The sequence below is a fragment of the Nerophis ophidion genome, linkage group LG24 (genome assembly GCF_033978795.1).
Source record: "Nerophis ophidion isolate RoL-2023_Sa linkage group LG24, RoL_Noph_v1.0, whole genome shotgun sequence".
NCBI classification, from domain to species: Eukaryota; Metazoa; Chordata; class Actinopteri; order Syngnathiformes; family Syngnathidae; genus Nerophis; species Nerophis ophidion.
Window position 1 is genome coordinate 12,123,696 of NC_084634.1, and position 71,713 is coordinate 12,195,408.

The 71,713-nt window shown below is 38.3% G+C and overlaps 1 protein-coding gene across 1 annotated transcript; it reads left to right on the forward strand.

Annotated features, from left to right (window-relative positions):
• Window positions 1-38,975: 38,975 nt before the first annotated feature.
• On the forward strand, window positions 38,976-60,547 carry LOC133542040 (alpha-1-antitrypsin homolog). The gene is made up of 5 exons (XM_061885848.1): window positions 38,976-39,121; window positions 49,940-50,579; window positions 56,294-56,564; window positions 58,060-58,207; window positions 60,277-60,547. Exons 2-5 carry the CDS (start codon window positions 49,949-49,951, stop codon window positions 60,466-60,468), a joined length of 1,242 nt encoding a protein of 413 aa, XP_061741832.1. The 5' UTR covers window positions 38,976-39,121; window positions 49,940-49,948; the 3' UTR covers window positions 60,469-60,547.
• Window positions 60,548-71,713: the final 11,166 nt, after the last annotated feature.

Sequence of the window (71,713 nt, forward strand, 5' to 3'; positions counted from 1 at the left end):
ACATCTCCTACAACTACAGCACCAGTATTGTGTTTCTGAAGCAAATCCGTTTTTTAAAAATTTTAATACCTTTTTAATAAAGATTTTTCCCCAAAAATAAGCATTTTCTGCCATTTCCGGGTTCTGTCGGGACTCCTGACGACATTTTGAAACATTTCCTACAGCTGCAACACCTGTATTGTGCTGCCGAAGTAAATACATTTTTTGGGATTTTTGCATAAGGGTCCCCCCTTACGAAATTTTAGCGAAAAAAAGTTTTTCAAAAATGTGCATTTTCTGCCATTTTCGGGTTCTGTCGGAACTCCTGATGACGTTTTGAGACATCTCCTACAACTACAGCACCAGTATTATGTTTCTGAAGCAAATCCGTTTTTTTTAAATTTTAATACCTTATTTAGCGAAGATTTTTCCCCAAAAATATGCATTTTCTGCCATTTTCGGGTTCTGTCGGGACTCCTGACGACATTTTGAAACATTTCCTACAGCTGCAGCACCTGTATTGTGCTGCCGAAGTAAATACATTTTTTTGGATTTTTGCATAAGGGTCCCCCCTTACGAAATTTTAGCGAAAAAAAGTTTTTCAAAAATATGCATTTTCTGCCATTTTCGGGTTCTGTCGGGACTCCTGATGACGTTTTGAGACATCTCCTACAACTACAGCACCAGTATTGTGTTTCTGAAGCAAATCCGTTTTTTAAAAATTTTAATACCTTTTTAATAAAGATTTTTCCCCAAAAATAAGCATTTTCTGCCATTTCCGGGTTCTGTCGGGACTCCTGATGACATTTTGAAACATTTCCTACAGCTGCAACACCTGTATTGTGCTGCCGAAGTAAATACATTTTTTGGGATTTTTGCATAAGGGTCCCCCCTTACGAAATTTTAGCGAAAAAAAGTTTTTCAAAAATGTGCATTTTCTGCCATTTTCGGGTTCTGTCGGAACTCCTGATGACGTTTTGAGACATCTCCTACAACTACAGCACCAGTATTGTGTTTCTGAAGCAAATCCGTTTTTTAAAAATTTTAATACCTTTTTTTAGCGAAGATTTTTCCCCCCAAAAATGCATTTTCTGCCATTTTCGGGTTCTGTCGGGACTCCTGACGACATTTTGAAACATTTCCTACAGCTGCAGCACCTGTATTGTGCTGCCGAAGTAAATACATTTTTTTGGATTTTTGCATAAGGGTCCCCCCTTACGAAATTTTAGCGAAAAAAAGTTTTTCAAAAATGTGCATTTTCTGCCATTTTCGGGTTATGTCGGAACTCCTGATGACGTTTTGAGACATCTCCTACAACTACAGCACCAGTATTGTGTTTCTGAAGCAAATCCGTTTTTTAAAAATTTTAATACCTTTTTTTAGCGAAGATTTTTCCCCCAAAAAATGCATTTTCTGCCATTTTCGGGTTCTGTCGGGACTCCTGATGACATTTTGAAACATATCCTACAGCTGCAGCACCTGTATTGTGCTGCTGAAGTAAATACATTTTTTTGGATTTTTGCATAAGGGTCCCCCCTTACGAAATTTTAGCGAAAAAAAAGTTTTTCAAAAATATGCATTTTCTGCCATTTTCGTGTTCTGTCGGGACTCCTGATGACGTTTTGAGACATCTCCTACAACTACAGCACCAGTATTGTGTTTCTGAAGCAAATCCGTTTTTTAAAAATTTTAATACCTTTTTTAGCAAAGATTTTTCCCCAAAAATATGCATTTTCTGCCATTTCCGGGTTCTGTCGGGACTCCTGACGACATTTTGAAACATTTCCTACAGCTGCAGCACCTGTATTGTGCTGCCGAAGTAAATACATTTTTTTGGATTTTTGCATAAGGGTCCCCCCTTACGAAATTTTAGCGAAAAAAAGTTTTTCAAAAATGTGCATTTTCTGCCATTATCGGGTTCTGTCGGAACTCCTGATGACGTTTTGAGACATCTCCTACAACTACAGCACCAGTATTGTGTTTCTGAAGCAAATCCGTTTTTTTTTTATTTTAATACCTTATTTAGCGAAGATTTTTCCCCCAAAATATGCATTTTCTGCCATTTTCGGGTTCTGTCGGGACTCTTGACGACATTTTGAAACATTTCCTACAGCTGCAGCACCTGTATTGTGCTGCCGAAGTAAATACATTTTTTTGGATTTTTGAATAAGGGTCCCTCCTTACGAAATTTTAGCGAAAAAAAGTTTTTCAAAAATGTGCATTTTCTGCCATTTTTGGGTTCTGTCGGAACTCCTGATGACGTTTTGAGACATCTCCTACAACTACAGCACCAGTATTGTGTTTCTGAAGCAAATCCGTTTTTTAAAAATTTTAATACCTTTTTTTAGCGACGATTTTTCCCCCAAAAAATGCATTTTCTGCTATTTTCGGGTTCTGTCGGGACTCCTGATGACATTTTGAAACATATCCTACAGCTGCAGCACCTGTATTGTGCTGCTGAAGTAAATACATTTTTTTGGATTTTTGCATAAGGGTCCCCCCTTACGAAATTTTAGCGAAAAAAAGTTTTTCAAAAATATGCATTTTCTGCCATTTTCGTGTTCTGTCAGGACTCCTGATGACGTTTTGAGACATCTCCTACAACTACAGCACCAGTATTGTGTTTCTGAAGCAAATCCGTTTTTTAAAAATTTTAATACCTTTTTTAGCAAAGATTTTTCCCCAAAAATATGCATTTTCTGCCATTTCCGGGTTCTGTCGGGACTCCTGACGACATATTGAAACATTTCCTAAAGCTGCAACACCTGTATTGTGCTGCCGAAGTAAATACATTTTTTGGGATTTTTGCATAAGGGTCCCCCCTTACGAAATTTTAGCGAAAAAAAGTTTTTCAAAAATGTGCATTTTCTGCCATTTTCGGGTTCTGTCGGGACTCCTGATGACGTTTTGAGACATCTCCTACAACTACAGCACCAGTATTGTGTTTCTGAAGCAAATCCGTTTTTTAAAAATTTTAATACCTTTTTTTAGCGAAGATTTTTCCCCCAAAAAATGCATTTTCTGCCATTTTCGGGTTCTGTCGGGACTCCTGATGACATTTTGAAACATATCCTACAGCTGCAGCACCTGTATTGTGCTGCTGAAGTAAATACATTTTTTTGGATTTTTGCATAAGGGTCCCCCCTTACGAAATTTTAGCGAAAAAAAGTTTTTCAAAAATATGCATTTTCTGCCATTTTCGTGTTCTGTCGGGACTCCTGATGACGTTTTGAGACATCTCCTACAACTACAGCACCAGTATTGTGTTTCTGAAGCAAATCCGTTTTTTAAAAATTTTAATACCTTTTTTAGCAAAGATTTTTCCCCAAAAATATGCATTTTCTGCCATTTCCGGGTTCTGTCGGGACTCCTGACGACATTTTGAAACATTTCCTACAGCTGCAACACCTGTATTGTGCTGCCGAAGTAAATACATTTTTTGGGATTTTTGCATAAGGGTCCCCCCTTACGAAATTTTAGCGAAAAAAAGTTTTTCAAAAATGTGCATTTTCTGCCATTTTCGGGTTCTGTCGGAACTCCTGATGACGTTTTGAGACATCTCCTACAACTACAGCACCAGTATTGTGTTTCTGAAGCAAATCCGTTTTTTTTTTATTTTAATACCTTATTTAGCGAAGATTTTTCCCCAAAAATATGCATTTTCTGCCATTTTCGGGTTCTGTCGGGACTCCTGACGACATTTTGAAACATTTCCTACAGCTGCAGCACCTGTATTGTGCTGCCGAAGTAAATACATTTTTTTGGATTTTTGCATAAGGGTCCCCCCTTACGAAATTTTTGCGAAAAAAAGTTTTTCAAAAATATGCATTTTCTGCCATTTTCGGGTTCTGTCGGGACTCCTGATGACGTTTTGAGACATCTCCTACAACTACAGCACCAGTATTGTGTTTCTGAAGAGAATCCGTTTTTTAAACATTTTAATACCTTTTTTAGCGAAGATTTTTCCTCAAAAATATGCATTTTCTGCCATTTTCGGGTTCTGTCGGGACTCCTGACGACATTTTGAAACATTTCCTACAGCTGCAGCACCTGTATTGTGCTGCCGAAGTAAATACATTTTTCTGGATTTTTGCATAAGGGTCCCCCCTTACGAAATTTTAGCGAAAAAAAGTTTTTCAAAAATGTGCATTTTCTGCCATTTTCGGGTTCTGTCGGAACTCCTGATGACGTTTTGAGACATCTCCTACAACTACAGCACCAGTATTGTGTTTCTGAAGCAAATCCGTTTTTTAAAAATTTTAATACCTTTTTTTAGCGAAGGTTTTTCCCCCAAAAAATGCATTTTCTGCCATTTTCGGGTTCTGTCGGGACTCCTGACGACATTTTGAAAAATTTCCTACAGCTGCAGCACCTGTATTGTGCTGCCGAAGTAAATATCTTTTTTTGGATTTTTGCATAAGGGTCCCCCCTTACGAAATTTTAGCGGAAAAAAGTTTTTCAAAAATATGCATTTTCTGCCATTTTCGGGTTCTGTCGGAACTCCTGATGACGTTTTGAGACATCTCCTACAACTACAGCACCAGTATTGTGTTTCTGAAGCAAATCCGTTTTTTAAAAATTTTAATACCTTTTTTAGCAAAGATTTTTCCCCAAAAATATGCATTTTCTGCCATTTCCCGGTTCTGTCGGGACTCCTGACGACATTTTGAAACATTTCCTACAGCTGCAACACCTGTATTGTGCTGCCGAAGTAAATACATTTTTTTGGATTTTTGCATAAGGGTCCCCCCTTACGAAATTTTAGCGAAAAAAAGTTTTTCAAAAATGTGCATTTTCTGCCATTTTCGGGTTCTGTCGGGACTCCTGATGACGTTTTGAGACATCTCCTACAACTACAGCACCAGTATTGTGTTTCTGAAGCAAATCCGTTTTTTAAAAATTTTAATACCTTTTTTTAGCGAAGATTTTTCCCCCCAAAAATGCATTTTCTGCCATTTTCGGGTTCTGTCGGGACTCCTGACGACATTTTGAAACATATCCTACAGCTGCAGCACCTGTATTGTTCTGCTGAAGTAAATACATTTTTTCGGATTTTTGCTTACGAAATTTTAGCGAAAAAAAGTTTTCCAAAAATATGCATTTTCTGCCATTTTCGGGTTCTGTCGGGACTCCTGACGACATTTTGAAACATATCCTACAGCTGCAGCACCTGTATTGTGCTGCCGAAGTAAATATCTTTTTTTGGATTTTTGCATAAGGGTCCCCCCTTACGAAATTTTAGCGGAAAAAAGTTTTTCAAAAATGTGCATTTTCTGCCATTTTCGGGTTCTGTCGGAACTCCTGATGACGTTTTGAGACATCTCCTACAACTACAGCACCAGTATTGTGTTTCTGAAGCAAATCCGTTTTTTAAAAATTTTAATACCTTTTTTTAGCGAAGATTTTTCCCCCAAAAAATGCATTTTCTGCCATTTTCGGGTTCTGTCGGGACTCCTGACGACATTTTGAAACATATCCTACAGCTGCAGCACCTGTATTGTGCTGCTGAAGTAAATACATTTTTTTGGATTTTTGCATAAGGGTCCCCCCTTACGAAATTTTAGCGAAAAAAAGTTTTTCAAAAATGTGCATTTTCTGCCATTTTCGGGTTCTGTCGGAACTCCTGATGACGTTTTGAGACATCTCCTACAACTACAGCACCAGTATTGTGTTTCTGAAGCAAATCCGTTTTTTAAAAATTTTAATACCTTTTTTTAGCGAAGATTTTTCCCCCCAAAAATGCATTTTCTGCCATTTTCGCCTTCTGTCGGGACTCCTGACGACATTTTGAAACATTTCCTACAGCTGCAGCACCTGTATTGTGCTGCCGAAGTTAATACATTTTTTTGGATTTTTGCATAAGGGTCCCCCCTTACGAAATTTTAGCGAAAAAAAGTTTTTCAAAAATGTGCATTTTCTGCCATTTTCGGGTTCTGTCTGAACTCCTGATGACGTTTTGAGACATCTCCTACAACTACAGCACCAGTATTGTGTTTCTGAAGCAAATCCGTTTTTTAAAAATTTTAATACCTTTTTTAGCAAAGATTTTTCCCCAAAAATATGCATTTTCTGCCATTTCCGGGTTCTGTCGGGACTCCTGACGACATTTTGAAACATTTCCTACAACTGCAACACCTGTATTGTGCTGCCGAAGTAAATACATTTTTTGGGATTTTTGCATAAGGGTCCCCCCTTACGAAATTTTTGCGAAAAAAAGTTTTTCAAAAATGTGCATTTTCTGCCATTTTCGGGTTCTGTCGGAACTCCTGATGACGTTTTGAGACATCTCCTACAACTACAGCACCAGTATTGTGTTTCTGAAGCAAATCCGTTTTTTAAAAATTTTAATACCTTTTTTTAGCGAAGATTTTTCCCCCAAAAAATGCATTTTCTGCCATTTTCGGGTTCTGTCGGGACTCCTGATGACATTTTGAAACATATCCTACAGCTGCAGCACCTGTATTGTGCTGCTGAAGTAAATACATTTTTTTGGATTTTTGCATAAGGGTACCCCCTTACGAAATTTTAGCAAAAAAAAAAGTTTTTCAAAAATGTGCATTTTCTGCCATTTTCGGGTTCTGTCGGAACTCCTGATGACGTTTTGAGACATCTCCTACAAATACAGCACCAGTATTGTGTTTCTGAAGCAAATCCGTTTTTTAAAAATTTTAATACCTTTTTTTAGCGAAGATTTTTCCCCCCAAAAATGCATTTTCTGCCATTTTCGGGTTCTGTCGGGACTCCTGACGACATTTTGAAACATATCCTACAGCTGCAGCACCTGTATTGTTCTGCTGAAGTAAATACATTTTTTTGGATTTTTGCATAAGGGTCCCCCCTTACGAAATTTTAGCGAAAAAAAGTTTGCCAAAAATATGCATTTTCTGCCATTTTCGGGTTCTGTCGGGACTCCTGATGACGTTTTGAGACATCTCCTACAACTACAGCACCAGTATTGTGTTTCTGAAGCAAATCCGTTTTTTAAAAATTTTAATACCTTTTTTAGCAAAGATTTTCCCCAAAAATATGCATTTTCTGCCATTTTCGGGTTCTGTCGGGACTCCGGACGACATTTTGAAACATTTCCTACAGCTGCACCACCTGTATTGTGCTGCCGAAGTAAATACATTTTTTTGGATTTTTGCATAAGGGTCCCCCCTTACGAAATTTTAGCGAAAAAAAGTTTTTCAAAAATGTGCATTTTCTGCCATTATCGGGTTCTGTCGGAACTCCTGATGACGTTTTGAGACATCTCCTACAACTACAGCACCAGTATTGTGTTTCTGAAACAAATCCGTTTTTTAAAAATTTTAATACCTTTTTTTAGCGAAGAGTTTTCCCCAAAAATATGCATTTTCTGCCATTTCCCGGTTCTGTCGGGACTCCTGACGACATTTTGAAACATTTCCTACAGCTGCAACACCTGTATTGTGCTGCCGAAGTAAATACATTTTTTGGGATTTTTGCATAAGGGTCCCCCCTTACGAAATTTTAGCGAAAAAAAGGTTTTCAAAAATGTGCATTTTCTGCCATTTTCGGGTTCTGTCGGAACTCCTGATGACGTTTTGAGACATCTCCTACAACTACAGCACCAGTATTGTGTTTCTGAAGCAAATCCGTTTTTTAAAAATTTTAATACCTTTTTTTAGCGAAGATTTTTCCCCCAAAAAATGCATTTTCTGCCATTTTCGGGTTCTGTCGGGACTCCTGACGACATTTTGAAACATATCCTACAGCTGCAGCACCTGTATTGTGCTGCCGAAGTAAATATCTTTTTTTGGATTTTTGCATAAGGGTCCCCCCTTACGAAATTTTAGCGGAAAAAAGTTTTTAAAAAATGTGCATTTTCTGCCATTTTCGGGTTCTGTCGGAACTCCTGATGACGTTTTGAGACATCTCCTACAACTACAGCACCAGTATTGTGTTTCTGAAGCAAATCCGTTTTTTAAAAATTTTAATACCTTTTTTAGCAAAGATTTTTCCCCAAAAATATGCATTTTCTGCCATTTCCCGGTTCTGTCGGGACTCCTGACGACATTTTGAAATATTTCCTACAGCTGCAGCACCTGTATTGTGCTGCCGAAGTAAATACATTTTTTTGGATTTTTGCATAAGGGTCCCCCCTTACGAAATTTTAGCGAAAAAAAGTTTTTCAAAAATGTGCATTTTCTGCCATTTTCGGGTTCTGTCGGAACTCCTGATGACGTTTTGAGACATCTCCTACAACTACAGCACCAGTATTGTGTTTCTGAAGCAAATCCGTTTTTTAAAAATTTTAATACCTTTTTTAGCAAAGATTTTTCCCCAAAAATATGCATTTTCTGCCATTTCCCGGTTCTGTCGGGACTCCTGACGACATTTTGAAACATTTCCTACAGCTGCAACACCTGTATTGTGCTGCCGAAGTAAATACATTTTTTTGGATTTTTGCATAAGGGTCCCCCCTTACGAAATTTTAGCGAAAAAAAGGTTTTCAAAAATGTGCATTTTCTGCCATTTTCGGGTTCTGTCGGAACTCCTGATGACGTTTTGAGACATCTCCTACAACTACAGCACCAGTATTGTGTTTCTGAAGCAAATCCGTTTTTTAAAAATTTTAATACCTTTTTTTAGCGAAGATTTTTCCCCCCAAAAATTTATTTTCTGCCATTTTCAGGTTCTGTCGGGACTCCTGACGACATTTTGAAACATATCCTACAGCTGCAGCACCTGTATTGTGCTGCTGAAGTAAATATATTTTTTTGGATTTTTGCATAAGGGTCCCCCCTTACGAAATTTTAGCGAAAAAAAGTTTTTCAAAAATATGCATTTTCTGCCATTTTCGGGTTCTGTCGGGACTCCTGATGATGTTTTGAGACATCTCCTACAACTACAGCACCAGTATTGTGTTTCTGAAGCAAATCCGTTTTTTAAAAATTTTAATACCTTTTTTAGCAAAGATTTTTCCCGAAAAATATGCATTTTCTGCCATTTCCGGGATCTGTCGGGACTCCTGACGACATTTTGAAACATTTCCTACAGCTGCAACACCTGTATTGTGCTGCCGAAGTAAATACATTTTTTGGGATTTTTGCATAAGGGTCCCCCCTTACGAAATTTTAGCGAAAAAAAGTTTTTCAAAAATGTGCATTTTCTGCCATCTTCGGGTTCTGTCGGAACTCCTGATGACGTTTTGAGACATCTCCTACAACTACAGCACCAGTATTGTGTTTCTGAAGCAAATCCGTTTTTTAAAAATTTTAATACCTTTTTTTAGCGAAGATTTTTCCCCCAAAAAATGCATTTTCTGCCATTTTCGGGTTCTGTCGGGACTCCTGACGACATTTTGAAACATATCCTACAGCTGCAGCACCTGTATTGTGCTGCTGAAGTAAATACATTTTTTGGGATTTTTGCATAAGGGTCCCCCCTTACGAAATTTTAGCGAAAAAAAGTTTTTCAAAAATATGCATTTTCTGCCATTTTCGGGTTCTGTCGGGACTCCTGATGACGTTTTGAGACATCTCCTACAACTACAGCACCAGTATTGTGTTTCTGAAGCAAATCCGTTTTTTAAAAATTTTAATACCTTTTTTTAGCGAAGATTTTTCCCCCCAAAAATGCATTTTCTGCCATTTTCGCGTTCTGTCGGGACTCCTGACGACATTTTGAAACATTTCCTACAGCTGCAGCACCTGTATTGTGCTGCCGAAGTTAATACATTTTTTTGGATTTTTGCATAAGGGTCCCCCCTTACGAAATTTTAGCGAAAAAAAGTTTTCCAAAAATATGCATTTTCTGCCATTTTCGGGTTCTGTCGGGACTCCTGATGACGTTTTGAGACATCTCCTACAACTACAGCACCAGTATTGTGTTTCTGAAGCAAATCCGTTTTTTAAAAATTTTAATACCTTTTTTAGCAAAGATTTTCCCCAAAAATATGCATTTTCTGCCATTTTCGGGTTCTGTCGGGACTCCTGACGACATTTTGAAACATTTCCTACAGCTGCACCACCTGTATTGTGCTGCCGAAGTAAATACATTTTTTTGGATTTTTGCATAAGGGTCCCCCCTTACGAAATTTTAGCGAAAAAAAGTTTTTCAAAAATGTGCATTTTCTGCCATTATCGGGTTCTGTCGGAACTCCTGATGACGTTTTGAGACATCTCCTACAACTACAGCACCAGTATTGTGTTTCTGAAACAAATCCGTTTTTTAAAAATTTTAATACCTTTTTTTAGCGAAGAGTTTTCCCCAAAAATATGCATTTTCTGCCATTTCCCGGTTCTGTCGGGACTCCTGACGACATTTTGAAACATTTCCTACAGCTGCAACACCTGTATTGTGCTGCCGAAGTAAATACATTTTTTGGGATTTTTGCATAAGGGTCCCCCCTTACGAAATTTTAGCGAAAAAAAGGTTTTCAAAAATGTGCATTTTCTGCCATTTTCGGGTTCTGTCGGAACTCCTGATGACGTTTTGAGACATCTCCTACAACTACAGCACCAGTATTGTGTTTCTGAAGCAAATCCGTTTTTTAAAAATTTTAATACCTTTTTTTAGCGAAGATTTTTCCCCCAAAAAATGCATTTTCTGCCATTTTCGGGTTCTGTCGGGACTCCTGACGACATTTTGAAACATATCCTACAGCTGCAGCACCTGTATTGTGCTGCCGAAGTAAATATCTTTTTTTGGATTTTTGCATAAGGGTCCCCCCTTACGAAATTTTAGCGGAAAAAAGTTTTTAAAAAATGTGCATTTTCTGCTATTTTCGGGTTCTGTCGGAACTCCTGATGACGTTTTGAGACATCTCCTACAACTACAGCACCAGTATTGTGTTTCTGAAGCAAATCCGTTTTTTAAAAATTTTAATACCTTTTTTAGCAAAGATTTTTCCCCAAAAATATGCATTTTCTGCCATTTCCCGGTTCTGTCGGGACTCCTGACGACATTTTGAAACATTTCCTACAGCTGCAACACCTGTATTGTGCTGCCGAAGTAAATACATTTTTTTGGATTTTTGCATAAGGGTCCCCCCCTTACGAAATTTTAGCGAAAAAAAGGTTTTCAAAAATGTGCATTTTCTGCCATTTTCGGGTTCTGTCGGAACTCCTGATGACGTTTTGAGACATCTCCTACAACTACAGCACCAGTATTGTGTTTCTGAAGCAAATCCGTTTTTTAAAAATTTTAATACCTTTTTTTAGCGAAGATTTCTCCCCCAAAAAATGCAATATCTGCCATTTTCGGGTTCTGTCGGGACTCCTGACGACATTTTGAAACATTTCCTACAGCTGCAGCACCTGTATTGTGCTGCCGAAGTAAATACATTTTTTTGGATTTTTGCATAAGGGTCCCCCCTTACGAAATTTTAGCGAAAAAAAGTTTTTCAAAAATATGCATTTTCTGCCATTTTCGGGTTCTGTCTGAACTCCTGATGACGTTTTGAGACATCTCCTACAACTACAGCACCAGTATTGTGTTTCTGAAGCAAATCCGTTTTTTAAACATTTTAATACCTTTTTTTAGCGAAGATTTTTCCCCCCAAAAATGCATTTTCTGCCATTTTCGGGTTCTGTCGGGACTCCTGATGACGTTTTGAGACATCTCCTACAACTACAGCACCAGTATTGTGTTTCTGAAGCAAATCCGTTTTTTAAAAATTTTAATACCTTTTTTAGCAAAGATTTTCCCCAAAAATATGCATTTTCTGCCATTTTCGGGTTCTGTCGGGACTCCTGACGACATTTTGAAACATTTCCTACAGCTGCACCACCTGTATTGTGCTGCCGAAGTAAATACATTTTTTTGGATTTTTGCATAAGGGTCCCCCCTTACGAAATTTTAGCGAAAAAAAGTTTTTCAAAAATGTGCATTTTCTGCTATTATCGGGTTCTGTCGGAACTCCTGACGACGTTTTGAGACATCTCCTACAACTACAGCACCAGTATTGTGTTTCTGAAACAAATCCGTTTTTTAAAAATTTTAATACCTTTTTTTAGCGAAGAGTTTTCCCCAAAAATATGCATTTTCTGCCATTTCCCGGTTCTGTCGGGACTCCTGACGACATTTTGAAACATTTCCTACAGCTGCAACACCTGTATTGTGCTGCCGAAGTAAATACATTTTTTGGGATTTTTGCATAAGGTTCCCCCCTTACGAAATTTTAGCGAAAAAAAGGTTTTCAAAAATGTGCATTTTCTGCCATTTTCGGGTTCTGTCGGAACTCCTGATGACGTTTTGAGACATCTCCTACAACTACAGCACCAGTATTGTGTTTCTGAAGCAAATCCGTTTTTTAAAAATTTTAATACCTTTTTTTAGCGAAGATTTTTCCCCCCAAAAATGCATTTTCTGCCATTTTCGGGTTCTGTCGGGACTCCTGACGACATTTTGAAACATATCCTACAGCTGCAGCACCTGTATTGTGCTGCCGAAGTAAATATCTTTTTTTGAATTTTTGCATAAGGGTCCCCCCTTACGAAATTTTAGCGGAAAAAAGTTTTTAAAAAATGTGCATTTTCTGCCATTTTCGGGTTCTGTCGGAACTCCTGATGACGTTTTGAGACATCTCCTACAACTACAGCACCAGTATTGTGTTTCTGAAGCAAATCCGTTTTTTAAAAATTTTAATACCTTTTTTAGCAAAGATTTTTCCCCAAAAATATGCATTTTCTGCCATTTCCCGGTTCTGTCGGGACTCCTGACGACATTTTGAAATATTTCCTACAGCTGCAGCACCTGTATTGTGCTGCCGAAGTAAATACATTTTTTTGGATTTTTGCATAAGGGTCCCCCCTTACGAAATTTTAGCGGAAAAAAGTTTTTAAAAAATGTGCATTTTCTGCCATTTTCGGGTTCTGTCGGAACTCCTGATGACGTTTTGAGACATCTCCTACAACTACAGCACCAGTATTGTGTTTCTGAAGCAAATCCGTTTTTTAAAAATTTTAATACCTTTTTTAGCAAAGATTTTTCCCCAAAAATATGCATTTTCTGCCATTTCCCGGTTCTGTCGGGACTCCTGACGACATTTTGAAACATTTCCTACAGCTGCAACACCTGTATTGTGCTGCCGAAGTAAATACATTTTTTTTGGTTTTTGCATAAGGGTCCCCCCTTACGAAATTTTAGCGAAAAAAAGGTTTTCAAAAATGTGCATTTTCTGCCATTTTCGGGTTCTGTCGGAACTCCTGATGACGTTTTGAGACATCTCCTACAACTACAGCACCAGTATTGTGTTTCTGAAGCAAATCCGTTTTTTAAAAATTTTAATACCTTTTTTTAGCGAAGATTTTTCCCCCCAAAAATTTATTTTCTGCCATTTTCGGGTTCTGTCGGGACTCCTGACGACATTTTGAAACATATCCTACAGCTGCAGCACCTGTATTGTGCTGCTGAAGTAAATATATTTTTTTGGATTTTTGCATAAGGGTCCCCCCTTACGAAATTTTAGCGAAAAAAAGTTTTTCAAAAATATGCATTTTCTGCCATTTTCGGGTTCTGTCGGGACTCCTGATGACGTTTTGAGACATCTCCTACAACTACAGCACCAGTATTGTGTTTCTGAAGCAAATCCGTTTTTTAAAAATTTTAATACCTTTTTTTAGCGAAGATTTTTCCCCCAAAAAATGCAATATCTGCCATTTTCGGGTTCTGTCGGGACTCCTGACGACATTTTGAAACATTTCCTACAGCTGCAGCACCTGTATTGTGCTGCCGAAGTAAATACATATTTTTGGATTTTTGCATAAGGGTCCCCCCTTACGAAATTTTAGCGAAAAAAAGTTTTTCAAAAATATGCATTTTCTGCCATTTTCGGGTTCTGTCTGAACTCCTGATGACGTTTTGAGACATCTCCTACAACTACAGCACCAGTATTGTGTTTCTGAAGCAAATCCGTTTTTTAAAAATTTTAATACCTTTTTTAGCAAAGATTTTTCCCGAAAAATATGCATTTTCTGCCATTTCCGGGTTCTGTCGGGACTCCTGACGACATTTTGAAACATTTCCTACAGCTGCAACACCTGTATTGTGCTGCCGAAGTAAATACATTTTTTGGGATTTTTGCATAAGGGTCCCGACCCTTACGAAATTTTAGCGAAAAAAAGTTTTTCAAAAATGTGCATTTTCTGCCATCTTCGGGTTCTGTCGGAACTCCTGATGACGTTTTGAGACATCTCCTACAATTACAGCACCAGTATTGTGTTTCTGAAGCAAATCCGTTTTTTAAAAATTTTAATACCTTTTTTTAGCGAAGATTTTTCCCCAAAAAAATGCATTTTCTGCCATTTTCGGGTTCTGTCGGGACTCCTGACGACATTTTGAAACATATCCTACAGCTGCAGCACCTGTATTGTGCTGCCGAAGTAAATACATTTTTTTGGATTTTTGCATAAGGGTCCCCCCTTACGAAATTTTAGCGAAAAAAAGTTTTTCAAAAATGTGCATTTTCTGCCATTTTCGGGTTCTGTCGGAACTCCTGATGACGTTTTGAGACATCTACAACTACAGCACCAGTATTGTGTTTCTGAAGCAAATCCGTTTTTTAAAAATTTTAATACCTTTTTTTAGCGAAGATTTTTCCCCCAAAAAATGCATTTTCTGCCATTTTCGGGTTCTGTCGGGACTCCTGACGACATTTTGAAACATATCCTACAGCTGCAGCACCTGTATTGTGCTGCTGAAGTAAATACATTTTTTTGGATTTTTGCATAAGGGTCCCCCCTTACGAAATTTTAGCGAAAAAAAGTTTTTCAAAAATATGCATTTTCTGCCATTTTCGGGTTCTGTCGGGACTCCTGATGACGTTTTGAGACATCTCCTACAACTACAGCACCAGTATTGTGTTTCTGAAGCAAATCCGTTTTTTAAAAATTTTAATACCTTTTTTTAGCGAAGATTTTTCCCCCAAAAAATGCATTTTCTGCCATTTTCGCGTTCTGTCGGGACTCCTGACGACATTTTGAAACATTTCCTACAGCTGCAGCACCTGTATTGTGCTGCCGAAGTTAATACATTTTTTTGGATTTTTGCATAAGGGTCCCCCCTTACGAAATTTTAGCGAAAAAAAGTTTTTCAAAAATGTGCATTTTCTGCCATTTTCGGGTTCTGTCTGAACTCCTGATGACGTTTTGAGACATCTCCTACAACTACAGCACCAGTATTGTGTTTCTGAAGCAAATCCGTTTTTTAAAAATTTTAATACCTTTTTTAGCAAAGATTTTTCCCCAAAAATATGCATTTTCTGCCATTCCCGGGTTCTGTCGGGACTCCTGACGACATTTTGAAACATTTCCTACAACTGCAACACCTGTATTGTGCTGCCGAAGTAAATACATTTTTTGGGATTTTTGCATAAGGGTCCCCCCTTACGAAATTTTTGCGAAAAAAAGTTTTTCAAAAATGTGCATTTTCTGCCATTTTCGGGTTCTGTCGGAACTCCTGATGACGTTTTGAGACATCTCCTACAACTACAGCACCAGTATTGTGTTTCTGAAGCAAATCCGTTTTTTAAAAATTTTAATACCTTTTTTTAGCGAAGATTTTTCCCCCAAAAAATGCATTTTCTGCTATTTTCGGGTTCTGTCGGGACTCCTCATGACATTTTGAAACATATCCTACAGCTGCAGCACCTGTATTGTGCTGCTGAACTAAATACATTGTTTTGAATTTTTGGATAAGGGTTCCCCCTCACGACATTTTAGCAAAAAAAAAGTTTTTCAAAAATATGCATTTTCTGCCATTTTCGGGTTCTACTGGGAATCCTGATGACGTTTTGAGACATCTCCTACAACTACAGCACCAGTATTGTGCTAATGAAGCAAATCCGTTTTTTAAAAATTTTAATACCTTTTTTTAGCGAATTTTTTTCCCCAAATATATGCAATTTCTGCCATTTTCGGGTTCTGTCGGGACTCCTGATGACTTTTTGAGACATCTCCTACAACTACAGCACCAGTATTGTGCTGCTGAAGCAAATCCGTTTTTTGGAATTTTTGCATAAGGGTCCCCCCTTACGGCATTTTAGCGAAATAAAGTTTTTCAAAAATATGCATTTTCTGCCATTTTCGGGTTCTGTCGGGACTCCTGATGACATTTTGAGAGACCTCCTACAACTACAACACCAGTATTGTGCTCCTGAAGCAAATCCGTTTTTTGGAATTTTTGCATAAGGGTCCCCCCTTACGACATTTTAGCGAAATAAAGTTTTTCAAAAATGTACATTTTCCGCCTTTTTCGGGTTCTACCGGGACTCCTGATGACGTTTTGAGACATCTCCGACAACTACAGCACCAGTATTGTGTTTCTGAAGAAAATCTGTTTTCTCAATTTGTTAAACTTTTTTTTAGCGAATTATTTCCCCCCCAAAAATATGCAATATTCTGGTTCTGTCGGGGCTCCTGAAGACATTTTGAGACATATCCTACAGCTGCAGCACCTGTATTGTGCTGCTGAACTAAATACATTTTTTTGAATTTTTGCATAAGGGTCCCCCCTTACAACATTTTAGCGAAATAAAGTTTTTCATAAATATGCATTTTCCGCCATTTTCAGGTTCTGTTGGGACTCCTGATGACGTTTTGAGACATCTCCTACAACTACAGCACCAGTATTGTGCTAATGAAGCAAATCCGTTTTTTTTTTATTTTAACACCTTTTTTTAGCACATTTTTTTCCCCCAAAATATGCATTTTCCGCCATTTTTGGGTTCTGTCAGGACTCCTGGTGACGTTTAGAGACATCTTCTACAGCTACAGCACCAATATTGTGCTGCTGAAGCGAATCCGTTTTTTCAATTTGTTAAACTTTTTTTTAGCAAATTTTTCCCCCAAAAATATGCTTTTTCTGCAATATTCGGGTTCTGTCGGGACTCCTGACAACATTTTGAGACATATCTTACAGCTGCAGCACCTGTATTGTGCTGCTGTTGTAAATACATTTTTTGAATTTTTGCAATTTTTACGACATTTTAGCGAAAAAATGTTTTTCAAAAATATGCATTTTCTGCCATTTTCGGTTTTTGTCGGGACTCCTGATGACGTTTTGAGACATCTCCTAGAACTACAGCACCAGAATTGTGCTAATGAAGCAAATCCGTTTTTCAAAAATTTTAATACCTTTTTATAGCGATTTTTTTTCCCCAAAAATATGCATTTTCTGCCATTTTCGGGTTCTGTCGGGACTCCTGATGACATTTTGAGACATCTCTTACAACTACAGCACCAGTATTGTGTTTCTGAAGCAAATCCGTTTTTTACAAATTTTAATACCTTTTTTTAGCGAATTTTTTCCCCAAATATATGCAATTTCTGCCATTTTCGGGTTCTGTTCGGACTCCTGATGACGTTTTGAGACACCTCCTACAACTACAACACCAGTATTGTGCTCCTGAAGCTAATCCATTTTTTGGAATTTTTGCATAAGGGTCCCCCCTTACGACATTTGAGCGAAATAAAGTTTTTAAAAAATGTAAATTTTCCGCCTTTTTCGGGTTCTGTCGGGACTCCTGATGACCTTTTGAGACATTTCCTACAAGTACAGCACCAGTATTGTGTTTCTGAAGCAAACCCGTTTTTTCAATTTGTTCAACTTTTTTTTAGCAAATTTTTCCACTAAAAATATGCATTTTCTGCAATATTCGGGTTCTGTCGGGACTCCTGACAACATTTTGAGACATATCTTACAGCTGCAGCACCTGTATTGTGCTGCTGTTGTAAATACATTTTTTTGAATTTTTGCAATTTTTACGACATTTTAGCGAAAAAATGTTTTTCAAAAATATGCATTTTCTGCCATTTTCGGGTTTTGTCGGGACTCCTGATGACGTTTTGAGACATCTCCTAGAACTACAGCACCAGAATTGTGCTAATGAAGCAAATCCGTTTTTCAAAAATTTTAATACCTTTTTATAGCGAATTTTTTCCCCCAAAAATATGCATTTTCTGCCATTTTCGGGTTCTGTCGGGACTCCTGATGACATTTTGAGACATCTCCTACAACTACAGCACCAGTATTGTGCTAATGAAGCAAATCCGTTTTTGACAAATTTTAATACCTTTTTTTAGCGAATTTTTTTCCCAAATATATGCAATTTCTGCCATTTTCGGGTTCTGTTCGGACTCCTGGTGACGTTTTGAGACACCTCCTACAACTACAACACCAGTATTGTGCTCCTGAAGCTAATCCATTTTTTGGAATTTTTGCATAAGGGTCCCCCCTTACGACATTTGAGCGAAATAAAGTTTTTTAAAAATTTACATTTTCCGCTTTGGGACTCCTGATGACCTTCTGAGACATTTCCTACAAGTACAGCACCAGTATTGTGTTTCTGAAGCAAATCCGTTTTTTCAATTTGTTGAACTTTTTTTTAGCGAATTTTTCCCCCCAAAATATATGCATTTACTGCAATATTCAGGTTCTGACGGGACTCCTGATGACATTTTGAGACATATCCTACAACTACAGCACCAGTATTGTGCTAATGAAGCAAATCCGTTTTTTACAAATTTGAATACCTTTTTTTAGCCAATTTTTTTTCCCAAATATATGCAATTTCTGCCATTTTCGGGTTCTGTCGGGACTCCTGCTGCTGAAACAGGCAGTTTTTTTTAATTTTTGTGTAAGGGCCCCCCCTTACAACATTTTAGCGAAAAAAAGTTTTCCAAAAATATGCATTTTCTGCCATTTTCGGGTTTTGTCACCACTCCTGATGAGGTTTTTAGAAATTTCCTACAACTACAGCACCATTATTGTGCTGCTGAAGCAAGTTCGTATTTTGGAATTTTTGCGTAAGGCCCCCCCATTACGACATTTTCTCGAAATTAAGTTTTCGAAAGATATGCATTTTCTGCCATTTTTGGGTTTTGTCAGCACTCCTGAAGAGGTTTTGAGACATTCCCTACAACTATAGCACCAGTATTATGCGGCTTAAGCTAGTTCGTTTTTTGGAATTTTTGCGTAAGGCCCCCGCTTTACGACATTTTCGTGAAATAAAGTTTTCCAAAAACATGCATTTTCTGCCATTTTCGGGTCTTGTCGGCACCCATGAAGAGGTTTTGAAACATTTGCTACAACTATAGCACCAGTATTGTGCGGCTGAAGCAAGTTCGTTTTTTGGAATTTTTGCGTAAGGCCCCCCCCCTTACGACATTTTCCTGAAATAAAGTTTGCCAAAAATATGCATTTTCTGCCATTTTCAGGTTTTGTCGGCACTCCTGATGAGATTTTGAGACATCTCTTCCAGCTACAACACCAGCATTGTGCTGCTGAAGCAAATCAGTTTTTGGGAATTTTTGCCTAAGGCACCACCCTTACAACATTTTGGTGAAATAAAGTTTTCCAAAAATATGCATTTTTTGCCATTTTCAGGTTTTGTCGACACTCCTGATGAAATTTTCAGACATTTCCTACAACTATAGCACCAGTATTGTGCGGCTGAAGCAAGTTTGTTTAATAGAACTTTTGCGTAAGGCCCCCCTTACAACATTTTTGTGAAATAAAGTTTTCCAAAAATATGCATTTTTTGACATTTTCAGGGTTTGTCTGCTTTCCTGATGAGATTTTGAGATATTTCCTACAATTATAGCACCAGTATTGTGCGGCTGAAGCAAGTTCGTTTTTTGGAATTTTTGCGTAAGGCCCCCCCTTACGACATTTTCGTGAAATTAAGTTTTCCAAAAATATACATTTTCTCCCATTTTTGGGTTTTAGCGGCACGTCTGAAGAGGTTTTGAGACATTTCCTACAACTATAGCACCAGTATTGTGCTGCTGAAGCAAGTTCGTTTTTTGGATTCTTTGCGTAAGGCCCCCCCTTATGACATTTTCCTGAAATAAAGTTTGCCAAAAATATGCATTTTCTGCAATTTTCAGGTTTTGACGGCACTCCTGATGAGATTTTGAGACATTTCCCACAACTATAGCACCAGTATTGTGTTGCTGAGGCAAGTTCGTTTTTTGGATTCTTTGCGACATTTTCGAGAAAAAAGGTTTTCCCAAAAAATGCATTTTCTGCAATTTTCGGGTTTTGTCGGCGCTCATGAAGAGGTTTTGAGACATTTTCTACAAATATAGCACCAGTATTGTGCTGCTGAAACAGGTTATTTTTTTTTAATTTTTGCGTAAGGCCCCCCCCCCCTTACGACATTTTTGCCCCAAAAAAGTTTTCCAAAAATATGCATTTTCTGCGATTTCTTGGTTTTGTCGGCACTCCTGATGAAGTTTTGGGACATTTCCTACAACTACAGCACCAGTATTGTGCTGCTGATACAGCTCAGTTTTTTTAATTTTTGTGTAAGTGCCCCCCCTTATGACTTTTTTGCGAAAAAAAAGTTTTCCAAAAATATGCATTTTCTGCCATTTTCGGGTTTTGTCTGCACTCCTGATGAAGTTTTGAGTCATTTCCTACAACTATAATACCAGTATTGTGCTGCTGAAGCAAGCCCGTTTTCTGAAATTTTGCGTAAGGGCCCCCCTTAAGACATTTTAGCAAAAAAAAGTTTTCCAAAAATATGCATTTTTTGCCCTTTTTTTTTGTTTTCGGCAATCCTAAGGGGGTTTTGAGACATTTCCTACAACTATAACACCAGTATTGTGCTGCTGAAGCAAGCCCGTTTTCTGAAATTTTGCGTAAGGGTCCCCCCTTACGACATTTTAGCAAAAAAAAGTTGTCCAAAAATATGCATTTTCTGCCATTTTCGGGTTTTGTCGGCACTCCAGATGAAGTTTTGAGACATTTCCTACAACTACAGCACCAGTATTGTGCTGCTGAAGCAAGCCCGATTTTTGAATTTTTGCGAAGGGCCCCCCCCTTACATTTTAGTGAAAAAATGTTTTCCAAAAATATGCCTTTTCTGCCATTTTCGGGTTTTGTCGGCACTCCTGGTGAGGTTTTGAGACATTTCCTACAACTACAGCACCAGTATTGTGCTGCTGAAACAGGCCGGTTTTTTGAATTTTTGCGTAAGGGCCCCCCCCTTTCGATATTTTAGCGAAAAAAGTTTCACAAAAATATGCATTTTCTGCCATTTTCGGGTATTGTCGGCACTCCTGATGAGGTTTTGAGACATTTCCTACAACTACAGCACCAGTATTGTGCTGCTGTAGCAAGTCAGTTTTTTGAATTTTAGCGAAAAAAAGTTTTCTAAAAATATGCATTTTCTGCCATTTTCGGGTTTTGTCGGCACTTCTGATGAAGTTGTGAGACATTTCCTACGACTATGGGCACCAGTATTGCGCTGCTGAAACAGGCAGTTTCTTTGAATTTTTGCGTAAGGGCCGGGCCTTCCAATATTTTAGCAAAAAATAGTTTTCAAAAATATGTATTTTCTGCCATTTTCTGGTTTTGTCGGCACTCCTGACGAAGTTTTGGAGACATTTCCTACAACTATAGCACCAATATTTTGCTGCTGAAGCAAGTTAGTTTTTTAGAATTTTTGCGTAAGGGCCCCCCTTTACGACTTTTTAGCGAAAAAAGTTTTCCAAAAATATGCATTTTCTGCAATTTTCGGGTTTTGTCGCCACTCCTGGTGAGGTTTTGAGTCATTTCCTACAACTACAGCACCAGTATTGTGCTGCTGAAACAGGCCGGTTTTTTGAATTTTTGAATTTTCGCGAAAAAAAGTTTTCCAAAAATATGCATTTTTTGACATTTTCAGGTTTTGTCTGCACTCCTGAGGAGATTTTGAGATATTTCCTACAACTATAGCACCAGTATTGTGCGACTGAAGCAAGTTCGTTTTTGGGAATTTTTGCGTAAGGCCCCCCCCTTACGAAATTTTCGTGAAATTAAGTTTTCCAAAAATATACATTTTCTCCCAATTTTGGGTTTTAGCGGCACGTCTGAAGAGGTTTTGATACATTTCCTACAACTAAATCACCAGAATTGTGCGGCTGAAGCAAGTTCGTTTTTTGGAATTTTTGCGTAACGTCCCCCCTTACGACATTTTGGTGAATAAAACTTTTCCAAAAATATGCATTTTCTGCTAATTTCGGGTTTTGTCGACACTCCTGACGAAGTTTTGGAGACATTTCCTACAACTACAGCACCAATATTTTGCTGCTGAAACGAGTTCGTTTTTTCGAATTTTTGCGTAAGGGCACCCCCTTACGACTTCTTAGCAAAAAAGTTTTCCAAAAATATGCATTTTCTGCAATTTTCGGGTTTTGTCGCCACTCCTGGTGAGGTTTTGAGACATTTCCTACAACTACAGCACCAGTATTGTGCTGCTGAAACAGGCAGTTTTTTTTAATTTTTGTGCAAGGGCCCCCCCTTAACATTTTAGCGAAAAAAAGTTTTCCAAAAATATGCATTTTCTGCCATTTTCGGGTTTTGTCACCACTCCTGATGAGGTTTTGAGAAACTTCCTACAACTACAGCATCATTATTGTGCTGCTGAAGCAAGTTCTTTTTTGAATTTCTGCGTAAGGGCCCCCCCTTACAACATTTTAGCGAAAAAAAGTTTTCCAAAAATAGGCATTTTCTGCCATTTTCGGGTTTTGTCACCACTCCTGATGAGGTTTTGAGAAATCTCCAACAAGTACAGCACCAGTAATGTGCTGCTGAAACAGGTCGGTTTTTAAAATTTTTGCGTAAGAGCCCCCCGTTCGACATTTTCGCGAAAAAAAGTTTTCCAAAAATATGCATTTTTTGACATTCTCAGGTTTTGTCTGCACTCCTGACGAGATTTTGAGATATTTCCTACAACTATAGCAAATGTATTGTGTGGCTGAAGCAAGTTTGTTTTTTGGAATTTTTGCGTAGGGCCCCTCCTTACGACATTTTCGTGGAATTAAGTTTTCCAAAAATATACATTTTCTCCCATTTTTGGGTTTTAGCGGCACGTCTGAAGAGGTTTTGAGACATTTCCTACAACTATAGCACCAGTATTGTGCTGCTGAAGCAAGTTCTTTTTTTGGATTTTTTGCGTAAGGCCCCCCCTTACGACATTTTGGTGAATAAAAGTTTTCCAAAAATATGCATTTTTTGACATTCTCAGGTTTTGTCTGCACTCCTGACGAGATTTTGAGACATTTCCTACAACTATGGCAACAGTATTGTGCGACTGAAGCAAGTTCGTATTTTGGAATTTTTGCGTAAGGCCCCCCATTACGACATTTTCGTGGAATTAAGTTTTCCAAAAATATACATTTTCTCCCATTTTTGGGTTTTAGCGGCACGTCTGAAGAGGTTTTGAGACATTTCCTACAACTATAGCACCAGTATTGTGCTGCTGAAGCAAGTTCTTTTTTTGGATTTTTTGCGTAAGGCCCCCCCTTACGACATTTTGGTGAATAAAAGTTTTCCAAAAATATGCATTTTCTGCCAATTTCGGGTTTTGTCGGCACTCCTAAAGAGGTTTTGAGACATTTCCTACAACTATGGCAACAGTATTGTGCGACTGAAGCAAGTTCGTATTTTGGAATTTTTGCGTAAGGCCCCCCATTACGACATTTTCGAGAAAAAAAGTTTTCCGAAAAAACGTTTTTTCTGCCATTTTCGGGTTGTCGACACTCCTGAAGAGGTTTTGAGACATTTCCTACAACTAAATCACCAGAATTGTGCGGCTGAAGCAAGTTCGAATTTTGGAATTTTTGCGTAAGGTCCCCCCTTGCGACATTTTGGTGAATAAAAGTTTTCCAAAAATATGCATTTTCTGCCAATTTCGGGTTTTGTCGGCACTCCTAAAGAGGTTTTGAGACATTTCCTACAACTATAACAACAGTATTGTGCGACTGAAGCAAGTTCGTATTTTGGAATTTTTGCGTAAGGCTCCCCCATACGACATTTTCGCGAAAAAAAACATTTTCAAAAATATGCCTCTTCTTCTATTTTCAGGTTTTGTCGGCACTCCTGATGAGATTTCGAGACATTTCCTACAACTATAGCACCAGTATTTTGCTGCTGAAGCGAGTTCGTTTTTTCGAATTTTTGCGTAATTTTTCCGATATTTTCGCGAAAAAAAGTTTTCCAAAAATATGCATTTTCTGCTATTTTCGGGTATTGTTGGCACTCCTGATGAGGTTTTGAGACACTTCCTACAACTACAGCACCAGTATTGTGCTACTGAAGCTAGTAGGTTTTTTGAACTTTTGCGTAAGGTTCCCCCCTTACGACATTTTAGCGGAAAAAAGTTTTCCAAAAAATATTCATATTCTGCCATTTTCGTGTTTTGTCGACACTCCTGATGAGATTTTGAGAACATTTTTTGAAAGAATATTCAATATTTTAGCAAAAGTTTTTCAAAAATCTGCATTTTCTGCAATTTTCGGGTTTTGTCGGCACTCCTGATGAAGTTTTGAGACATTTCCTACAACTATAGCACCAGTATTGTGCTGCTGAAGCAAGTCCTTTTCTTGAATTTTTGCGTAAGGGCCCCCCCTTACGACATTTTAGCGAAAAAAAGTTTTCAAAAATATGCATTTTCCGCCATTTTCGGGTCTTGTCGCCATTCCTGATGAAGTTTTGAGACATTTCCTACAACTATAGCACCATTATTGTGCTGCTGAAGCAAGTTCGTTTTTTGAATTTTTGCGTAAGGGCCCCCCCTTACGACATTTTAGCGAAAAAAAGTTTTTCAAAAATATGCATTTTCTGCCATTTTTGGGTTTTGTCACCATTCCGGATGAGGTTTTGAGAAATCTCCAACAACTACAGCACCAGTATTGTGCTGCTGAAACAGGTTGGTTTTTTTAACTTTTGCGTAAGAGCCCCCTCTACCATATTTTTGTGAAAAAAAGTTTTCCAAACATTTGCATTTTCTGCCATTTTCGGGTATTGTCGGCACTCCGGATGAGGTTTTGAGACATTTCCTACAACTACAGCACCAGTATTGTGCTGCTGAAGCAAGTCAGTTTTTTGAATTTTTGCGTAAGGGCCCCCCCTTACAACATTTTAGCGAAAAAAAGTTTTTTAAAAATAGTCCTTTTCTGCCATTTTCGAGTTTTGTCGCCACTCCTGATGAGGCTTTGAGGAATCAACAACTAAATCAGCAGTATTGTGCTGCTGAAGAACTTTTGCGTAAGGGCCCCCACTTAAGTAATTTTTCCGAAAAAAAGTTTTCCAAAAATATGCATTTTCTGCCATTTTCGGGTTTTGTCACCACTCCTGATGAGGTTTTGAGAAACTTCCTACAACTACAGCACCATTATTGTGCTGCTGAAGCAAGTTCTTTTTTGAATTTCTGCGTAAGGGCCCCCCCTTACAACATTTTAGCGAAAAAAGGTTTCCAAAAATATGCATTTTCTGCCATTTTCGGGTTTTGTCACCACTCCTGATGAGGTTTTGAGAAATCTCCAACAAGTACAGCACCAGTATTGTGCTGCTGAAACAGGTCGGTTTTTAAAATTTTTGCGTAAGAGCCCCCCGTTCGACATTTTCGCGAAAAAAAGTTTTCCAAAAATATGCATTTTTTGACATTCTCAGGTTTTGTCTGCACTCCTGACGAGATTTTGAGATATTTCCTACAACTATAGCAAATGTATTGTGTGGCTGAAGCAAGTTTGTTTTTTGGAATTTTTGCGTAGGGCCCCTCCTTACGACATTTTCGTGGAATTAAGTTTTCCAAAAATATACATTTTCTCCCATTTTTGGGTTTTAGCGGCACGTCTGAAGAGGTTTTGAGACATTTCCTACAACTATGGCAACAGTATTGTGCGACTGAAGCAAGTTCGTATTTTGGAATTTTTGCGTAAGGTCCCCCCTTACGACATTTTGGTGAATAAAAGTTTTCCAAAAATATGCATTTTCTGCCAATTTCGGGTTTTGTCGGCACTCCTAAAGAGGTTTTGAGACATTTCCTACAACTACAGCACCAGTATTGTGCTACTGAAGCTAGTAGGTTTTTTGAACTTTTGCGTAAGGTTCCCCCCTTACGACATTTTAGCGGAAAAAAGTTTTCCAAAAAAAAGGCTTTGAGGAATCAACAACTAAGAGGTTTTGAGACATTTCCTACAACTATAGCAACAGTATTGTGCGACTGAAGCAAGTACGTATTTTGGAATTTTTGCGTAAGCCTCCCCCATACGACATTTTCGCGAAAAAAAACTTTTTCAAAAATATGCCTCTTCTTCTATTTTCAGGTTTTGTCGGCACTCCTGATGAGATTTCGAGACATTTCCTACAACTATAGCACCAGTATTTTGCTGCTGAAGCGAGTTCGTTTTTTCGAATTTTTGCGTAACTTTTCCGATATTTTCGCGAAAAAAAGTTTTCCAAAAATATGCATTTTCTGCTATTTTCGGGTATTGTCGGCACTCCTGATGAGGTTTTGAGACACTTCCTACAACTACAGCACCAGTATTGTGCTACTGAAGCTAGTAGGTTTTTTGAACTTTTGCGTAAGGTTCCCCCCTTACGACATTTTAGCGGAAAAAAGTTTTCCAAAAAAAAGGCTTTGAGGAATCAACAACTAAATCAGCAGTATTGTGCTGCTGAAGAACTTTTGCGTAAGGGCCCCCACTTAAGTAATTTTTCCGAAAAAAAGTTTTCCTAAAATATGCATTTTCTGCCATTTTCGGGTATTGTCACCACTTCTGATGAAGTTTTGAGACATTTCCCACAACTATAGCAAAAGTATTGTGCTGCTGAAGCAAGTCCGTTTTTTACATTTTTGCGAAAGGTCCCACCGTTACATTTTAGCGAAAAAAAAGTTTTTCAAATAAATGCCTTTTCTGCCATTTTCAGGTTTTGTCGGCACTCCTGATGAGAATTTGAGACATTTCCTACAACGTTAGCACCAGTATTCTGCTGCTGAAGCAATTCTGTTTTTTAAATTTTTGCATAAGGGCCCCCCCTTACGACATTTTAGATAAAAAAGTTTTAAAAAATATGCATTTTCTGCAATTTTCAGGTTTTGACGGCACTCCTGATGAGATTTTGAGACATTTCCCACAACTATAGCACCAGTATTGTGTTGCTGTAGCAAATCCATCCATCCATCCATTTCCTACCGCTTATTCCCTTTCGGGGTCGCGGGGGGCGCTGGCGCCTATCTCAGCTACAATCGGGCGGAAGGCAGGGTACACCCTGGACAAGTCGCCACCTCATCGCAGGGCCTGTAGCAAATCCGTTTTTTGGAATTTTTGCGTAAGGGCTTTACAACATTTTTGCGAAAAAAGTTTTCCAAAAATATGCATTTCCTATCATTTTCGATTTTTGTCCGCATTCCTGATGAGGTTTTGAGACATTTCCTACAACTATAGCACCAGTATTGTGCTGCTGAAGCAAGTTCGTTTTTTGAATGTTTGCGTAAGGCCCCCCCCTTACGACATTTTAGGGAAAAGAAGTTTTCCAAAAATATGCATTTTCTGCAATAACCGGGTTTTGTCGCCACTCCTGATGACATTTTGAGACATTTCCTACAACCATAGCACCAGTATTGTGCTGCTGAAAGAAGCCCGTTTTTTGAATTTTTGCATAAGCGCCCCCCGGGCCCTTACGACATTTTAGCGAAAAATAAGTTTTTCAAATAAATGCCTTTTCTTTCATTTTCAGGTTTTGTCGGCACTCCTGATGAGGTTTTGAGATATTTCCTACAACTACAGCACCAGTATTGTGCTGCTGAAGCAAGACAGTTTTTTCTATTTTTTGCGACATTTAAGCGAAAAAATGTTTTCCAAAAATATGCATTTCCTGCCATTTTCGGGTATTGTCGGCACTCCTGATAAGGTTTTGAGACACAAAGGGGGGCCCTTACGCAAAAATTCGAAAAAACGGAATTGCTTCAGCAGCACAATACTGGTGCTGTGGTTGTAGGAAATGTCTCAAAACCTCATCAGGAGTGCCGACAATACCCCAAAATGGGAGAAAATGCATATTTTTGGGAAATCTGTTTCCGCTTAAATGTCGTAAGGAGGGGCCCTCACGCAAAAATTTAAAAAAAGGAAATTGCTTCAGCAGCACAACACTGTTGCTGTAGTTGTAGGAAATGTCTAAAAACCTAATCAGGAGTGCCGACAATACCCGAAAATGGCAGAAAATGCATACTTTTAGAAAAACATTTTTTTCGCTTAAATGTCCTAAGGGGGGGGGCCCTTACGCAAAAATTCGAAAAAACGGACTTGCTTCAGCAGCACACTACTGGCGCTGTAGTTGTAGGAAATGTCTCAAAACCTCATCAGGAGTGCCGACAATACCAGAAAATCCCAGAAAATGCATATTTTTGGAAAACTTTTTTTGCTAAAATGTTGTGGGGGGTGGGGGGGAGAGGGGGGTTTATGCAAAAATTCAAAAAAACGGAATTGCTTCAGCAGCACACTACTGAAGCTGTAATTGTAGGAAATGTCTCAAAATCTTATCAGTAGTGCCGACAAAACACGAAAATGGCAGAAAATAGATATTTTTGATAAACTTTTTTTTTGTTAAAATGTCGTAAGGAGGGGGGGGCCCTTTCCACAAAAAAATTTAAACGGACTTGCCTCAGCAGCAAAACACTGAAGCTGTAGTTAAAGGAAATATCTCAAAATTTTAACAGGAGTGCCGATAAACCCGAAAATGGCAGAAAATGCATATTTTGGAAAAACTTTTTTTCGGTAAAATGTCGTAAAGGAGGGCCTTTACGCAAAAATTCGAAAAAACAGAATTGCTTCAGCAGCACAATACTGTTTCTGTAGTTGTAGGAGATGTCTCAAAACCCCATCAGGAGTGCCGACAATACCAGAAATTGGCAGAAAATCCATATCTTTGGAAAACTTTTTTCGCTAAAATGTCGTAAGGGGGGGACCCTACGCAAAAATTCAAAAAACGGACTTGCTTCAGCAGCACAATACTGGTGCTATAGTTGTAGGAAATGTCTCAAAATCTCATGAGTGCCGACAAAACACAAAAATGGCAGAAAATGCAAATTTCTGGAAAAAAATGTTTTCGCTAAAATGTCGTAAGGGGAGTCCCTTACGCAAAAATTCGAAAATACAAAATTGCTTCAGTAGCACAATACTGGTGCTTTAGTTGTAGGAAATGTTCCAAAACCTTATCAGGAGTGCCGACAATACCCGAAATTGGCAGAAAATGCATATTTTTTGAAGATTTTTTTCGCTTAAATGTCGTAAGGGGGGGCTTTTACGCAAAAATTGGAAAAAACGGAATTGCTTCAGCAGCACAATACTGGTGCTGTAGTTGTAGGAAATGTCTCAAAACCTCATCAGGAGTGTCGACAAAACCTGAAAATGGCAGAAAATGCATATTTATGGAAAACTTTTTTCACTAAAATGTTGTAAGGGAGTTCCTTAGGCAAAAATAAAAAAAAACTGACTAGCTTCAGCAGCACAATACTGGTGATGTAGTTGTAGGAAATGTCTCAAAACCTCATTAAAAATCCAAAAATTACGACAACGACTTTTTACTGTCAACTGAGTTTTGTTTTTTTAACAATTTCTCCTGGTGGTGTGCCTCCGGATTTATTCAACACAAAATAAAATCCTTGTTTTATTTATGTATGATATCATGTGTGATACAAGCAGGCCGTGTTTAATAGTGTGTGATATCATGTGCAATACAAGCAGTCCTGCAGAGTGTTTACTTGTGTGTGATATCCTGTGTAATACACAAGCAGTCCTGCAGCGTATTTATGTGTGTGATATCGTGTGCGATAGTTGTGTGTGATATCATGTGTGATACAATCCAGCCAGCAGCAGGTTTTCTTTGTATGTGATATCTTGTACCACACAAGCAATCCTGCTTAGTGTTTTTTGTGTGTGATAGCGTGCTTACTTGTGTGTGATATCAAGTGCGATGCAAGCAGTCCTGCAGAGTGTTTTCTTTTGTGTGATATCATGTGTGATACAATCCGACCTGCAGCATGTTTTCTTTGCATGTGATATCATGTACCACAGAAGCGGTCCTGGAGTGCGTTTTTTGTGTGTGATAGCGTGCCTACTTGTGTGTGATATCATGTGCAATGCAAGCAGTCTTGAAGAGTGTTTACTTGTGTGTGATATCATATGCAATCCAAGCAGTCCTGCAGAGTGTTTTCTTTTGTGTGATATCATGTGTGATACAATCCGACCTGCAGCATGTTTTCTTTGCATGTGATATCATGTACCACAGAAGCGGTCCTGCAGTGCGTTTTTTGTGTGTGATAGCGTGCCTACTTGTGTGTGATATCATGTGCAATGCAAGCAGTCTTGAAGAGTGTTTACTTGTGTGTGATATCATATGCGATCCAAGCAGTCCTGCAGAGTGTTTTCTTTTGTGTGATATCATGTGCTTTGCAAGCAGTCCTGCAGCGTGTTTTATTTATGTATCTTGTGTGATACAAGCAGGCTGTGTTTAGTTGTGTGTGATATCATGTGTGATACAAGCAATCCTGCAGTGTTTACCTACTACATTTTATATATATATATATATATATATATATATATATATATATATATACTTGCAGTGTTATATACATTACATATTGTTATGAAGGTGTATGTTACTACATTATATATATACTTGCAGTGTGTATATTGTACATATTGCATATTGTTATTAAGCTGTCTGTTACTACAAATATACATACATACTCTACATACATATACATGTATATGCTTACAGTGTATATATAAAGCATTACATATTGTTTTTAAGGTGTCTTTTACTACATATATATATATACATATATACATATATATATATATATATATACACATATACATACACATACTCAGTGTGTATATTGTACATATTACATATTTTTATGAAAGTGTATGTTACTACATTTTATATACATACATACATACATATATATATATATATATATACACACACACACACACTTGCAGTGTGTATAATGTACATATTATATATTGGTATTAAGTTGTATGTTACTACATTAGACATACTTGCAGTGTGTATAGTGTACATATTACATATTGTTATGAAGGTGTTTGTTACGACATTATATTGCAGTCTATAACATTAATTTTATTATAATGAAATTATATTGCTGGAGGGTTTTGAAGTTCTTTTAGAGACTTTGAAAGCTACAACGGTGACTCCTACTGGTCACATCATCTTCCAAGTCTTTTTTTGTCATCTTTAAAATCCCAATGAATAAAAAAAAGACAATTGCGGAAAGATCTGCAAAGGTGCGAGAGGGCTCAAAATACATCAGAGCAAGGCCAAGGACAAGGCCAAGTGTGGACAGGGACGGACACAGGCACACCGCTCAGACGAACAGTCTGGTGAGACGCAGGGGAACCCCAGGTAGGAAGCAAACCATAGTCCCAGAGATCTCTCAGTGCTTGCAATCCCCCAAAACCCCACAAGGACAACCTCAAATGCCATCCCAGAAAGCCCATCCCAACCAACGAAGGAAAGAATCAAGTGGCCTAAGATGAGTGAGACCAAGGAGTGGTCCATGCCCGATTAAGATCTGGAAAGGGTGTTTAAAATGGTTCAAGCAGGTTCAGTAGAAAGGAAGGTGGATTCACTCACAGCCATCACTTACAACTTGGCAAAAGAGCGGTTTGGAACAGTGCCAAGGAGAGAGAACAAAGCCAGACCAGAAAAGCAGGAAAACAGAAGAGAAAGAAAGATCAAACAACTTCGGAAGGAGATTAAAACCCTGAGAAAGCAATTCAAATTGGCAAGCATGGAAGAAAAGGAAGGTATAAAAGAACTGACAGCCAGCCTCCGCGAGCAGCTCATCAGGCTGAGAAGAGCTGAAGGGCAAAGGCAAAGGCGGAAAAGGCAGGAAGCTGCACGAGCCCAGTTCATAAAAGACCCCTATCGCTTCACCCAGTCACTTTTGGGAGAGGCGAGGTCAGGGACTCTAACAAGTTCTAAGGAGGAGGTGGAGGAGTTTGTTGAAGAGACATTCAGTGACCCTTCAAGAAACGATGCCCTACCAGAACATCTCAGGCTTGGTACCATCAGTCTACCAACATCCTCCCTCAGCACAGAATATCCATCATTGAGAGAGGTTCAAGAGGTTGTCAAGCACGCAAGATCAGCTTCTGCTCCAGGCCCCAGCGGTATACCCTACAAAGTATACAAGAAATGCCCTAAGCTCCTACACAGGCTGTGGAAGCTTATGCGGGTTATATGGGCCAAAGGAACCGTACCAACAAGCTGGAGAAGGGTGCTTTGTGCCGAAAGAACGGGGATCCACACAGATCAGCCAGTTCCGAACCATTTCCTTGCTAAGTGTGGAGGGGAAAATCTTCTTTTCAGTGCTGGCCAAAAGAATGAGCTCCTATCCAGAAGGGCGGTATCGAAGGGTTCTCCGGGTGCCTGGAGCATACAGGGGTCCTCAGCCAACTTATCCAAGAAGCAAATGAGAAGAAAGGCAACCTAACAGTAGTCTGGGTTGATTTTGCTAATGCATATGGGTCAATTCCCCATAACGTGATCCAACCATTACCACATCCCACATCACATCCAGGGGATGATCACCAGCTACCTGGGAGACATCATCCTACGATTCCAAGCAGCCATGTTCACAACTAAATGGCAGCCAGTGGAGAAGGGAATAGTGACAGGGTGCACCATCTCCCCCATCTTGTTTGTCATGGTAATGAACCTGATCATCTCTGCAGCGATCATAAAGTCAAGAGGACCAAAGACTGCAGAAGGAAGTCAACAACCAGCAATCAGGGCATTCATGGATGATCTTACCGTGCTAACACCAACTCACGTGCAGGCGAGATGGGTCCTGGCGGAACTGGATCGTATAGCTACTTGGGCGAAGATGATCTTCAAGCCCAAGAAGTCAAGGTGTCTGGTGATCCAAAAGGGAAAAACAACGGGAAAGTTCAAGCTGCTTGTTCAGGGGGAAGCAATCCCAAACATCCAACGGAACCCTATTAAATGCCTTGGAAAGTGGTATGATGATTCCATGACGGATAAAAACGGCATCTCCAGCACCGAAAATCAAGTTGAAGAATGGTTGGAAAGGATTGACAAGTCTGGTCTGCCTGGGAAACACAAGTGCTGGATCTACCAGCATGGCCTACTCCAAAGACTTATGTGGCTTCTCACCGTGTACGAAGTGGCGATAACAACAGTTGAAGGGTTGGACAGGAAGTTCAATAAGCACCTTCGGAAATGGTTGGGAATACCCCCGAGATTTACATCTATGGGGCTCTACATAAGGTCGGGTCAGCTCCAGCTCCCCATCTTCAGTTCTAAAGGAGTTTAAAGTCACAAAATGCAGACTTTCTCTGAAGTATAGGGACTCCCAAGATCGGCTGATCAGGGAAACTGGAATAAGAATCAGATCTGGCAGGAAGTGGGCCGCTAGCACTGCTATTGCCCAGGCAGAATCATCTCTCAGGACCAAAGATACCATCGGAAGCCTCTGCACTGGAAGACAGGGTCTAGGAACATCACATTTCCAGCAGTGGTCCAAGTCCACTCCCAGGAAAAAGAGGACCTTGATTCAGGATGAAGTTCGAAACCTTGAGGAAGAAGGAAGAAGAGCTAAAGCCATCGAGCTCGCAACCCAAGGTGCCTGGACAAGGTGGAACCTTCCCAAGAGGAACGTGACGTGGAGTGAACTGGGGAGGCTGGAGCCGTTTCGTATCTCATTTCTGCTTCGAGCAGTATATGACACCCTGCCGACCCCAGTCAACTTGCATAGGTGGGGAATGAGGGAGGACCCGCTGTGCAGGTTGTGTGGCGGTAAAGGAACTATGGCGCACATTCTGTCTGGGTGCAAAACAGCATCGACCCAGGGAAGATACAGGTGGCGCCATGACAAGGTGTTGGCAATGCTCGCAGACATCTTGGAGCAAGAGAGGAGAAAGAAACACCCAGCCAAAACAAAGCCATTGCTGAGCACCATCACCTTCGTGAAAGAGGGTCATAGACCAGTTGTCCAAGGCCAAACCAACCAAAACCTCCTGCAGTTGGCCCAGGGATGGGAGATGGAGGTCGACCTGGGGCGCAAGCTCCTCTTCCCAGAGGCGGTACTGTCCACCACTCTGAGACCAGACATAGTTATGTGGTCCCCAGAGGGAAAGAAAATCATCCTGGTGGAACTTACTGTCATATTACATATTGTTATGAAGGTGTTTGTTACGACATTATATTGCAGTATATAACATTAATTTTATTATAATAAAATTATATTGCTGGAGGGTTTTGAAGTTATTTTAGAGACTTTGAAAGCTACAACGGTGACTCCTACTGGCCACATCAACTTCCAAGTGTTTTTTTTGTCATCTTTAAAATCCCAATGAATTAAAAAAAGACAAGTGTGTTCTTGTTCCCCATAATGACTGTTAACGATCGGCACAATTCCCCCCCCCCCCAAAATGTGCAGTTCCCCTTTAAAGTATGCATATTTAAATTGAACGTGTAGTCCTCTGTTTGCCCACATGATGGCAGTACAGCATCACCTGCACATTCCTGTTTTCAGAGAATCCCTCTCTTGCTGTGGCGTGATTATGACGACATTGATTAGATTTCACTTAAACGAGCACTCTTGATATTTCGCACTCGTCTCCTTTTAAATACCGTATGATTGTCAATAATTGCAGACCTCACTGCAATCATTGACTTTACAGCGTTTGTGGAAGTGGTAATAATAATTTGACTTGACATGATCCGCAGGTCAAAAAAAGAGTCTCTCTTCATCCTGTGTACACAGACGTGTTACATAAGGGGTCAAAATCGATGTTGACCGGCGTGTCTTTAAAAGCAGGACGTGGGCAGGGGACCGACGAGCACACATGCACACGCAGCGTTGTTTGCTTGAAGCTCAGCCCGTGGGTCAACAGACTTTGAGCGGCACCCCCGCACACAAAAACACGTATGTCGAGCCCTGGACTTTGTGTCATGTGTATATGTGTTTGTTTGTTTTTTTGCTTTAGGAGTTTTCTTTGTTCCGACGGCCTGAGAGTCCGTGAATGCGTCGCGACGGGTGCAGGAGGGGACGACGGAGAGCGAGTTTGAGTGTTGTTGTTTCAATCAAGCGATCGCTGATCGATTGTTGATCTTTTTTTCCCGGTGACATCACAGACTACAATCTCTAATGTGCACTGGAAGAGTCACAATGTTTGATATTTGTCATGTGAGTCAGGATGCTGGCCGACATTTCTGTGAGGCTTACATACAATCCACATGTGTTGGCAAGTGGCAAGGACATCCATCCATTCATCCTTCCAAGTTCCATCCATCCATCCATTCTTCCATCCATCCATCATTTAGCCATCCAACTGCCCTTTTACTTATCCAGCATCCTTCCTTCCAACTATCATCCACCCAACATCACATATCCATCCATCCATCCATCCATCCATCCTCCCACCCATCATCCATCCGTTCTTCCAACTACCATCCTCCCAACATCGCATATCCATCCATCCATCCATCCATCCAACTATGATCTACCAGCCATCACATATTCATCTATCCATCCATTATATATTATTTTGCCATCCATCCATCCTTCCAACCATCATTCATCCCTCCTTCCAACTATCATCCACACAGCCATCACATATCCATCTAACCATTTATCCATCCATCCATCATTCAGCCATCCATCCTTCCACACATCATCCATCCTTCCTTCCAACTATCATCCACCCAACATCACATATCCATCCATCCATCCATCCATCCATCCTCCCACCCATCATCCATCCTTTCTTCCAACTACCATCCTCCCAACATCACATATCCATCCATCCATCCATCCAACTATGATCTACCCAACCATCATATATTCATCTATCCATCCATCATATATCATTTAGCCATCCACCCACCCTTCCACCCATCATTCATCCTTCCTTCCAACTATCATCCACACAGCCATCACATATCCTAACCATGTATCCATCCATTCATCATTCAGCCATCCATCCATCCTTCCACACATCATCCATCCTTCCCTCCAACTATCATTCACCCAACCATCACATATCCATCTATCATTCAGCCACCCATTCTCCTTCCACCCATCATCCACCCAACTTTCACATATTCATCTATCCATCCATCATCTATAATTTAACCATCCATCCGTCCTTCCACCCGTCATCCATCCTTCCTTCCAACTATCATCCACCCAACCATCACATATCCATCTATCATCCATCCATCCATCTATTTTTCAGCCATCCATCCATCCTTCCACCCATCATCCATCCTTCCTTCCAACTATCATCCACCCAACTTTCACATATTCATTTATCCATCCATCATCTATTATCTTCCACCCACCATCTATCCTTCCCCCAACTATCATCTACGCAACCATCACATATTCGTCTATCCATCCATCCATTTATCATTTAGCATCCATCTGTCCTTCCACCCATCATTCATTCTTCCTTCCAACTATCATCCACACAGCCATCACATATCCATCTAACCATCTATCCATCCATCCATCCTCCCACACATCATCCATCCTTCCCTCCAAGTATCATTCACCCAACCATCACATATTCATCTATCTACCCATTGATCTATCATTCAGCCATCCATTCGTCCTTCCGCCATCATACATCTTTCCTTCCAACTATCATCCACCCAACCATCACATATCCATCTAACCATCCATCCATCTATCATTTAGCCATCTATCCATCCTTCCACCCATCATCCATCCTTCCTTCCAACTATTATCCACCCAACCATCACTTATTCATCTATCCATCCATCCATCCATCCATCCATCCATCCATCCATCCATCAAGCCATCCATCATTTCAAAATCCATCCGTCCTTCCACTCATCAGCCATCATTCCTTCCAACTATCATCCACCCAACCATTACATATCCATCAATCCATCCGTTCGTCTATCATTCAGTCATCCACCAGCCCTTCCACCCCTTCGTCCATACTTCCTTCCAACTATCATCCACCCAACCATCACATATTCATCCAACCATCCATCCATCTATCATTTAGCCATCCATCATTCTTCCACCCATCATTCATCCTTCCCTCCAGCTATCATCTACATATTCATCTAACCATCCATTCATCTATCATTTAGCCATCCATCGACCTTCCACCCATCATTCATCCTTCCTTCCAACTATCATTCACCCATCCATCACATATCCATATATCCATCCATCTATCATTCAACCATCATCCATTCTTCCTTCCAACTACCATCCACCCAACATTCACATATTCATCTTTCCATCCATCATCCATCATTTAACCATCCATCCGTCCTTCCACCCATTATCCATCCTTCCTTCCAACTATCATCCACCCAAACATCACATAGCCATCTATCCATCCATCCATCAATCCATCCATCATTTCGCCATCTATCCGTCCTACAACCCATCAGCCATCCTTTTTTCCAACTATCATCCACCCAACCATCACATATCCTATCCATCCGTCCATCTATCATTCAGCCATCCATCCACCATTCAACCCATCATCCATCCTTACCTCCAACTATCATCCACCCAACCATCACATAATCATCTAACCATCCATCCATTCTTCCACACATCATCCATCCATCCTCCTAACTATCATCCACCCAACCATCTCATAGCCATCTAACCATCCATCCATCTATCATTTAGCCATCCCTCCCTCCTTCCAACTATCATCCACCCAACCATCACATATCCATCCATCCATCCATCATTCAGCCATCCTTCCACCTATCCAGCCATCCTTCCTTCCAACTATCATCCACCCTTACCATATCATTTTATTTATCATCCATAATGTATTTTTGCTTCAATCTTGCAATTCATTTATCCATCCATACAGCCTTCCATCCATCCATTATTCATCCACCCATCTACTATATAGCTAACCTTCTGTAATGTATTATGGATGGATGGATAGATAGATAAATATTTATATTGATACACGGACAAATGATGGATGGAAAGATATAAAACTAGATGGATGGATTGATGGGATGATTGAATACAATACCATCATCCACCCACCCATCAACCTGTCATTTATCCATTCATACATCCATCATGTATTTGCCCATTTATTACTTAACATCCATTTTCCCACCTAACATCCATCCATCATTTCTTAATTTATCCATTCATCCATCAACCCATCCATCACACCATCCATCTATCAATCTATCGACCATTAATCCATACAGCCATCATTTATCCACCTACACATCTAGCATCATCTGTCCATTATTTGTCCATCCATCCATCATTCCTTAATTTATCCATTTATTCATTAATCCTATATTCAATCTAACATTCCACCATCGATAGTAAATGGGTTACACTTGTATAGCACTTTTCTACCTTCCAGGCACTCAAAACACTGACACTATTTCCACATTCACACACTGATGGCGCAAGCTGCCATGCGAGGCGCTAACCACGACCCAACCGGAGCAAGGGTGAAGTGTCTTGCTGAAGAACTGAACCAGGAAACTGGGGATTGAACCAGGAACTCTCAGGTTGCTGGCACAGCCACTCTCCCATGTATCCCATATATATCTATAGTAGTTTTGTGGATTAGTTGGAATATTGATTTTTTTGGAGACCCCTACCAAAGTTTCATAGCCCTTTTGAAAAATGATTTGTTATAATTTCTTATATATATATATTTTGAATTATAAAAAAAATGATTTGGCTGTGATTTGTTTTTTTGTGCACCTCTTGTACAGTAGATCACAAAAAACACAACAAAACAAAAAAAACAGGAATACAGTGTAATTGCAAAAATGGTGTTGGTTTATGTTACTTTACAATTTTTAAACTAATTCTCAAGCATCAGACCAAAGCTATATCTCACTTTGAATGAAAGAAAAAACAAACAAACAAAAAAAATGACACACACTGACCTAACTAACTTTGAGCTAGTTTGGCCCTAAATGGAGCTTGCTGACGTTCAATTCGGATCCGACCCAACTTAGGGAGAGAAACATGCTTCCAACGCCACAATGAGCTCATCATTGACATTTTGATACTTTTGTACTCCAAGCTTGTCAATCATGTTCCCTCAAATCTGCCTGCACTTTTAAGTGGTTTGATGTTTTCTAGCGTGGGGGAATCAATGTGCGAGATAATTGCATCAGAGCGTCACTCTCTTGTACATACGAGTTGCGTTACTTCGGTGAAGACCATCCAGACGAGATAGCAAATCATTTATGCAGGTGGGATTAATCTTTAACCGGCGTGTCACGTGACTCTCGCCGCCAGTGTATAAAATGGGGGGAAAATCCCTACATCTTTCCGCAGAAAAGGCGTTACTCTCAGGTAAGCAATCGCATGGGTGTCTTCAAAATACGAGAACGGAAATGTACGTATGTGCAGGTTTTCGAGAATAATAATTTAAATAAATTGCATTGATAGGCGCCAGCGCCCCCCGCGACCCCAGAAAGGGAATAAGCGGTAGAAAATGGATGGATGGATGGCATTATTTATCCATTTTTAATCATGAAGACCTCTAAATTCTTTGTGTGCAAATTAGTGAAATGTACCACCGATATAGGGCTGCAGCTCTCGGATATTTTAGTAATCTATCCATTAGTTTGTGCGATTAGTCAAGTAGTCGCTAAGACACACTTTTATAGCCCTGTGTGCGTAAATGATAGGGATGCACAAAAAATACATTTGTATTGGAATCGCGATAGTTATTAATCTAGTGGTCTTTTTATACATACACATACATACATATATATATATATATATATATATATATACATATATATATACATATATATATACATATATATATACATATATATATATATATATATATATATATATATATATATATATATATATATATATATATTTGTTAGGGCTGCGACTCTTTGGGTGTCCCACGATTTGTTTCATTATCGATTCTTGGGGTGGCGATCCGATTATATATCGATTTTTTTCGATTCAACGCAATTCTGGATTCAAAAACGATATGTTTCCAATTCAAAATGATTCTGTATTCATTCAGTATATAGGATTTCATCAGGATGTACCCCAGTCTGCTGACATGCTAGCATAGTAGTATGTTTTAAAAAAAAAAGAGCTTTTATATTTGTATAGGACAATGTTGTATCAACTTATTGCAATAATGTAAATTTGTTTTAACTATTAAACAAACCAAAAATATGGCCAATTTTATCTTTGTGAAAACATTGGACACAGTGTGTTGTCAAGCTTATTAGATGCGATGCAAGTGTAAGCCACTGTGACACTATTGTTCTTTTTTTAATTCTTATAAATGTCTAATGATAATGTCAATGAGGGATTTTTAATCACTGCAATGCTGAAATTATAACTAATATTGATACTGTTGATAATATTCCTTTTTTTTTCACTACTTTTGGTTTGTTCTGTGTCGTGTTTGTGTCTCCTCTCAATTGCTCTGTTTATTGCAGTTCTGAGTGTTGCTGGGTCAGGTTTGGTTTTGGAATTGGATTGCGTTGTTATGGTATTGCTGTGTATTCTAAGACTGATAATACAAAAAAATAAAATAAAAAATCGATAAAAAAAAAAATTGATTCTAAATCGCACAACGTGAGAATCGCGATTCACATTCGAATCGATTTTTTCCCCACAACCCTAATACATATAGATGTATACATACATATATATATACACATACATATATACACATACATACATACATATATACACATACATACATACATACATACATACATACATACATACATATATATATATATATATATATATATATATACAGTATATAGTTGCTCAAAAAGATGACAATCGAAACATGTCAGGTAAAAATTTAATCTAATATACCAAAAATATTGTTTGCTTTAAATAACATTTGAAAAGTATATCAATATACATATACACATATACACACATACAATACAGGCCAAAAGTTTGCACACACCTTCTCATATCAATGCGTTTTCTTCAATTTCATGACTATTTACAACTTTTCATATTGTAGATTTTTAGTGAAGGCATCAAAACTATGACACCTGTGAAGTGAAAACACTTCCAAACATATTGCTGTGTATGTGGGCCAAACAGCTCAATGTTTGTTTCATCTGACAACAGAACTTTCCTCCAGAAGATCTTATCTTTGTCCATGTGATATCAGATAAAACAAAATTGACCCGTTTGGCCACAATACCCCGCAATATGTTTGGAGGAGAAAAGGTGAGGCCTTTAATTCCAGGAACACCATTCCCACCGTCAAGCACGGTGGTGATAGTATTATGCTCTGGGCCTGTTTTGCTGCCAATAGAACTGGTGCTTTAAATGGGACAATGAAAAATGAGGATTACCTCCAACTTCTTCAGGTCAACCTTAAGTCATCAGCCCGGAGGTTGGGTCTTGGGCGCAGTTGGGTGTTCCAACAGGACAATGACCCCAAACACACGTCAAAAGTGGTAAAGGCATGGCTAAATCAGGCTAGAAATAAGGTTTTAGAATGGCCTTCCCAAGGTCCTGACTTAAACGTGTGGATACGTCCATGTCAGAAAACCAACACATTTAGCTGAACTGCACCAATTCTGTCAAGAGGAGTGGTCAAAAATTCAACCAGAAGCTTGTGGATGGCGACCAAAAGCGCCTTATTGCAGTGAAACTTTCCAAGGGACATGTAAACAAATATTAACATTGCTGTATGGATACTTTTGACCCAGCAGATTTGCTCACATTTTCAGTAGAGCCAGAATAAATTCATAAAAGAACCAAACTTCATGAATGTTTTTTGTGACCAACAAGTATGTGCTCAATCACTCTGTCTAAGTGTATGTAAACTTTTGACCACGACTGTACATACTTGTACAGATTTTGGTCTGATTTACTTTTCTGGTTCATAGTTTTGAAATGTAAAGTCGTATAACTTGGTATGTGACAAAAGCTAACTATAATCATGCTCACGTTAGCTTGCTAGCATGCTAACATTAGCATGCTAACTTTTTTTGTTTTGTTTTTTTCAGCTACTTTTGCAACTGCTTCACCTAGGGTCATTATATGGGGTGGCATAGCTCAGTTGGTAGAGTGGCCGTGCCAGCAACTTGAGGGTTGCAGGTTCGATTCCCGCTTCCGCCATCCTAGTCACTGCCGTTGTGTCCTTGGGCAAGACACTTTACCCACCTGCTCCCGGTGTCACCCACACTGGTTTAAATGTAACTTAGATATTGGGTTTCACTATGTAAAGCGCTTTGAGTCACTCGAGAAAAGCGCTATATAAATATAATTCACTTCACTATACCTGTTATTACCTGTTAGCATGCTAACTTTTTCTACTAATTTAATTTGTTTCTATTTCGCAACCATGTACCTTTTCGATTGATTGATTGAAACTTTTATTAGTAGATTGCACAGTACAGTACATATTCCGTACAACTGACCACTAAATGGTAACACCCGAATACATTTTTCAACTTGTTTAAGTCGGGGTCCACGTAAACCAATTCATGGTAAGTCGTAAAACTTGGTATAATAAACATGCTGACTGTTATCATGCTATCATTAGTACACATGCCACATTTATCACTTTTGTGTAAACATGCTACTACTGTTTTAGGCTAGCTCTGTGGCTCATTTTATACAGTGACACCTAAAACTCGCGGATTCAGACACTCGGCACCATCTAATAAGTACGACGGCTTCCGGCGACCCCCGGCCAGAGGTCTAAGGCACAGATAGAAAATTTCCGCATTTTGTAGTTATTTTTCAAATTTTTCTTGCTCAAACTCTCGCTAATTAATGCGAGACAAACCGACCAACAAACCTCTACATATCTTATACCGACGGAAAGGTCTCGTTTTGCGGCAACAGCGCCATGACGTTTGAGAACATTATGTGTTACCATGGTGACGCTATTCCAAAAAAAAAAAAATACTCGCTATGGGCCCTTTGAATTGGTACCACCAGGCCATAATATTTGGTACACCACTATTTGCAAACATAAAGCAAGATTACCTCGCCTTGTAGCTCAGCCATTCTTTCACGTAGCTTGGTGCTTAAAGGCCTACTGAAATGAGATTTTCTTATATCATACTTGATAATTTCGCATATTGCCATATTTTTGCTGAAAGGATTTAGTAGAGAACATCGACGATAAAGTTCGCAACTTTTGGTGCTGACAAAAAAGCCTTGCCTTTAACCGGAAGTCGCAGACGATGACGTCACAAGTGTGGGGGTTCCTCACATATTCACATTGTTTTTAATGGGAGCCTCCAGCAGCAAGAGCTTTTCGGACCGAGAAAATGACAATTCCCCCATTCATTTGAGCAAGGATGAAAGATTTGTGTTTGAGGACTAGAAAAAAAAATCAAGAAAAAAAAAAAAAAGGCAATTGCATTGGGACGGATTCAGATGTTTTTAGTCACATTTACTAGGATAATTCTGGGAAATCCCTTATCTTTCTATTGTGTTGCTAGTGTTTTAGTCAGTTTGACAGTACCTGATAGTCGGAGGGGTGTGTCCAAGGGTGTCTGGACGCCAGCGTCTCAGGGAAGTCGACGGCAGCTTTATGGACGGCGCAAGGTCAGCTGATCTCCGGTAAGAGGCGACACAATTTTCTCACCGAAACCTGCTGGTTGACATTCGGTCAGGATCCATGTTCGCTTGACCGCTCTGATCCATAGTAAAGTTTCACCTCCGGGAATTTTAAACAAGCAATCGCCGTGTGTTTGTTTTGTGTGGCTAAAGGCTAAAGCTTCCCAACTCCATCTTTCTACTTTGACTTCTCCATTATTAATTGAACAAATTGCAAAAGATTCAGCAACACAGATGTCCAAAATACTGTGTAATTATGCCGTTAAAGCAGGCGACTTTTAGCTGTGTGTGTGCGCAGCGCTAATATTTCCTTACAGTCCGTGACGTCACGCGTACACGTCATCATTCCGCGACGCTTTCTACAAGAAACTCCCGGGAAATTTAAAATTGCAATTTAGTAAACTAAAAAGGCCGTATTGGCATGTGTTGCAATGTTAATATTTCATCATTGATATATAAACTATCAGACTGCGTGGTCGGTAGTAGTGGGCTTCAGTAGGCCTTTAATGTCTCAGTTTGTTCACACACCTGTCTACTTTGTCCCTGGCTAAAAAAGTTTTTACGTCCAATGTTTGGTTTTGGCTGGATTGCCATCGGAAAGAGGCAAGATTCCTCCATTAAAACTAACGGCATACACAATGGCTTCCGAGAGGGTGAGAGACCGTGAAAACACGTTTTTTTTTTGCAAACATTCTGTTCTCACGGTCACATCGTTTATCCCAGTGTCATGTGTTTCGGTGAAAACGTTGACACACATGTCCTCTCTCAGAAAATGCCATTTTTATGGAGGTCACGGGTTCCATTTGGCTTTTGTTGGCCCCTCAAAGCCAAGAAAGACAGCTAAATCTCTCATTGACTCCAATGGTAAATGTCGGCTCTCAAAACCCCAAACACACAAAAATTCACATCTTATAACTCACTCAATTTTGGCCATTTTTCAATTTACTGTAAATCTAAAAATACCGGGACGTTTCCCAAAGCCTTGAGGCGCTCACGGTGTGTTGGAAAAATTCATACCTTGAAGTGATCGGCTAAAATCAGACTTTGTTCGGCGTGAAGTTTTTCCGCAAGTCAAACAGAAAACGCTGTGTCACTGTGTAATGGCCGCTGGATCTAGTTTACAGGAAGTCCTTTGAAGTCACATGACAGCCCCTCTCCTAAGGTGTCCGAGTAGATTGCCTGTGCAGTGACGTAACTACCAGATCAATGGGCAAACAACATAGACAGCAGGGCCACCCCCAGTAGAAAAATCACGTTTTTTTTTTTCAATATGTGGTGGTATCGAGCAAGTTTGCTAATAACAGATAACATATAACGCGCTAAGTGAATTGATTAACGTGAACCCCGACATAAACAAGTCGAAAAACTTATTCGGGTCTTACTGTTAAGTGGTCAATTGTACGGAATATGTACTGTACTGTACAATCTACCAATTCAAATGTTCATCAATCAAAAGTACGTTAACTGCTGACATACTTGTGAGAATGCTATAGCATGCTCTTGTTGTACGCTAGCTGTTAAGCTATATTTGTATGTTTACACTTAATCACAGACTCTTCTACTCGGTGATTTTCACCAAATTTCTGAGAACATTAGTGTTTTTTTGATAGTTTTTTTTGCTACTTTCTATGTTTACACCAACAAATACGGCATTTTGGCATGTGCTAGCAATATAATGTTAGCTAGCTTTTTGTGCAAATTTTATACTTTTTTTTTTTGAATTCCCCAGCCTTAGATTCATATAACTTTGTATATGACACAAACTGTGAGCGTTCTAATGTTAGCTTTTTCATATATTTTCACACTATTTTCTCTAATTCCACTGCCATATACCTTACAGTCATGTAACTTGGTATGTGACACATGCTAACTGTTAGCATGCTAATATTAGGATGTTAACTTTTTCCGCTATTTTTAAACTATTTTCTGTAATTCCCCTGCCATACACCTTACACTCATATAACAAATGACAAATGCTAGCTGTTAGCTAAATTTACCATGCTAACTTTTTTATCTGATTCCACACTTTTTCTCAAATCCCACACCTTAGAGTCATATAACTTGGTATGTGACACATGTTTACTGTTGATTTAGTAATCCATCCATATTAATGGATGGATTACTAAATTAATCAATAAATTAATGGATTACTAAAATAATTGATGGATTACTACAATAAGGGATACATTACTCTATCACAATAATGGATGGATTACTAGATTAATTCAGTAATGGATAGATTACTAAATTACTACAATAGGTAAATTACAACATTAAAAAAAACGGCGTGGCGCAGTGGGAGAGTGGCCGTGCGCAACCCGAAGGTCACTGGTTCGAATCCCACCTAGAACCAACTTTGTCACGTACGTTGTGTCCTGAGCAAGACACTTCACCCTTGCTCCTGATGGGTGCTGGTTGGCGCCTTGCATGGCAGCTCCCTCCATCAGTGTGTGAATGTGTGTGTGAATGGGTAAATGTGGAAGTAGTGTCAAAGCGTTTTTGAGTACCTTGAAGGTAGAAAAGTGCTTTACAAGGACAACCCATTTATCATTTATTTATTAATGAAAAGATAGCTGAATAACCACAATAATCGATTGATTACTAGATTACAAACATAATTGATAGACTACTAGATTACCACAATAATGGATACTAGATTTCTACAATGATAGATATAATACTACAAAATTTTAAATTCCTGGATTACCAGATTAATGATACATTACTACAATAACAGATAGATTACTAAATTGGTACAATAATAAATATATTACTACAATAATAAATAAATGAGTAGATTACAAAATTAGATTATACATTACCAGATTACTACAATAATAGATAAAATACTAGATTATCACAATAATGGATTGATTAGGTTATTACAATGATAGATATATAACTGAATTACCACATTACAATTACACATTACTACAATAATAGAAGGATTACTGGATTACTACATGAATGGTTATATTACGAGATTATTACAGTGATAAATAGATTACTACAATAAAAAAATGGATTACTGGATTACTACATGATTAAATAAATTACTAGATTACATTGATATGTAAATTACTACAATAATAGATAGGTTACTGGATTACTACAATAATTGATATATTACTAGAGAACTACAATGATATACAGATTACTATAATAAAAGATGGATTACTGCATGAATGATGTATTACTAGATTACAATGATATATAGATTACTACAATAATAGATAGATCACTGGATTACTACATGAATGTTATATTACGAGATTACTACAGTGATAAATAGATTACTACAATAATAGATGAATTACTGGATTACTACATGATTGAATACATTACTAGATTACATTTATATGTAGATTACTACAATAATTACTGGATTACTACATAAATGGTTATATTACAAGATTACTACCATGATATATAGATTACTACAATAATAGATGGATTACTGGATTAATACATGAATGGATATATTACTAGGTTACGACAACAATATATAGATTACTACAATAATATAGAGATTACTACAATGATAGATGGATTACTACATGAATGGATATATTACTAGGTTACGACAACAATATATAGATTACTACAATAATATAGAGATTACTACAATGATAGATGGATTACTACATGAATGGATATATTACTCGATTACTACAATGATATATATTTTACTATCCAAGATATATAGATTATTATGATAAGAAATGGACCACTGGATTACTACATGGATGGACACATTACTAGATTACTACAATGATACATACATTAATACAAGGATATATATATTACTACAATACTAGATGGATTACTGGATTATTACATGAATGGATGTATTACTAGATTACAATGATATATAATATACTACAATGATAGACGGATTACTGCATGAATGGATATATTACTAGATTACAATGATGTATAGATTACTACAATAATAGATGGATTATTACATGAATGGATGTATTGCTGGATTACACTGATAATTAGATTACCACAATAATAGATGGAATACTGTCTTACTAGATGAATGGATATATTACTGGACTACTACAATGATATATAGATTACTATCCAAGATATACAGATTATTACAATAATAAATGGACTACTGGATTACTACATGAATGGATATATTACTCGATTACTACAATGATATATATTTTACTATCCAAGATATATAGATTATTACAATAAGAAATGGACCACTGGATTACTACATGGATGGATATATTACTAGATTACTACAATGATACATACATTAATACAAGGATATATAGATTACTACAATAATAGATGGATTACTGGATTACTACATGAATGGATGTATTATAAATAAAAAAATGGGTTTTACTTGTATAGCGCTTTTCTACCTTCAAGGTACTCAAAGCGCTTTGACACTACTTCCACATTTACCCATTCACACACTGATGGAGGGAGCTGCCATGCAAGGCGCCAACCAGCACCCATCAGGAGCAAGGGTGAAGTGTCTTGCTCAGGACACAACGGACGTGACGAGGTTGGTTCTAGGTGGGAATTGAACCAGGGACGCTCGGGTTGCGCACGGCCACTCTCCCCCACTGCGCCACGCCGTCCCTAGATTACAATGATATATAATATACTACAATGATAGACGGATTACTGCATGAATGGATATATTACTAGATTACAATGATGTACAGATTACTACAATAATAGATGGATTATTACATGAATGGATGTATTGCTGGATTACACTGATAATTAGATTACCACAATAATAGATGGAATACTGGATTACTAGATGAATGGATATATTACTGGACTACTACAATGATATATAGATTACTATCCAAGATATACAGATTATTACAATAATAAATGGACTACTGGATTACTACATGAATGGATATATTACTCGATTACTACAATGATAAATAGATTACTATCCAAGATATATAGATTATTACAATAATAAATGGACTACTGGATTACTACATGACTAGATATATTACTTGATTACTACAATGATAAATAGATTACTATCCAAGATATATAGATTATTACAATAATAAATGGACTACTGGATTATTACATGAATGGATGTATTACTAGATTACAATGATATATAATATACTACAATAATAGATGGATTACTGCATGAATGGATATATTACTAGATTACAATGATGTATATATTACTACAATAATAGATGGATTATTACATGAATGGATGTATTGCTGGATTACAATGATAATTAGATTACCACAATAATAGATGGAATACTGTATTACAAGATGAATGGATATATTACTGGACTACTACAATGATATATAGATTACTATCCAAGATATACAGATTATTACAATAATAAATGGACTACTGGATTACTGCATGAATGGATATATTACTAGATTACAATGATGTATACATTACTACAATAATAGATGGATTACTACATGAATGGATGTATTATTAGATTACAATGATATATGGATTACAACAATGATATATGTATTATTGGATTACTACATGAAGGGATATAATAGATTACTACAATGATATGTATACATATATATATATTACTACAAAGACATCTAGATTACTACTACAATAATAGATGGATTACTGGATGGATGTATATATTACTATATTACTACAATTATATATAGATTACTACAATGATTACTACATTAATAGATGGATTAATGGATTACTACATGATGTATTTTTTACTAGACTACTACAACTATATATAGATTACTATAAGGATATACAGATTACTCCAATAATAGATGGTTTTCTTGATTACTACTTGAAGGGATACATTACCAGATTACATTGACATATAGATTACTACAATAATAGATGGGCTCCTGGATTACTACATGAATTGATATATTACTAAATTACTACAATGATATACAGATTGGGGCTTCACGGTGGCAGAGGGGTTAGTGCGTCTGCCTCACAATACGAAGGTCCTGCAGTCCTGAGTTCAATCCCAGGCTCAGGATCTTTCTGTGTGGAGTTTGCATGTCCTCCCCGTGAATGCGTGGGTTCCCTCCGGGAACTCCGGCTTCCTCCCACTTCCAAAGACATGCACCTGGGGATAGGTTGATTGGCAACACTAAATTGTCCCTAGTGTGTGAATGTGAGTATGACTGTTGTCTGTTTATCTGTGTTGGCCCTGCGATGAGGTGGCGACTTGTACAGGGTGTACCCCGCCTTCCGCCCAATTGAAGCTGAGATAGGCGCCAGCGCCCCCCGTGACCCCAAAAGGGAATAAGCGGTAGGAAATGGATGGATGGATATACAGATTACTACAATAAAAGATGGATTACTGGATTACTAAAGGAATATATATAGTACTACATAACAATGAAGTATAGATTACTACAATAATCGATGGATTACTGGATTACTACATGAATTAATATATTACTAAATTACAATGACATATAGATTACTACAATAATAGATGGATTACTACAGGAATGGACGGATTACTGGATTCGAGGCCTTATTGGGTTCGAAGATGTTGACGCTGTTGCCTGACTATTTTCCTCCTTTTGCCTTGTCAGGCAGTAAGGATGCCCACTTTCTTCACACGCTGCACTCTGGTGGCCTTGCTGTTGGCGGCATGCCTGGCAGACCACCACCATGACCACGACCACCACCATGACCACGACCACCACGACCACCAGGGAGAGGACATGACCTGCCACATGGTCTCGTCTCCCAATGCCGATTTTGGCTTTGCCCTTTATAAAAACCTGAACGCTAAAGCAGAAGTGGGTAAGAACATCTTCTTCTCGCCGCTGGGCATTGCCACCGCCCTGTCCCTGCTGTCCACCGGGGCCGCCGGCGAGACCCACAGCCAGCTCTTCTCCACCTTGGGCTACAGCGGGCAGGAGCCGGCAAAGATCAACCAAGCCTACAAGCACCTGTTCCACATGCTCGATCACAAGCAGGACCAGCAGCTGGACATCGGCAACGCCGTCGCCGTGCGAACAGACTTCACACCCGCCGAGGCCTTCCTGAAGGGCGCCAAGGAGTTCTACTCCTCCGAGCTCCTCCAGGTGGACTTCAGCAAACCTCAGGAGGCTGCGGCTCAGATCAACACCTACATAGCCAATAAAACCAACGACATGATTAAGGACCAGGTGAAGGACTTGGACAGCGCCATGGCGATGGTGCTGATCAACTATGTGTACTTCAAAGGTAGGAGACCACAAACTTGCTAAAGAACACATGCTAACTGTTAGCATACTAGCATATACTGTATATATCATATATATATATATATATATATATATATATATATATATATATATATATATATATATATATACACACGCACACACACATACAAATAATATTTGCAAATAATATTTAACTTAGAATTTCATGGCTGCAACTTTTCCCAAAAGTAGTTGGGAAAGGGCATGTTCACCACTGTGTTACATCACCTTTTCTTTTAACAACACTCAATAAACGTTTGGGAACTGAGGAAACTAATTGTTGAAGCTTTGAAAGTGGAATTCTTTCCCATTCTTGTTTTATGTAGAGCGTCAGTCTAGGGACATCACATTTTCTTCTTCTTCTTCGCGTATACACACATATATACATACACACATATACAAATACAGTATATACATACATGTATACATATATACATTTACATACATATTTACATACAAACCCTGTTTCCATATGAGTTGGAAAATTGTGTTAGATGTAAATGTAAAACGGAATACAATGATTTGCAAATAATTTTCAACCCGTAGTAAGTTGAATATGCTACAAAGACAACAGATTTGATGTTCAGCTGTTTTTTTTTGCAAATAATAATGAACTTTAGAATTTGATGCCAGCAACACGTGACAAAGAAGTTGGTAAAGGTGGCAATAAATACAGATAAATTTGAGGAATGCTCATCAAACACTTATTGGGAACATCCCACGGGTGTGCAGGCTAATTGGAAATAGCTGGGTGTGTTACGACTGGTTGGCATAGTGATGCCAAATTTGTCCCTTCGTGGATGCGTCAGCATGAACACAGCAACGGTAAGTTTAAATGATTTATTACACTTAACAAAAACAGACTATGAACAAAAATACTGGAGCTAACAGACAAAAATAAACCAAGGGCGCTAACATGAAAGCTAGGAATAGAAAATACAAAAACTATACTTGGCTCGAAGCACACAAAAGAGTAAACAAAAAACATTCAGCATGAAAGCTGGAATATCGAGTGGCTTAGCGTAAGAGCTAGCGAGAAAATACATACGGGTAGTAGACAGTCGTGAATGTTGCTCGAAGGCAAATTAGAGTCCCAGAAAGAATGACGAAAAGGGACGGGCTTAAATAGGTGAGTAATCAAAAAGTGACAGGTGTGCAGAAACCGTGATTAGCAGGTGGGATCAATGAGGAACCATGGTGACTGACTAAACAGGAAGTAAGGGTGTAGAACAGTGATACAACAACTGGAAGCATACAACATATGTGGTGATCCAAGTAGCGGATCGCAACAGGGTGCCATGATTGGGTATAAAAACAACTTCCCAAAAAATGCTCAGTCTTTCATAAGAAAGGATGGGGCGAGGTACACCCCTTTGTTCACAACTGCTTAAGCAAATAGTCAAACGGTTAGAGAACAAAGTTTCCTAAAGTGCAATTGCAAGACATTTAGGGATTTCAACATCTACAGTCCATAATATATTTAAAAGGTTCAGAGAATCTGGAGAAATCACTCCATGTAAGCGGCATGGCCGGAAACCAATATTGGATGGCCGTGACCTTGGATCCCTCAGAAGGCACTGTATCGAAAACCGACATCAATCTCTAAAGGATATCACCACGTGGGCTCAGGGACACTTCAGAAAACCACTGTCACTAAATACAGTTTGTCGCTATATCTGTAAGTGCAAGTTAAAGCTCTACTATGCAAAGCGACAGCCATTTATCAACAACATCCAGAAACGCCGCCGGCTTCTCTGGGCCCGAGATCATCTAAGATGGACTGATGCAAAGTGGAAAAGTGTTCTGTGGTCTGACAAGTCCACATTTCAAATTGTTTTCGGAAATATTCCACATCGTGGCATCCGGACCAAAGGGGAAACGAACCATCCAGACTGTTGTTGACGCAAAGTTCAAAAGCCAGCATCTGTGATGGTATGGGGGTGCAATAGTGCCCAAGGCATGGGTAACTTACACATCTGTGAAGGCACCATTAATGCTGAAAGGTACATACAGGTTTTGGAACAACATATGCTGCCATCTAAGCGCCGTCTTTTTCATCGACGCCCCTGCTTATTTCAGCACGACAATGCCAAGCCACATTCAGCACGTTACAACAGCGTGGCTTCGTAAAAAAAAAGAGTGCTGGTGCTCTGCAGTCCAGACCTGTCTCCCATGGAAAATGTGTGGCACATTATGAAGCGTTAAATATGACAGCGGAAACCCCGGACTGTTGAACGACTGAAGCTTTACATAAAACAAGAATGGGAAAGAATTCCACTTTCAAAGCTTCAACGAATAGCTTCCTCAGTTCCCAAACGTTTATTGAGTGTTGTTAAAAGAAAAGGTGATGTAACACAGTGGTGAACATGCCCTTTCCCAACTACTTTGGTACGTGTTGCAGCCATGAAATTTTAATAAAATTATTATTTGCAAAAACAAAATAAAGTTTATGTGTTTGACCATCAAATATCTTGCCTTTGTAGTGCATTCAATTGAATATGGGTTGAAAATAATTAGCAAATCATTGTATTTCGTTTATATTTACATCTAACACAATTTCCCAACTCATATGGAAACGGGGTTTGTATGTATGTATGTATGTATGTGTATATATATATATATATATATATATATATATATATATATATATATATATATATATATATATATATATATATATATATATATATATATATATATATCATACTTGCCAACCCTCCCGATTTTTCCGGGAGACTCACGAATTTCAGTGCCCCTCCCAAAAATGTCCCGGGAGAACCATTCTCCCGAATTTCTCCCGACTTCCGCTCGAACAACAATATTGGGGGCGTGCTTTAAATGGACTGCCTATAGCGTTCTCCACAGCCTGTATATCAGGTCTGCTTTTCCTCCATATGAACAGAGTGCCAGCAGTCACAAGATGAATGCGGCTTCTACCCACACACACACATATGTGAATGCATATGCAATACAGGTCACACTGCGGGTGGCCGTATAAACAACTGTAAGGATGTTACATATATGCGCCACGCTGTAAACCCACACCAAACAAGAATGACAAACACATTTCGGGAGAAAATCTGCACCGTAACACAACAGAAACACAACAGAACAAATACCCAGAATCCCTTGCAGCACTGACCGAGACGTTACAATATACACCCCCGTTACCTCCAAACCCCATATATACATCTATGTGTATATATATATGCACTGTATATACACAGTTTGAAAATGTTTAAAGTGTAAAAAAAAAAATGCATAAAATGTTTTTGAAATCACTAACATTATTTTTTTTTAAAACATTTCGAATGTTTAAAATGTTTTATTAACTTATAGTGTTGGACATCTTTATACGTTTGAACATGTTTGAAGAGTTTTATAGGTCTAAAATGTTTAAAATGTTTACATGTTTTTAAATGTTTCAAACGTTTGAAATTGTTAAACTGTTTGAAAATGTTTCAAATGTAAAAAATTGCGTAAAATGTTTTTGAAATCACTAACATCTTTTTTAAACATTCGAATGTTTAACATTTTTTATTCATTTTTAGTGTTGGAAATCTTTATAGGTTAAAACGCTTTTGAAGAGTTTTAAATGTCTAAAATGTTTACATGTTTCTAAATCTTTAAACCGTTTAAAATCGTTAAACTGTTTGAAAATGTTTAAAATGTAAAACATTGTGTAAAATGTTTTTGAAATCGCTAACATTTTTAAAAAAAACATTTCGAATGTTTAAAATGTTTTATTCATTTATAGTGTTGGAAATTATCAGTTTGAACATGTTTGAAGAGTTTTAAATGTCTAAAATGTTTACATGTTTTTAAATGTTTCTACTGTTTAAAATCGTTAAACTGTTTGAAAATGTTTAAAATGTAAAAAAATTGCGTAAAATGTTTGTGAAATCACTAACTTTTTTTTTACATTTGGAATGTTTAACATGTTTTATTCATTTAAAGTGTTGGAAATCTTTAAAGGTTTAAACATGTTTGAAGTGTTTTAAATGTTTTAAATGTTTACATGTTTTTAAATGCTTCTATCATTTAAAATCGTTAAACTGTTTGAAAATTTTTACAATTTAAAAAATTGCGTAAAATGTTTTTGAAATAACTAAATTTTTTTTTAAATATTTCGAACTTTTAAAATGTTTTATTCATTTATAGTGTAGGAAATCTTTATAGATTTGAACATGTTTCAAGAGTTTTATATGTCTAAAATGTTTACATGTTTTTAAACTTTTCGACCGTTTCAAATCGTTAAACTATTTGAAAATGTTTAAAATGTAAAAAAAATGCGGAAAATGTTTTTGAAATCACCAACATTTAAAAAAAAAAACATTTCGAATGTTAAAAATGTTTTATTCATTTATAGTGTTGGAAATCTTTATAGGTTTGAACATGTTTGAAGAGTTTTGTATATATAAAATGTTTACATGTTTTAAATGTTTACACCGTTTAAAATTGTTAAACTGTTTAAAAATGTTTAAAATGTAAACAATTTGCGTAAGATGTTTTTGAAATCACTAAAACATTTTTAAAACATTTTTTAAACATTTCGAATGTATACAATGTTTTTTTCAGTTATAGTGTTGGACATCTTTATAGGTTTAAACATGTGTGAAGAGTTTTAAATGTCTAAAATGTTTAAAATATTACATGTTTTTAAATGTTTCTCCCGTTTCAAATCGTTAAACTGTTTGAAAATGTTTAAAATGTAAAACATTGCGTAAAATGTTTTTGAAATCACCAACATTTTTTTTAAAAAATATTTCCTATGTTTAAAATGTTTTATTCACTAATAGTGTTGGAAATCTTTATAGGTTGGAACATGTTTGAAGAGTTTTATACATCTAAAATGTTTAAATGTTTTAAAATTTTTCTACCGTTTAAAATCGTTAAACTGTTTAAAAATGTTTAAAATGCAAACAAATTGCGTAACACGTTTTTGAAATCACAATTTTTTTTTTAAACATTTTGAATGTTTAAAATGTTTTATTCATTTATAGTGTTAGAAATCTTTATAGGTTAAAACATGTTTGAAGAGTTTTAAATGTTTTATTCATTTATAGTGTTAGAAATCTTTATAGGTTAAAACATGTTTGAAGAGTTTTAAATGTCTAAAATGTTTAAAGTATTTACATGTTTTTAAATGTTTCTCCCCTTTAAAATCGTTAAACTGAACATTTTTAAAATGTAAAAAATTGCGTAAAATGTTTTTGAAATCACTAACATTTTTTTTTTAAACATTTTGAATCTTTAAAATGTTTTATTAATTTATAGTGTTGGACACCTTTATACGTTTGAACATGTTTGAAGAGTTTTATACGTCTAAAATGTTTACATGTTTTTAGATGCTTTTAACCTTTAAAATCGTTAAACTGTTTGAAAATATTTAATACGTAAAAAAATGCGTAAAATGTTTGTGAAATCACCCCAAAAAAATTGTAAACATTTTGAATGTTTAACATTTTTTATTCCTTTATAGTGTTGTTATTCATTATAGGTTTGAACATGTTTGAAGAGTTTTAAATGTCTAAAATGTTTAAAATGTTAAGATGTTTTTAAATGTTTCTAACGTTTACAATCGTTGAACTGTTTTTAAAAAAATGCGTAAAAATGTTTTTGAAATGTCTCATTATAATCATGCTTCAAATATTAAATAGGCTTGTGAATTTTCCCGGAATGTTCCGCCTGTAGGACACTGGAAGAAACCCTTTAACAGTTCGCTGACGAAGAAGGCCGACTTCCACGTGGACGAGAACACCAAAGTGGAGGTGGACATGATGAAGAAGATGTCTCGCCACGACTTCTACTACGACTACGAAAACGCCACGTCCGTCCTCATGCTGCCGTACAAAGGCAACACCTCCATGATGATCGTCCTGCCCGACGAGGGCAAGATGGCGAGCCTGGAGCAGCGCATCACCAGGGAGTGCGTCAGGCACTGGCACGATTCGCTCCACAGACAGTAAGATCCTCGACTCCTCTCAGTGTAATTCGTTCCTCGCGGTTTACCTGACGCGTGAAACGTGACAAATTCTCTCCTTGCCACCAGGTAGCAGTAGAATGCTGCGTATCTTAAAGACCTACTGAAACCCACTACTACCGACCACCCAGTCTGATAGTTTATATATCAATGATGAAATCTTAACATTGCAACACATGCCAATACGGCCTTTTTAGTTTACTAAATTGCAATTTGAAATTTCGCGCAAAGTATCCTGTTGAAAACGTCGCGGAATGATGACGTGTGCGCTTGACGTCACGGATTGTAGCGGACATTTTGTTCCAGCCCCGATCCCAGCTATAAGTCGTCTGCTTTAATCGCATAATAACACAGTATTCTGGACATCTGTGTTGCTGAATCTTTTGCAATTTGTTCAATTAATAATGGAGACGTCAAAGAAGAAAGATGTAGGTGAGAAGCGGTGTATTGCGGCTGCCTTTAGCAACACAAACCCAGCCGGTGTTTCCTTGTTTACATTCCCGAAAAATGCCACATGTCAACCGGCAGGTTTCGGTGTGAAAATTGTGGTAATAAGTCGCCTCTTACCGTAGACATGAGCGGAGAGCTTGCGTCGTTCCTCGTGCACCTGTCAAAGAGGCAGCTGCGAACTTTCTTGCCTCCTCCGACCGGCCGCCCCCGAACGTGGGATGCTTCCACCGTGGAGGGGGTGAAAAAAAAATCTCAGCCCGGTCCCAACGGCTGCCTTCGCTTCGCCTCGTCGAGAAACGGGGCTTCCCTCAGACACTGGCGGTCACCACACCCCTCCGACTTTCAGTTACGACTATATAATCTCACTAAAACACTAGTAACACAATAAGCAGATAAGGGATTTCCAGAATAATAATAGTAAATGTGTCTAATAACATCTGAATTGCCCCCACTGCCCTTGTCTTTTTTTTGTTCCCCTAGTCCTTCACTATCACTTTCCTCATCCACAAATCTTTCATCCCCGCTCAAATTAATGGGGAAATTGTCGCTTTCTCGGTCCGAATCGCTCTCGCTGCTGGTGGCCATGATTGTTAACAATGTGAGGAGCCCTACAACCCGTGACGTCACACGCACATCGTCTGCTACTTCCGGTACAGGCAAGGCTTTTATATTCGCGACCAAAAGTTGCGAACTTTATCGTGGATGTTCTTTACTAAATCCTTTCAGCAAAAATATGGCAATATCGCAAAATGATCAAATATGAAACATAGAATGGACCCGCTATCCCCGTTTAAATAAGAACATCTCATTTCAGTAGGCCTTTAAAATGTGTTTTGTGGCAATTCCAACAAGGCCCACAAGTTGCCATGTACAGTCATTTTCAGCAGACTTCCAATGGATAAACCTACCTCCCCCGGCCTCCTCCCACATCCCTCTTCCTCTCACGCGAGATCCACCCGGCAATGGAACCCCATTTTCCTCCCGTGTCAAGTCCAAATCTTGATGACACCCCCTTTGTGTGTTTCAGATCGGTGGACGTGTTCTTGCCCAAATTCTCGATTTCCACCAGCGCTGCTCTGGACGCCTCGCTGAAAGAATTGGGAATAACTGCCGCATTCGGAGACAGCGCCGATTTCTCCGGCATATCCAAAGACATGAAGCTCAAAGTATCCAAGGTGTGACTCGCCGGTGTCATAACACCGACTCAATTGTGCAAAGTGTTGTCAAAACACTCAATAGATTTGAGAAACAGCTGGAGGGCATTTTTGCTCTCCATGGTACAATCTGATCTTATGTTGATATCAGATATTACTCCGATATCATCAAAAAAAAACAAGTATCGGATGATATCGGGTATTTAAATGTGTGAGAAAAAGTCTGACACAAACACTTGGGCTGCACAGTTAAAACCGATTCACGTTCTTATTTCTCCTGATTCAAATCCATTAATCACTTTCAAAAATCAATTTAAATATGTTTTAAAATGTTTTTGAATATTTAAAATGTTTTGAAGTGTTTTAAACTGTTTGGAAATGTTTCAAATGTTTAATATGTAATACATTATTTTAACTATTTTTAAATTTACTTTAAAACATTTTTAAACAATTTGAATGTTTTACTTCATAAAAATGTTTTGTGTTTGAAATCTTTAAATGTTTTTAAGATGTTTTAAAATGTATAAATAATTTTAAAACTCCCCAAAAAATGTTAAATGCTAAAAATGTAGTGTGTACAATAATTTTTAAACTATTTTAAAATGCTTTAAATGTAATACATTGTTAAAAAATGTTTTCAAACATTTGAAAAACATTTTTAATGTTTAAAAATGTTTATCTTGTTTGAAATCTTTAAATGTGTGTACATTTTTTTTAAATGAGTAAAAATATTTTAGTGTGTTTAAAAAGTGTTTAAAATAGTGAAAAATATTAAAAATGTGCAAATGTTCTAAAATACTGTAAAATATTTACATTACAAAAGGTTTCTAAAGTTTAAAATGTTATACTGTTTGAAAATGTTTAAAATATTTTAAATCTTTTTAAATATTTTCAAATGTTTAAAATGTAGTATATTTAAAAAAAATTTTTTTAAATCAATTTAAAAAAATTTAAAAAATTCCAAATGTTTTAAAAGTTTTCATAAAAATGTTTAGTGTTTGAAATCTTTAAATGTTTAAAAAATTTTTTAAATGTCAAAAAAAGTTTAAAGATGTTTAAAACATATATGTTTAAAATATTTTTTAAACATTTTAAAAAGTTTTGAAAACTATTGAAATGTTTAAAAATGTTTGTGTGTGATTTAAATCTTTAAATGTGTGCACAAAATGATTTAGAATATTGTATAATATTTAAAATACCGTATTTCCTTGAATTGCTGCCGGGGCGCTAATTAATTTAAAACCTCTGCTCACTTACCAAAGGCATGCGGTAAAAGTAAGCATGCGCTAATTATTTTAAAACCTCTTCTCACGCCTGCACTTAACAAAGGCATGCAGTAAAAAATTGAGTGTGATGTAAGCTTGGACCTTAAATCCTACTGAATAGCTCTTAATCTTGCTCCCTTTATGCGATTTCAAATGACCTGTATTGAAATCAGCCTCCTCCATTTTGAAAATGATGACAGGGGAAGTGTCTCGAGTTTGACCAGGTGGTAATACTAGGCATGCGCTAATTATTTTTGGAAGCGAGTTTGACCCGGCAGTAATTCAAGGCAGGCGCATACTATATGCCCTGCGGCAATTTAAGGAAATATGGTAAATAAATAAAAATTAAAAAATGTTTGTACTCTTTTAATCGTTCAACTGTTTGAAAATGTCCCCCCCAAAAATTCAAATGTTTAAAATGTAAACAATTCAAAATCCCCAACATATTTTTTAAAACATTTAAAATGTGTAAAATGTTTGAATTCATAAAAATATTCATCGTGTTGGAAATCTTGATATGTTCAAACATGTTTGAAGTGTTTTAAAATGTCTAAAATATAAAAAACATTTTTTTGTGTCTTCTTTATGTTTTAAAATGCTTATTTTTTGTCGAATTTTAAAAAAATGCTTATAGAGTTTTACATTTTATGTTTTTAAAACATTGAAAATGTTCTAAAATCTTTAAAACAATTTCAAACTCCTAAAACGTTTTAAAATGATTACATTGTTTTAAAATGACTAAAATATTTGAAAACTTCAAAAATATTTTATTATGCTTAAAAAGTTGTTAAATTCTTTATTTTTAACCCATTGCTGCCTCCGCAGGCGTCCCATCAGGCGGTTTTGAGCGTGGATGAAATGGGCACAGAGGCTGCGGCCGTCACCACCCTGGAGGTGATGCCCATGAGTATGCCCGCCAGAATGGTAATGGACCGACCTTTCTTGGTCTTCATCCTGGAGGATTCCACCCAAAGTATCCTCTTCATGGGCAAGATCAATAACCCCACCAGCACTTAAGTGAAGACATGTTTTACATTTTTGATTTTTTTTTTTTGTGTGTTTGTATTTTAATTCAATAAAAAGCATGTTGAATGGTCACAGTCTTGGTTACATGACTAATAACATTAACAATAAAGTACAGTTATTGTTCCATTCGATCAAAAAAAGAATCTTTACCCAAAAAATGCATATTGCAAAACATTTTTTTCATCCAACAGCTACCATAATTCCTGGTTTATGAGCCGCTTTTTTTCCTCGTACACATTTGAACCCTGCAGTTTACAAGACCATGCGGCTAATTTATGTGTTTTTTTTTCTGCTAAAGGGCATAACGTAATTTTTTTTAAATGAAAACAAACAAGCAAATGCATTGAGAATCTGTTTTATTATTTGTGCTATGGTGCCATTCTATTCATATACCGGCAGTAGCTTTCAACGGGAAGTAAAATTGCAATTCACGCAGTTTTCTATCCGTCCATAGCGTTTTTAATCGTATGGATTCTTCGTTCATCACTCCAGGCAACGTTTGTTAGTTTTACAATACAACTAAAACAATTCTTACTTACTAAACCGTCGCATGTGTGAAGTCTGTAGGAGTTTTTACATGCAATTTCGCGTGACTATAGTAATGTAATGAAGCTAGTGTCGTTAGCATTTGCTAACGTGCGAAACACAAGTGTTTGTGTTAGTAATATTGACTTACAATGGCATTTGTTTTTGGTTCAGTTTAAAGGGGAACATTATCACCAGACCTATGTAAGCGTCAATATATACTTTGCTGGCGCAGAAAAAAGACCATATGTTTTTTTAACCGATTTCCGAACTCTATAAGGGTGAATTTGGCGATTGAAACGCCTTTCAATTGTTCGCTGTCGGAGCAATGACCTTTCACCCGTGACGTAACAACGGGAAGCAATCCGCCATTTTCTCAAACACATTACACAAACCAAGTCAAATCAGCTCTTTTATTTTCCGTTTTTTCGACTGTTTTCCGTACCTTGGAGACATTATGCCTCGTCGGTGTGTTGACGGATTCAAGTTGACTTACGTGGAGTGTGCGAATCAGACATATCAACGTTCACGGCATGCTAATTGATGCTAACATGCTATTTAGGCTAGCTGTATGTACATATTGCATCAGTATGCCTCATTTGTAGCTATGTTTGCATCCGGCCTTTCCCTCCACCCACATTTAATGCCAAACAAACACATACCAATTGACAAATTCAAGTTGCACCAGTGGTCAAAAGTTGAGAAAGTCCCTCGTTTGTTGTGCACTTTTTACCGACGATAGCGATGCTAAGACAGAGATGGCACAGCGAAGTGTGGATATCCTGGGACACTCAAAGCAGATGCATTTCCAACGATAAAATCAACAAAATCACAAAGGTGAGTTTTGTTGATGTTATTGACTTATATGCTAATCAGACATATTTGCTCACGGCATGACTGCAAGCTAATCAATGCTAACATGCTATTTAGGCTAGCTGTATGTACATATTGCGTCATTATGCCTCATTTATAGCTATATTTGCATCCAGCCTTTCCCTCCACCCACATTTAATGCCAAACAAACACTTACCAATCGACGGATTCAAGTTGCACCAGTGGTCAAAAGATGCAATCGTTGGTTAGAAGGCGATCGCCAAATTTGTCCTCGTTGCCGCTGTCTGTCGTGATATGGCTCAATAGCTTCAGTTTCTTCTTCAATTTCGTTTTCGCTATCTGCCTCCACACTCCAACAATCCGTTTCAATACATGCGTAATCTGTTGAATGGCTTGCGCCCCTGAAATCAGAGTCTGAATCCGAGCTACTATGCTATACCTTTCTGTGCTATCTGCCATATTTGTTTCTGGTGGCTTCACGCAGTGACGTCACAGGACAATAGACGGGTGACTATAATGACATTTAAAATCAGGCACTTTGTAGCCGTTTTTCGGGATATTGCGTGATGGGTAAAATTTTTAGAAAAACTTCGAAAAATAAAATAAGCCACTGAGAACTGATTTTTATTGGTTTTAACCCTTCAGAAATTGTGATAATGTTCCCCTTTAAAAAATTCAAGTTATTGAGTCTGTTTAGCTGATTGGAGAATTTGACGATGACTTCTGTTTTGTTTGATGAGCCGTTTTACTGCTGTGTTGCAATGAAGATGTGTCAATGAACATTTACAAAGTATTTCTGTGAGTAATATTAAAGAGCAAACAAAATGTTGTCAAGGGCCACACAAAGCGTCCAAGAGATGACACGTTGATATTTCGCCAGTCGGGGGAAATGATGAATGAGGGACAGAGTGATGGCTAACAAAGCTGATCTATCACAAATAATACAAATGTCAGACCGCAAATGAGTTCATCAGTCTTTCAGCACGACACATTTATTACCTTCAGTCAACTCAAGCTGTCCGTGTCTACAAAAAAGGTCCATTGTTTCTCCACCGCATCCTGTTCGCTTCTCATTAGAATTTTGATGCACAGTTTGCACTCCTGATATCAGCAGAAAATTGGAGCCGGTATCAGCCCAGCACCTTTCTGTGTACAATTACCGCATTGTTGTTTTCCCACTATCACACGTTAATTGCTGCAAGCTTGCCATGTACCCAATCTTCTCATCGATCACGTTCCGAGTCGGAGATCTTCCCGGAGGAAATTACATTTGGAATTAAAATGAGAACGACGAGATCTCGCTATTGTCCGGCTGGCTGTTCCCCGACACGAGCGACTTCACTTAGAGATAGGAATTATGGCTCTTTGAAGGGGGGTCGGATTTTGAGGAGCCGTTCCTTTCAAAAAGACGTTCAAAAAACTGGCTTGTTTATTTTAATAACTATTTTTCAATATATATATATATAAATAAATAAATGATAAATGGGTTGTACTTGTATAGCGCTTTTCTACCTTCAAGGTACTCAAAGCGCTTTGACACTACTTCCACATTTACCCATTCACACACTGATGGAGGGAGCTGCCATGCAAGGCGTCAACCAGCACCCATCAGGAGCAAGGGTGAAGTGTCTTGCTCAGGACACAACGGACGTGACGAGGTTGGTTCTAGGTGGGATTTGAACCAGAGACCCTCGGGTTGCGCACGGCCACTCTCCCACTGTGCCACGCCGTCCCTATATATATATATATATATATATATATATATATATATATATATATATATATATATATATATATATATATATATATATATATATATATATATATATATATATATATATATATATATATTAGGACTGGGCAACGATTAAAAATTTTAATCGAAGTTAATCGCACTATTTCTCCGATTAATCGCGATGAACTGCATTGTATACGCAAAGCCCATTAATGAATTCAAAAGTAGTGTGTAGTGCACCTTTATTGGAATATTCTCCCACCTGAACAAAAGCGCCAAAACATTTGTTGTGCAAACACAATTTAAATCAGTAGCAGTTAAATAGCATATTTTATAAAAATCAACTCAAAAAATGTAAATACAAACATTTAAGCGTATTACTACCACTGCTAGGGTATTTAAGTTATCCTGTTTGTTATGGAAAGTAAATATAATCTACATACAAATCTCTGAGCCACAATCATAACATCTGAACAGGCAATTTCTGAGGTAACAGCAGAAACATTTTTTTTTATCAGGGATCTTATGTTTAAAAAACCTATATTATAGGTAGTGGGCTGTTTTAGGGAATTTTTCATCAAATTATCCGTAGTAGCAATATTAATAGTGTTGTGTTTATTCTGCGTAGTGCACTTAAAATAATTATGACCATATCTAGGAATTGATATGATGGGAATTTTCCGATTTTTTGCTTGGTGCTTTGATAAACTGAACGCATATACATGGTACTATATTGTGATGTTATGAGCCAGGGAATAAAAGAACTACCCTACCCAGCATGCAACAGGAGTGACGAGCATGCGCGGTAGCCCGGTATAGGCTGTGTCGCCATGACGGCATCTTGTATGTTGTGATATGCACGCTCTGAAAGCAAACGTTAAGAACTCAGCCAACACTCCTCGTCTGCATTATTCATAAATAGACACACAACACATACACTCCGCTGCTTCACAGGCCGCTGGATGTAGCCGGCAAAGTATTCCCATGCTAGCTAGCCGGTCTTGCAAGCACGCGTCATTCAGTCCAAAACGGCCCGATCTATCCACATTCAGAATTGTCTGGCGGTCGTAAGTGATCCCGGAGTTACCACGCTGTAAGCCAGCCATGAAATTTGCAGAATTGTCCGGTATTTTTGCCAAATGTTCCATCTTTACCAAGAGCACCTCGACGCCGGGCGACGCCATCTTGTTAAGAAAAGGCGTTAACAAAATAAAAGCATGTCAACAACAAACGCAAATGTGCGATAAAATAATTGTCGGCGTTAATAGATTGATGAGTTAACTCATAATTAACGCATTAATTTGCCCACCCCTAATATATATATATATTAGAGATGCGCGGATAGGCAATTATATCACCCGCAAAGTCGTCATCCACCCGAACCAACATTTTATCAGAAACGCATCCGCCCGCCACCTGAAATACATCAGAGGTTGGCCACCTTGACAACTCACAGAGCTGTCTAAACCCGTTTCACAGAGTAACGTAGACAATTGTAGCCCGCTAACGTTCTCGCGATAATCCAATTGGCGCTCATCCTGGTGACAAGGATATGGGCGTGCTGTAAAGCCATTGCCTTTGACACCTTCAACAACATGTACATACCGATTGTTAGTCTGGCAACATGTGTGGAGCTTCCGCAATCACACGTACAAGATTGAAAGGCATACTGGGTGACACAGAGTACACTGATGGTTGTGATATAAACAACTTTAACACTTACTAATATGCGCCACGCTGTAAAACCACACCAAACAAGATTGACAAACACATTTCGTGAGAACATCCTCACAGTAACACAACATAAACACAACACAACAAATACCCATAATCCTTTGTACTCAAAGGATTATGGGTGGTGGCAAGGTGTATAAAATATTTAGAAATTGTCATGGATACAAAGGATTCTGGGTATTTGTTGTGTTGCGCTTATGTTCAATCTTGTTTGGGGTGGCTTCACAGCGTGGCGCATATTAGTAAGAGTGTTAAAATTGTTTATATCACAACCATTAGTGTACTCTGTGTCACCCAGTATGCCTTGCAGTCGTGTGCGTGTGTCTGCGGAAGCCACACACAAAATGTTGCTGGACTGACAAGCAGATCGTACATGCTGTAGAGCGCGACAAAGTCAATGGCTTCATAGCACGCCCCAATACTTATTATCTGGGTGACTGCCGGTAGTCATTCTAGAAAATATTAGCGTCTCCTATTATCGACTTCGCTTTGTGACACGGGTCTTAAATTGCTCTTTAAATGGCAAAGGATACCGATCCCAGAACCATGTATATCAAATATTTCTGGATGGTTCAACCGCCACCCGCCCGAACCTAATTAAAATCTATTTTTTCGTCATGTCACCCGCCCGACCCGCGGTTTACCAGTGGACTCCGCGGATGAGACCGCGGACCGCGCATCTCTAATATATATATCTATCAATCAATCAATCAATCAATCAATGTTTACTTATATAGCCCTAAATCACTAGTGTCCCAAATGCTCATCAAACACTTATTTGGAACATCTCACAGGTGTGCAGGCTAATTGGGAACAGTTGGGTGCCATGATTGGGTATAAAAGCAGCTTCCATGAAATGCTAAGTAATTCAGAAAAAAGGATGGGGCGAGGGTCACCACTTTGTAAGCAAATTGTCGAACAGTTTTAGAACAACATTTTTCAACGAGCTATTGCAAGGAATTCAGGGATTTTACCATCTACTGTCCGTAAAATCATCAAAAGGTTCAGAGAATCTGGAGGAGTCACTGCACGTAAGCAATGATATTACGGACCGTTGATCCTTCAGGGGGTACTGCATCAAAAACAGACATTGCTCTGTAAAGGATATCACCACATGGGCTCAGGAACACTTCCTAAAACCACTGTCAGTAACTAAAGTTGGTTGCTACATCTGTAAGTGCAAGTTAAAACTCTACTATGCAAAGCAAAAGTCATTTATCAACAACACCAAGGAACACCGCTGGCTTCGCTGAGGCCGAGCTAATCTAAGACGGACTGATGCAAAGTGGAAAAGTGTTCTGTGGTCTGACGAATCCACATTTCAAATTATATTTAGAAACTGTGGATGCGGTGTCCTCCAGAACAAAGAGGACAATAACCATCTGGATTGTTATGGGCGCGAAGTTCAACAGCCAGCATCTGTGATGGTATGGGGGTGTATTAGTGCCCAAGGCATGGGTAACTTACACATCTGTGAAGGCACCATTAATGCTGAATGGTCCATACAGGTTTTGGAGCAACATATGTTGTCATCCAAGCAACATTATCATGGACGGCCCTGCTTATTTCACCAAGACAATGCCAATCCACGTGTTACAACAGTGTGGTTTTGTAGTAAAAGAGCACAGGTGCTATCCTGGCCCGCCTGAAGTCCAGACCTGTCTCCTATCGAAAATGGGTGGCGCAATATGAAGTGTAAAATACGACAGCGGAGACCCCGTACTGTTGTACGACGAAAGCTCTACATAAAACAAGAATGAGAGCGAATTCCACTTTCAAAGCTTCAACAATTAGTTTCCTCAGTTCCCAAACATTTATTGAGTGTTGTTAAAAGAAAAGGTGATGTAACAACTACTTTGGCACGTGTTGCAGCCATGAAATTCTAAGTTATTATTTGCAAAAAAATAAAAAATAAAGTTTATGAGTTTGAACATCAAATATCTTGTCTTTGTAGTGCATTCAACTGATTTGCAAATCATTGTATTCCGTTTATATTTACATCCAACACAATTTCCCAACTCATATGGAAACGGGGTTTGTATATATATATATATATATATATATATATATAAATATATATATTTTAATGGCATCTTTGAAGCATTTTATTATCATTATTAAAATACATAAAAAAAAAAAAACGTGTGTTCTTAAGTCACATAATGATTGTGAATGATAGGCAAAATTCCACCCCAAAAAGTGCAGTTCCTCTCCAATCATATTTCATCCGACAATTTAAATGTTGAACATGTGTTTTTTTTTTTTTTACTTACAAATATGTCAATCTGGTTTGGTAGTATGTTTAGTACTGCTTTCCTATAGTTTCATTTTGATGAACTTCTACGTGTTTCGGTGTCCAGTCCCTCCCCCAGTGGTTGTTGTGAAAAAGCTTTTCAATACACTTGGTTTGACGCCTGGAAACGAGGGTTTTACAGTTTGTGATATTGTTTCTCACTTCCGATGGCCGCCGTAGAATTATTCGCCACTTCACAAACGGCATTAGGATGAATATGAAATTATTTTTTTAAAATGCCAGTGACCTGAGGGTTGTCCCTGTCCTTTCACCTTGTCAACAGAGGAGTTTTTGCGCAATCAGCACATTTTCTCCCCCCCCTCTCCCTCCATCCACCTCCTACACCCACACAGTGAACATCCACCAAAGGACACGAGGGAGAACCGTTTAAAAGAGAAAACCTGCGTGGGCAGCACTTTGGAAGCGTTGAAACACTTCCAATCTGTCCAGTTAGCCAGCAAATAAAGTTACCTTTTGATTCTATTAGGAGTTCTCCTGACTGTGTAGCTTTTGGCCCCACTTGGTAACTTTGACCTACACGCCGCAAACACCCCGGGGTGCTTTGTCTCCGTCAGAGCGAGGACCTACCAGCGCCTACTCCGTGACACAAGATGCCAAATCAATAGGTCGAATCGGAAAAACGTTTTCATTTTTATTTATTTATTTATTTTTTAAGCAATATATACCTAGCAGATGGAGATAGGGAGGACAAAAAAATGCACTAATCGAGGGGGGGTCGGCAACCTTTAACGATCACACACACAAACACTATCAGAGACCATAAAACTTCAGAAAACCCTAGAAAAAAAATATGTTTTAATCATTTCCAGGCGTGAAAAAAGAGAGGAAAACTGCCAGAGTAAAGATGACCAAAACATTTCAAGTTGAAGTTAAAGTACCAATGATTGTCACACATACACTAAGTGTGGCAAAATTACCTCTGTATTTGACCCATCACCCCTTGATCACCCCCTGGGAGATGAGGGGAGCAGTGAGCAGCAGCGGTGGCCGCGCCCAAGGACTATTTTTGGTGATTCAACCCCCAATTCCAAGCTTTGATGCTGACTGCCAAGCAGGGATTGATTTATTGATTGAAACTATTAGTAGATTGCACAGTGAAGTGTGAAGTGAATTATATTTATATAGCGCTTTTTCTTTAGTGAAACCCAATATCTAAGTTACATTCAAACCAGTGTGGATGGCACTGAGAGCAGGTGGGTAAAGTGTCTTGCCCAAGGACACAACGGCAGTGATTAGGATGGTGTAAGCGGGGATCGAACCTGCAACCCTCAAGTTGCTGGCACGGCCGCTCTACCAACTGAGCTATACCGCCCCCACAGTTCAGTACATATTCCGCACAATTGACCACGAAATGGCAACACCCGAATACGTTTTTCAACTTGTTTAAGTCAGGGTCCACGTTAATCAATTCATGGTAAGGGAGGTAATGGGGTCTCTTTTTTTAATAGTCTATGGTATGACTCGGCCGGGGTTTGAACTCACAACCTACCGATCTCAGAGCAGACGTTCTATTTTGAAAATCGAGACTGCATTTCCTGCAATTGGTTGGCTTTTTGACATTTGCACGCCCATTTTAATGTACCGCAGTGTTGTTTTTTATAGTTCTTTTTAGTATTTTACTCACATTATTATCACTGAAAATATTTCCATAACATGCATGCAAAGACCACAGGAAGCGTTTCCATCCTGGGGCCACACCCCCTCGGGTAATATACTTCCTGTGTTGTGATCATGCTTGCCAACCTTGAGACCTTCGAATTCGGGAGATATGAGCGGGGTTGAGGTGGGTGTGGGGTGTATATATTTTCAAGTATTTCTTATACATCCATCCATTTCCTACCGCATATATATATATATATATATATATATATATATATATATATATATATATATATATATATATATATATATATATATATATATATATATAATTATAACAGCCCACTACCTATAATATAGGTTTTTTTAAACATAAGATCATTGTCTCCCAAAACGTTGTTAGTTAATGATATCATCAGAGACAACAATCTTAACGTCATCGGTCTCAGCGAAACCCGGCTTAAACCAAACGACTTTTTTGCGCTAAATGAGGCATGTCCTCATAACTTTACACACGCGCATATTGCCCGTCCTCTTAAAAGGGGTGGGGGGGTCGCACTAATATATAACGAAAACTTTAACCTTAGTCCTAACATAAATAATAAATAGAAATCGTTTGAGGTGCTTACTATGAGGTCTGTCACACCGCTGCCTCTACACCTGGCTGTTATCTACCGCCCCCCAGGGCCCTATCCGGACTTTATCAATGAATTCTCAGAGTTCGCTGCTGATCTAGTGACACACGCCGATAATATATATATATATATATATATATATATATATATACACACTGTAAGGAGATAGGCAAATGGTGAACCGGTTTGTGAGCCACGCACCTGATCTCTATTGCTGCAGCGTTGCTCCAGGGCTGCCCCGCCTCCTCGCTCCACTGCATTCTCCGCCTCCTGGCCGCCATCTTGAGCCGGGCCTAAGCGTGTCCCGCCACGCAGTCGGCCCGGTCTCTCCACAATGTTTTGGCTCCTCTTGCGTTCCAAAAAGTTTTGAAAAAATAAAAATAAAGATTGTAGAGTAGCCTTGAGGAGGTTTTATGACGCACTAAATTCTTCAATAAGCACTCGCGCAGATACTTCCAGATTCAAAATGTCGATAATTTATTTTCACAAACAAATAATATTCTCTGTGGTTGACTTTCTATATAATCAAAATAACATATTTAGTGGTAAACAAACTATATCACTCCTCACTTCTTCAGCATGACAGACAGACATAGGCAGTGCCCAGCTGTGCGGCCTTCTTAATTATAAGAGGAGGAGGTGGCTCACCAGGAGGAGCGTGAACAGCTGAACACAATCAATCAATCAATCAATCAATCAATCAATCAATCATAATCCATCTAAAACAGGGGGTGTCAAACTCAAATACAGAGTGGGCCAAAATTTAAAACTGAACAAAGCGGCGGGCCAAGGTTGAACAAATTCATCTTTTAATAGGGACCCAAACAAGTTTTGCAATGAATATTGAACAAGCAAGGCTTAAATAGGGCAGCACGGTGGCACAGGGGTTAGTGCATCTGCCTCACAATACGTAGGTCCTGAGTAATACTGGGTTCAATCCCGGGCTCGGGATCTTTCTGTGTGGAGTTTGCATGTTCTCCCCGGGAATGCCTGAGTTCCCTCCGGGTATTTGGGCTTTCTCCCATGGAACAGGCAGAGCTTATCAACTTTCAAAAAACATCAATGGTATATTAAAAAAAAAAAGAATCCCTCTTTTCTATTTGCAGCCTTCTGAGGTAAATATCAACATTAACTTTTTCCAACGGCTAATATATAAAAAAATAAAATAAAGGTGGGCGGGGTTTGGTAGTAGCGGGGGGTGTATATTATAGCATTCCAGAAGAGTTAGTGCTGCAAGGGTTTCTGGGTATTTGTTCTTTTGTGTTTATGTTGTGTTACGGTGCGGGTGTTCTCCCGAAATGTGTTTTGTCATTCTTGTTTGGTGTGGGTTCACAGTGTGGCGCATATTTGTAACAATGTTAAAGTTTTTTATACGGCCACCCTCAGTGTGACCTGTATGGCTGTTGACCAAGTATGTGTTTGTGAAAGCCGCATATAGTATGTGACTTGACCAGCACGCTGTTTATATGGAGGAAATGAGGACGTGACGACATGTTGTAGAGGATGCTTAAGGCAGTTCCTTTAAGGCACGTTCCCAATATTGTTGTCCGGGTGGAAATCGGGAGAATGGTTGCCCAGGGAGATTTTCGGGAAGGGCACTAAACTTCGGGAGTCTCCTGGGAAAATCGGGAGGGTTGGCAAGTATGAGTATTAGCGGTGAATGTGGTGTTACCGGCGGGCCAGCTCTAATGTTAATTTGATATTGCCTCAAGGGCCAAATTAATTTAAACGGCGGGCCAAACACCAGAGTTTGACACCCATGATCTAAAACATCTAATAAACAATCAACATCTTCATTGGCATTATTGAATTAGATTGTCAAAACAATTAATAAATAAATAATATAAATAGGCTCTAACA

What these genes read in the sequence shown, in the direction of transcription:
- LOC133542040 (XM_061885848.1), top strand. Translation starts at nt 49,949, where the DNA reads ATGCCCACTTTCTTCACACGCTGCACTCTGGTGGCCTTGCTGTTGGCG. An exon ending in CAACTATGTGTACTTCAAAG is followed by an intron (nt 50,580 to 56,293) that starts GTAGGAGACCAC and finishes TTCCGCCTGTAG; the next exon opens with GACACTGGAAGAAACCCTTT. An exon ending in CACGATTCGCTCCACAGACA is followed by an intron (nt 56,565 to 58,059) that starts GTAAGATCCTCG and finishes TGTGTGTTTCAG; the next exon opens with ATCGGTGGACGTGTTCTTGC.